The sequence below is a fragment of the Triticum aestivum genome, chromosome 4A (assembly GCF_018294505.1).
Source record: "Triticum aestivum cultivar Chinese Spring chromosome 4A, IWGSC CS RefSeq v2.1, whole genome shotgun sequence".
In the NCBI taxonomy this organism is placed as follows: domain Eukaryota; kingdom Viridiplantae; phylum Streptophyta; class Magnoliopsida; order Poales; family Poaceae; genus Triticum; species Triticum aestivum.
The window spans coordinates 740,379,881-740,451,969 of NC_057803.1; the positions used below are offsets into that span (position 1 = coordinate 740,379,881).

At 44.9% G+C, this 72,089-nt stretch overlaps 2 pseudogenes; one reads left to right on the forward strand and one right to left on the reverse strand.

The window, feature by feature from the left end:
- The first annotated feature begins 1,186 nt into the window (after positions 1–1,186).
- On the forward strand, positions 1,187–3,934 carry LOC123084495 (uncharacterized; annotated as a pseudogene).
- A 20,881-nt stretch (positions 3,935–24,815) lies between these two features.
- On the reverse strand, positions 24,816–54,856 carry LOC123084496 (aspartic proteinase nepenthesin-2-like; annotated as a pseudogene).
- Between the last annotated feature and the right edge of the window lie 17,233 nt (positions 54,857–72,089).

A 72,089-nucleotide genomic window follows, 5' to 3' on the forward strand; every position in this document is an offset into this window, starting at 1 on the left:
GGTTGGCACTCGTTCTTGACTCAACGGTAGAAACTTTGGGACACTCTTTGAAGTACTTTTATGTTGGTTGGATGAATCTGAGATTGTGTGATGCATATCGTATAATCATGCCCACGGATACTTGAGGTGACAATAGAGTATCTAGGTGACATTAGGGTTTTGGTTGATTTGTGTCTTAAGGTGTTATTCTAGTATGAACTCTTTTATAGATCGATCCGGAAGAATAAATTTGAGGTGGTTTCGTACCCTACCATAATCTCTACGTTTGTTCTCCGCTATTAGTGGCTTTGGAGTGACTCTTTGTTGCATGTTAAGGGCTTGTTATATGATCTATCCATGTTATTATTGTTGAGAGAACTTGCACTAGTGAAAGTATGAACCCTAGGCCTTGTTTCCTATCATTGCAATACCGTTTACGCTCACTTTTACCACTTGTTACCTTGCTGTTTTTATTATCTCAGATTACAAAAACCTATATCTACTATCTATTTTGCACTTGTATCTTCATCTCTTCGCCGAACTAGTGCACCTATACAATTTACCATTGTATAGGGTGTGTTGGGGATACAAGAGACTTTTTGTTATTTGGTTGCAGGGTTGTTTGAGAGAGACCATCTTCATCCTACGCCTCCTACGGATTGATAAACCTTAGGTCATCCACTTGAGGTAAATTAGCTACTGTCCTACAAACCTGTGCACTTGCAGGCCCAACAACGTCTACAAGAAGAAGGTTGTGTAGTAGACATCAGAGGCCACCCTAAACCCTTGAAGTGTTGTCGAGGCCACCCCAAACCCTTGAAGCGTTGCCGAGGCCACCCCAAACCCTAGAGAAGCAGCGTCGAGGCCACTAATTAATATGATTCCTTATTGTGATTAGCTAGCTAGTTCTACGTTTGCCACTAATATATCCATCTGTCATGTTTGAATAATAATTGCCATGTTGTAAATATTTGCAGAAACTTTGGAGAACCCCCGAGATGAAGCAACAGAAGCCATGTTGGGGGACATAATCGCAAAAGGAAGTGATGACGTCTTGTCGTTTCTCAATGACACCGATGGTCTGGAAGGAAAGGGTGAAGAAGAAGGCTATGATTATGATGGCTCCGGTGACCCATTAATGCCGATACAAGAAGAAGGCTATGATTATGATGGCTCTGGTGACCCAACGCCGGTACAAGAAGGAGACCGTGATGACGGCTCTGGTGACCGAACCGAGTCCGGCTAGGTATATATATTAGTTAAGCCTATGCTGACTAGCTAATTGACGCATTCATTGTTTTCGTATGTACACATATTAATTAACTCTCATCTTTATTCTTTTCTCTAGCCCTCCGGATGGAGCACAACTTCGGTAAAGAAACAAGGCCCGAAGAAAAAGTTGCGCTCGGATGAAAGGTTTGAGATCACAGCAATCGCGCGCGATGGCTAGCCGATTGAACCCATCCGGACAAGGGATGCATTTCGTGCTCAGTGCGGGGTTCTTGTTAGGGACAAGATCCCGATCAGTATCCACCAATGGTTATAGCCTAAGAAGGAAGACCCTGAGGTGTCTTATGTCTCCGATATGCAGAAAGATGATCTTTGGACATCGCTTAAGGCAAATTTCGCCCTACCGCCATAGGAGGATCCAGAGAAGCCATTTAAAGAGCCATTGATCAAGTATCATGCTCTTAAGAAGATGGCAGAACTATTCAGGAGGTGGAAGAATGAGCTGAAAGCAGAGTTTGTCGACGAAGAAAAGACACCAGAATTCACCGGAAAGTATGAGAAGATCAGAGATCACTGGCCCGCATTTGTGGCCCACAAGACATCGGAAAAGAGTAAGAAGATGTCAGCGACAAACAAGAAAAATGCTACGAAGAAGAAGCATCACCATCGCACGGGGTCAGGTGACTACCTCAAAGCCCGACCTTTGTGTGACAAGGCTGAGAATGGCCGGATTGCTAAAGGGGTCGAACCAGAGACATTGAACTGGCCAGACCGTTGCCGGACTTGGTTCTTCGGGGTTGGTGGAACCTTGGACCCTGTATCAGGGAAGTGCGTTTGGACAGAAGAGCAACTGCGAATACCCATCACGAGGCTTCAAGAGTATATCGATAAAGCACAGCAAGGGACGTTCGTTCCAGACAGAGAGAAGGACGAGCTCACAATGGCCCTCGGGAATCCTGAGCACCCTGGACGGACATGAGGCACACCAGGCTCCGTTGCGTGGAAGGCTGGGTTTCCGGACGTAGAAGGTTACAAAAGCTAGGAGAGGAGGAAGAAAGTGGAGCATAGCCAACTGCAGGCGCTGCACAAAAGGGTACAAGGGCTAGAGGAATGAGAAGCAGATCGCAGCAAACGACCTGCTGAAGCTTCCCCTGAAGCTACCCCGCCATCTCAGCGGAGAAGCAGTGTGGCTTCCATCGAGCAGACTCAGCAGCTGGAGCCTGTCTTCATGGCTCATGCTAGCTACCCCGTGTATGCTATTACGGAGTCTCAACATTGCCAGCTTATGACGCAATGGATGAAATTGAAAGTCAAGGCGGCTGCTGGCTCTGTTTTATCTACTGAACCTGGCACAACCTACAACGACCGATCGACTCCAGAAGGATATTCTAGGGTGATGGTGGATGAAATAACAGACGGATTTGTGGACCTCGAGCTTGACTACCCTACGGGTGAAGGGGAGATTTGGTTGGGTTCTTCTCTGAAGACTCCATGCCTATGGCGGAAGGAGTTCATCAACCTTCCGAACTAGATGCCTCCGCCTCCTCCTCCTCCTCCTCCTCCGGCTAGTCAGTGCACTCCGCCTCCTCCTCCGGTGAGTGATGAGGGCACTCAGCCTCCTTCTCGGGCGCATGGCGGCACTCCGCCTCCTTCTCCGCCTCCGCCGGTGCGCCCGAGCAGCCAGCCTCCTCCTTCACCGCCTCGTCAACAAGGGCGGATCAAGAGACCCGCCGCCGCTCCGGCTGCTCCGGCGCGTCGTAGTCCTTCTCCTCTGCCTCGTAAGAAAGGAAAGACAGCCGCAACCGCTCTGTCTGATCTGGCGTCTAGCAGTACAGCCAGAGCCGAGAGGCAATACAGATTCAGTCCTTCTCTGAAGACTCCAGAGAAGTTACCATACGAGAGGAGCCTGGAGGAAAACACGAAGATCGTGCAAGCCGAAGTGCAGAACTTCTTTGAAGGGGTGAAAGCAAAGAAACATCCACCTCCGAAGGAGAAGATAGATCCGGTAAAAGCGAAACATACTCTGGCTTCCCTGAAGAAACCACCAAAGTCTCCGGCGAAAGGCAACTATGAGCGCATTATTACAAAGTCATTTATCGAAGTGGAGCGATCGGGAAGTACTGTCAGTGGTCAAAGATTAGCAGAACGACGAGCTGGGAAAAAAGTTGCTCAGCTCGGCGAACAAGCGAACCAATCATTCCCCCCGCTCCAGGTGTCTAGCGATATCGTCGCTAATGATCCGGGCAGGATGGTGCCCGGTTATAACAATCTTGAAGATTACCTGCCTGATGATGTACATTATGATTTCTTGGAGGTGGACGGACACAACTACGTGTACGGGAAGCCTCTCGTTAATGATGAAAGATCTCTAACAACAATGATGCGAAGATTCCATGATTGGTACATGAAAACCTGCAGAGAGTCTGAGGGGAGGAATATTTTTGACGCTGAGAGTTAGAGAGGAGCATGACCTCATTTGAGGAGTTCTTCGCGTTTTTCAATCTAAAGGCCCTCGATAAATTAATGATCACTTGCTACTGCCTGCAAGTAGTACTACTTCTGTCATTAAGTCTCTATATATTGGTAAGCTCTTTCATTGCATGTATTTTCAACTATCCTTATTATATTATGCAGATTGAAGATCGTCGAATTGAAGAAAAGACAAATCGGTGATATTGGGCTCATTAACACAAATCTCATAGATCCCTATATGGTTGAATTTTAGGCCAAAGATACCAAGGCCAAGCTGCTACAATCATTTTTATTAAATCAAAACAAAGCTATAATACTCTTCCCTTACGAATTCCAGTAAGTGTTACTGTCTTGTGCATATTCGGTTTCCCTTATTAGTCAAGGTTATAGTAATGTAATTGATGAGTTATGCATGCGTGCGCAGCTTCCACTATATTCTCCTAGAGATTAAGCTTGAGCAGGGACTAGCAACCGTATTAGACTCGAGACGAAAAGATCCCAAGGAGTATGCGGACATGACTGAAATTCTAGAGAAGTAAGTTAAATCGATCATTATCGCACCATATCGGCAACTTTGTTCATTTCCTGATATCAAGTAATTGTTTTCTTTGTCTGGCAGGGTTTGGAAAAAATTCACCTCAAAAACTCCGGGACTTCCGAAGAAGCTGCAATTTAGACACCTAAAAGTAAGTAATATAGTAGCATGTTCCACACATCTCCTAGTGATTCAAGCGCTAGTTTCATCAATACCATTTAGCATGCTTGCTAATTATCAGTTTGATTGACCTCTATTTCTTGTAAAGTGGTTGTGGCAGGAATAAGGGAATGATTACTGTGGATACTACATTTGCGAGTCCATCCGCCACACGACCCGTGAGCGGGGATACTCTAAAAAACAATATGAATTGCCTAAATAATAATATTCACAATTTTATTTTATTACCATCATTTGTGTTCAGTTTCATTTATTCATATATATGTATTGACCCCCTTCTTCAAATTAGATATTTCGGATGCGGGATGAACTCCTACCACCAGATCGTATGCGAGGAATTCAAGAGGAATTGGCGGCATTCTTTCTTGACCACGTGATCGCTATAGACGGAGAATACCATGTGGACCCTGATCAGTTCGATTTTAGTTAGGAGATTATATTGTAAGAGATACTTATATTGTATATATGTAGCCAGTAGTGTCGGATAGATATACGAGAACTTGTTGTTCGACCAATCTCTCAGAGAAGGAGAGGTGGTCGATATCACTTCTTTCTGCATGCATATGTTCAAGACGATCTTCTGTTTCCTTCATTTGCTTACTAGATACCATGTCTAGTCCTCTCTATACGTATATTACGTAGCGTCGACCAAGCACGGAGATAAGAGAGGACACTTCTCTCTATTAATTAGCTAGCTAACATAATATATGAAACACCTAAATTAACCCCCCAAAACCCCCTAAACCCCCCTCCCCCCTTTCAAAAAAAACCCAGCCCCTGAAATGTTGACACGTGGATGCCTATTGGTCCCGGTTGGTGCCACCAACCGGGACCAAAGCGCCTCCTGCCTGGGCTCACCGCACCGGCCACGTGGAGGCCCATCTGTCCCGGTTTGTGTAAGAACCAGTACTAAAGGTCTAGGGCATTAGTAACGACACTTTAGTCCCAGTTCAGCACCCGGGACAAATGGCCCTTACGAACCGGGACAATAGGTCCTTTATCTACTAATGGTCCAGGATCAGGTTGCTGGTGATGTCCAATGTTTGAGTCAGCGATGCCGTTTCATGGGTGGTCAGCACCCTACCAAGAGCTTTGTCCCGCTCAATTTTACATTTCTTTAGTCTAAACACACTTGCTTTATTGATTAATAATGTTCATAGGGATACCGTTCAGATCTGGGGGTTTATGAGCCACACATGGCGCCTCGAATCCAGACCAAAAGCGTGCTTATCAAGGCTATGTGCCTCTTCGAAAATCCTACACCTACGAAAAGCATATGTAACCTTATGAAACCTTCCAACTAAACGAAACATCACCCCCCTGATTTTCAGGTGGGTAGGCCCCTGCCACCCCTAAACTCCAATACTGATGCTCGTGCCTCTTGATTAGTTTCCCGTCCTTCGAATATGAAGGTACATTATTGAAAGAGCTCCATCGTATCTCTGATCTCCTTCACGATAGTTGCATACATTCCTCCTATGCCAAGATTGATATCCTGCACCATGCCCTTGTTGTCCGAGGCAACAACAACATGAGATAAAGATAAGTCTTGGGCTAGTGCAAGAGCTTCCCGGCAAGCCACTGCCTCAAGCGTTGCTGGGTCAGTGAGGCCGGCGCATCTGATCACCGATGATCCCAAGTAATTCCCGTCGCAGTCCCTGCAAACCGCGCTGTAAGCGCCTTCCTCGGTTTCTCTATTTACAGCCCCGTCGACCCTTATCTTAGCAAAATTCTCTGGTGGCCGGATCCACCTAGGTTCCCTGATGCTGGATCTGGTGGCTGGAGTGTGCTTCACCACAATTGGCTTATAGTCGTTGAGTTCTCGGATATACTTCATAACGAATTGGTGAGTAGACAATGGGCTCTAAATAATGTGTTCATGTAAGGCTTGCCATCGAGAAAACCAGATAACCTAGAGAGTAACCAACACCTGGGTAAACTCCGCCGAGGGAAGTACGTCCAGAAGGGTAAACACCCAATGTTTTGCATCAGGCTCAGTCGTATCAGGTAAGACCTGGAAGATCTCGGGGGCCTGCAATGCACAAACAGAGCGGGCAATGTGACAATGCAGTAAAGAATGTTGACAGGAATCTGTAGCTTCACATAACCCGCAACTGTCGACAGAGACATGTTCCTGTGATGTAACAAGTCCGCTGTTGGGATGGATTGTTGGGCTAGTCTCCAGAGGAAGATCTTGACCTTTGAAGGCACATCTACCTTCCATAATTTAGACCAGGATTTGTTCACCTTCAATGTTGGAAGAATCCGAGAGCGTCCTTCCGGCCAAGCTTCCCGGCTATTCTTTGTCGTAACTAGCATATGATACGCCGAGCGAACTGTGAAAACTCCATTGTTTTCATGTGCGCATGACCAGAAATCATCTATCTGCTTAGTGCATAGAGGGATTGAGAAGATTACCGCTGCATCAGTTGGTAAGAAGGCTCCCAGAACAGTTTGGCGATCCCAACTAACATTCGGCAATATCATCTCCCCAACTAGCTGCTGTGGGTTGGGTACTTTGCTCATGATCGGCCTCATATTATGTGCTCGTGGGAGCCAGTTATGCTGCCATATCTGCGTTGTCTGCCCGTCCCAGATCCAACGTATAAGGCCTTGCGAAAGTGTGTCTCTACCCTCAAGTATGGCTCTCCATACCTGGGATGGAGAAGAACCAAGCTCTGCATGACGAAATTCTCCCGTAGGAAAATATTTGGCCTTTAGATCCTTGCGCTTAGGGTGTTTGGATCCATCAAAATACGCCATGCTTGTCTCACTAGTAGAGCTAGATTGAACAGTTCAATATCACGAAAACCAGGCCTCCACACTGCTTAGGCCTGGTCATAGTGCTCCAAGATACCCAGTTCGGCTTCCTCTTTCCATCCTTGCTGCCCCACCAAAATTTTCGTATTAGCGATTTCAAAAGCTCACACTGTCCACGAGGAAGCTTAAAGCATGACATTGAGTATACCGGAACAGCCTATGCCACTGATTTGATTAGGACTTCTTTCCCTCCCACAAATAGTATTTTTTCAAGCCAACCCTTGACTTTATTCCATACCCTATCCTTCAGAAACTTAAAGGCACCATTTTTGCTGTTGCCAACATCACATGGAATCCCCAAGTACCTCTCTGATAGGGACTCATTTGTGATATTGAGTGCTACTTTCACTTCGTTTCTGAGATTGTTTGGACATCCCTTGCTAAAGAATCTAACAAGGAGGACAACTCATTTGCTCCATCAACACTGGCTTGAACAAACAACAGGCTATCATCTACAAAGAGCAAGTGGCTTATCGGCGGCGCTAATGGAGCTACTTGAATACCACTGAGGTGCGATGATTCATTTATAGTTTTTAAGACGCACGAAAGGCCCTCCGCTGCAAGCAAGAACAGGTATGGAGAAATTGGGTCCCCCTATCGGATCCCTCTGGATAGCAGAAATTCTTCAAGTTTGCTTCCATTAAACTAGACAGAGAATTTGACTGAACTCACCAATCTTATGATCAGAGCCACCCAAGTTGGTGCAAACCCCATCTTGAGCATAATAGCTTCCAAGTAGTCCCACTCAACGATGTCATAGGCTTTCATCATGTCCAATTTAACTGCACAGAAACGGTTTCTTTGTGCCTTGTTTCTTTTCGTGAAGGGCAAGCATTCATATGCCGTGATGATGTTGTCAGTGATCAACCTTCCTGGAACAAAAGCAGATTGCTCCTCGGAGATAATTTCCGGCAAGATTATTTTAAGTCTATTAGACAGGACCTTTGAGGCAATCTTGTAAAGAACGTTGCAGAGACTTATCAGCCGGAATTGCGTAAGCTGAGTGGGATCTTTTACCTTCGTGATTAGAACTAGAATAGTTCCATTGATTACTTCCAGGCTCTCCTCACCATGGAGAATGCAAAGTACCACCTCGTTCACCTCGGTGGCACATAAAGCCCAATGCCTTTGAAAGAAGTGAGTTGGATATCCGTCAGGGCCCGGAGCCTTCATTGGGTACATTTGGAACAAGGTCGTTTTTACCTCCTCTGCTGTGTACGGAGCTAGCAAGTTTGCATTCATCTCATTTGTTACCTTGGACGGAACAGCAGCCAAAACTTCACTCATACCCGACGTGCCCTTAGAGGCGAACAGATTCTTGTAAGAGGAGTTCACTAAATTGGCCATCTCAGACACATCTTGCCTCATCGAGCCATCTTCCTGCTGGAGATTCTTTATTTGGTTCTTCCTACGCCGCATGCTAGCTCGACGCTGGAAGTACTTCGTGTTTTTGTCTCCGTCAGTATGCCAATCCATCTGGGATCTTTGTCGAAGCAGAATCTCTTCCATGTGATAGAGCTCAACGCGGCGGTCCGCAGTTTTGACCTCTGCATGTGACGGCGAGATTCTTTGAGGGTCATTCTGGAAATTGGCTAGGTCTCTCTTCAGTTTTTTAATCTCCTTTGACACCTATCCAATCGTTGCCCCACTCCATTGGGTCAGGGAGACGGACAAGTTAGTAAGCTTTTTGTTCAAACCCGCAACTGTGTTCGCTCCCGGCTCCCGCGTCCACAAGCTGTCCAGAGCAGCCTTATAATCTGCATGTCTCTCCCAAAGTCCCAATAGAGCTCTTACCGAAAGATCTTTCTTCCTTCTTTTGCAACTGACATGGGTTCTAACTGTAATCGAATGGGGCAGTGATCCGAGGATGCTGCGTTTTCGTGAAACTAAGCAGCATTAGGGAACATTGCAGTCCAGTCACTGTTCGCCATTGCGTGGTCTCCCGCTCAATTTTACATGTCCTTGAGTCACGTATATGGGCCAATATTTCGGCCTGGCTATCCAGGCGACGTAGGCTTCTGGCTTTTTAAGAGACGGCAGGCCGCGTTGGAAACGAGCGTGCGAGGAGAGGCGAGTCGACACTTTGGCTCAACCGAACGAACAAGTGATGTAGAAGCAATTTTTAGTCCCACATCGCATATCTTAGCGTAAGCATCCCAATTCATAAGCGCGCCAGGCTCTTTATGGGGCGTGCCTAAAGAGAGCACATCCACCCCAACCTGTGCGGTCTGCACATCCCGCAACCCCAACTGGATATTGAAATTGAATCCATGTAGCGTATGACACATACGCCCTTTGTTTCATTCCTCGTAATTGCTATTTTCAAATTCTTATTTGAAATAATATCAAACATGATTGTGTAGCCTGCTAAATAATTTGTTCTCAACGTCTACGATGCCCGACCCACATCCTCGCCGTTGACTCGTTCGCGACGACATCCTGCTTCAGAGGCGTCATGTCCGGGACTGGGCTCCGTCAGGCTGGCACTCGGATGTGCTACCTTTCGGGGTGCGCAGCTTGGTGAGGAATTGGGCTTCCGTCGTGGACCCGAAGCTTCTTTGGTGGCGGTCGCGTGCGCCACTTTTGGTGCGGAGGCACCCTCCCCCAGCGCAGGTGGTACGTCGCCGTGTCAAGGAGGAGGACGACCACGTCCATCGCTACACGGTTGCATTGGACGCCAGGTTCTTCAATACCTGGCAGGTTCTTCAGGGATCTCACCCGAGCTATGATCCTGTGATGGTTCCTCAGGAACCGTGAATGAACTTGATTATTCGATAATATTCGATCTGTATTAGCTAGTGATGTATTCGAGATAATATTCGAGGCGATGTATTCGAGATAATATTATTTGATAATATTCGAGATTATATTTGATGATGCATATTATCTGGATTATTCGAGATGTATATATTAGTGATATTATTCGAGATGGATATTATCTACTATGATTCAGTTGTTCCTTATTGATTGCATGCATGCATTTCTAATTTGAATACTAAATTGTTTTATCTTTCTTCTGGATTAGTTAAATAAAAATTATGGACAAAATACCGGCAGAGAAGGAGAAGAGACTATGTTCGACATCATACGCTGCCCGAGCTCAGCAAATGAGAATGAAGAAAATGATGGCTCGCAATATCTGAACAATACCAGTGAGGGTATGATATTTGATGAAGACAAATGAATAGATGAAATCCACAACAATGATGATAAAGGAAATGTTGTTCTTCAAATAACAAAGACCGGCGAGGTATATTTATATAAGGCATCTGGTGATCATCACATGTTTTAATTGATATGTATATATATTAACGAACCGATCTTTCTTTTTTTAGCCCTCCGGATCGAGCAAATCTTCGACAAGCAGCAGGGCAGTTCAAGGCTAGGCCAAAAATTTGCAGGCTGGCGTAAAGTACAACATGGATGACATCAAAAGTAATGGCGAACCTCTTGAACCTAAGAAGAATGCGAGCAAGTTCATTCGTCAATGCGGAGTTATTGTCAGGGACCAAATCCCGATCTCTTTTCAAGAATGAAAAAGCCAGCAAAGGGAATCCAGATGTTACTTTTGTCTCCGAAAGAGCAAAAGCTCTGCTTTGGGCATCGCTCATGTCACATTTCACCCTACCAGATCGTTTGACAGATGTCGATCTGGAGAAAGTCAAGAAGAGTGCTCTTAAGAAGATGGCGATAACATTCAACAACGACAAGAAAAATATATGGGCCACGTACGTCAAAGCAGGAAAGAAGACTCCAGAATTCAAGGGGGCACTAGAGAAGGCAAGAGATCACTGGGACGCTTTCGGGAAGTTCAAGGAATCGGAAATAGCTCAGGAACGGTCGAGAATAAACAAGATTAATACCGCAAAAAAGAAGTGGCACCATACTCTGGGACCACGTAGCTACAAGGTGGCCTGGCCTAAGTGTGATATCGCTGAGCAAGAGATGATTGCTGCAGGGGTGACTCTAATTACATTGAGATGACCCGAAAGGTGCAGGACTTGGTTTTATGCGCATGGGGGAAGTTGGACCCAAAGACAGGGCTAGTTTTGGAGCGGGCATGTCTTAAAGAAGCCTCCGATTGTTTATTTGTTGCAATAGAAGAGGCTCGAACGGCGGTTTTCATGCCCAACAGAGAGAACGATGAGTTTACGCGCGCCCTAAAGAACCTTGAACACCCGGGAAGAACACAAGGCAAAGGCGTTGTTCCGTGGTTTGAGAAGTTTGCGGATTGGAACCACACTTACAGAAGCCATGCAAGAAAGAGGCAGGAGGAGGAGGAGAAGAGGAAGCTGGAGGAGGAGAAGAGGAAGGAGGATGCAGACCACCTTCAACTGGTAGAATCAAAGCACGCAGAGTTGGAACGCGCTTTCAGGCGACAGCAGGAGCAGATCGATTCACTTAGCCAGGAAAGGGCGTCTCAGCTGCAGCATCACGCAGATCCAGCATTGGATAGCACCGTCCCATCCATGCCGAGAAGCAGCATGGGTTCCACTCAGGTCGATGATGCACTGCTGGCTAGATACCCTGTCGATGATATCAAAGATATAGCTACTTGTGAGGTACACATGAAAGTAAAGAACATATCCATGAAGGTGGCAACCGGCTATGCTTTAATAAATCCCCCTGAAGCAACCTTCCATTGCAAACCGATTCCAGCTGGCTATGCTCGTGTTGGGGTTGATGACGTGATAACAGGATATTTGGGGCTAGAGCTTGACATTCCTGGAGGTGACAAGGAGCACACACTGGGAGAGGCCATACATCGTATCATTCTATGGAGAAAGGATTGCGTCGTCTTTCTAAGGCCACCGACACCGCGTCAGCCGGATCCTCCCCCAAGTCTGCCTCCGTGTTAGTAGACTCCCGCTCCTCCAAGTCCGCCACCGCATCAGCAAACTCCTTCTCCTCCAAGTCCGCCACAACGTCAGCCGACTCCTCCTCCAAGTCCGGCACCGCGTCAGCCGACTCCTCCTCCTCCAAGTCAGGGACCACGTCAGTCATCTCCGCCGCCTCAACAATAGTGGAAGAGAGGCGTCGCAACTACGGCGGCTAGCGGTACAACAGGAGGCAAGAAATTGAAATTTGGTCCAAGCCTCAAGCCTCTTCCGAAGTTTCCTTGCCACATGACTGACGAGGAAAACAACGCCAAAGTGAAGGCCCAAGTGGCGGCCCATTTTGCTAGTTCATTACATGTAATTATCCTCGCTATATTCTTTTATGTGGTATTATGTAGAATGAAGATGTATGAGATGAAAAGAGCTGGACGCTATGGCATTGGGTTCATTGACCCAAATACCATTAATCAAGAGACATGCTTACAAGAATGGTCGAGAAGAGACACAGAAAGAAGCTTGCTACAGTTTTTGAAGCGACTAAATACCCAACCAGAAATACTACTTCCTTAAAACATCGGGTGAGTGTTACTATATCTTGTACTAAAAATCTGTTTTTCGCCTATTAGATGTTAATAAGTGTAGTTGATGAGTTATGCACATGCCTGCTTAATTATACAAACGTGTGTGCATGCAGTTTTCCATGGATCTTGTTAATCATTGAAGTTGACGAGGGAAAAGTTCAAGTACTTGACTCACTATATAAATATAGTAATGAATACGCAATCGTGAGGTGGATGATCGACAGGTAATTTCAATCATTATCGCACTATGTTGACATCTTTAGTTCATTTTCTGATATCAACTAATTGATAACTCATTTGTTCATTTTCTTTGTCGGCGGGCAAGACTTGGCAAAAGTTCATCAAAGAGGTTGAAGGCGAATGGAAACACCGAAATGGGTGCGACCCAAGGTAATTGAGTACTACTAGCTACGTCTGTGCATCTCTTTAATTCTATTTTTATCAATACCATTATCATGCTTGATTAATGATTATCTGATTGAATTCTATTCTCGTAAAGGCCATGAGGCAGGCACCGGGGAATAATTTATGTTCGTACTACGTTTGCGAGAATATTCGCATGATGACGCCCGAAAAGAGTCCATCTGACAGAGCACTTCGGGTACATTTGCCAGAACACCATTCACAATTTTTTCATGATCTAATATATATACACATAACTAATGTATTCATATTGATCCCTTCTTTAATAAAGATGCAAGAGATGCGGGATAAGCTCCTATCAGAGGACCGCGTACGAGCAATTAAAGAGGGTATCGGGATTTTTGGTCGACCGGGTCATAGATCTCAAAGGAATATACCATTAAAAGTTGGAATATCTGCATGTAATGGTCTGCAAATTGTAGGAGAAATTGTTTGAATAAAAAGGAATTAAATGGAAAACAAAAAATTAAAAGAAAAAATACTAAAGGTCCCCCAACCCTCGGCGCCGGCTCGTGCCACGTGATGGGCCTTTGGTCCTGAGCCATGTTGAACCGGGACTAAAGGATAGGGGGAGGGGCTTTAGCCCCCATCCTTTAGTGCCGGTTGCTGAACCGGCACTAAGGCCTTGTGCAATGGTAGGTGCTTATGGAGATGTTTAGAAAAATAAAGCGGGTTTTTTCAAAGCATCGGTGCCTATTTCTAGAGAAGAGACGCCTAATTAAGTGTCTACCCTATACAAATAAGCACCCGTGCTTAAGGAAAATCTGGTTTATTTCTCTAAGCACCCCTAAGCACTTTGGATTGTACAAGGCCTAAAGGCCCTTACGAACCGACACTAAAGTCTGATTTTGCACTAGTCAACTATGGGGAGTACTAGATGGACATACCTGACGGCAAGAGGAGGCAGGCGATACTCCGCGGCGACATCGAGAGCGCGGAGCTCTACGCGCATGTGAAGCCGGTGATGGGCGGAGCATGCACCGACGTGGTCATGTGGGTCATCTGCCCGTTCAATGGCCCGGCCAGGCTGAAGCTCGGGCCGATCAACCTCCTGCTCGGCATGACCGGGCAGCACGTCGGCGAGTGGAGCACTTCATGCTCCGCGTCAGCAACTTCACCGCACGACCAGGCAGCACGTCAACGACTGGGCGCACTTACCGCTCCGCGTCAGCAACATCACCGGCGAGCTTATGGCCGTCTACTACTCGCAGCACAGCGGGGGCTGGTGGGTGGACACGTTCAAGCTGGAGTACACCGCGGGGAACATGCCGGCGGTGTAGTCGCTCCCGGAACAAGGCCGCCCGGAGCAAGCTGTCCATCGACTCCAGCGTCAAGTACCGTGTGGTGGCGGCGGAGTACCTTGGGGACGGCGTCGTGGCCGAGCCCCAGTGGCTACAGTTCATGCGGGCGTGTGGGCCGACGGTGATCTGCAAGCCGAGGACAGGGACGGAGCTGGCAACGATCGAAGTCAACAGCAAATTGAGATATAATTAATTCAGGTGGCTGTCCTGCGGGTTGATTTGGATGAAAGGCGAGGGGATCTTTGCAAATAGATGCGAGCTGACCGGCCCGGTCCAGCTGGCTCTGGTTGGCAGCTTATGATTGGTCCAGGACCAAATGTGCACATCGGATGTAAGTCGTAGGACCAAATAATCAACTTTTACAAGTTTTAGAACCAAAGCATCACATCCTGAACAAGTTATAGAACCTGCGCTGCTATTATCTCAAAAAAATTTCTTCCGCACAACAGCAACATCATACGAGTGATTGGATGGCTCCAGTTCGTACAATCTGCATAACAGTTAGTGGCAACAACAGTCTGATCTTGTGTCTGCTCCTTCCTTGAGGCTTGAGTTGGAATCTTTGAGAGCATGACATGATGAAGCATCCTACCACAACTACTGTCTACTTACTACATAGTGCGGACTAGAGAACGTATCATGTGCACCAGGTCAATTGGTGCAACGGATGCACCAGTCACACCAGAGCCGTTTGATACATATCAGAGGGATGGAAGTAGGCTGAAGCATGGATTGGTGGAACATTTGCAAAGAAGACCTCATACTATGTCAAAAACAATCCACACTCCACTCTTTCCTCTCCCATCATTAAGTCGGTGTCATTTATTTCTTTCTCAAAACATAAATATCCACATATATATTGAACCGTACATCCGAAATTGTTTGTCTTTGAGTATCATTTTTGTTTTGACAAGATGTTTAAACAAGATCAATGCCAAATATATATTTTTATTTTATTTTTTTATTTTTTAATGTCACCGTAACATTTATATTTTGTGTCCCTGCAAAAAAACATTTATATGTACTGTATTGAAACTTAGATGTACTTTATATGTTTCCAAACTCTGCATCTCCCTCCACACGTCAATCCATGTGCACATGCTTAAATTAAATTTCAAGTGGAGTTTAAGTTTTAAAATGTACAAAACTAATAATTGAACAACATATTCAACATTGATCTTGCTTCAAAGATCTCATGAGCCGTGAAGACAAAGTTGACAATCAAAACAGATTCAAAAATCGGGCATTCGGTTCAAAACCTATTGGAAGAATGTGTATATAACCATTTTTGTGTATAGGCCAGAAAATTAAACACATAAATTTGTTGATGTAAGAACACTAGTAAAAAAACACCTAATAGTCTCGGTTCGTAAGGGCATTTAGTCCCGGTTCATGAACCGGAACTAATGGGTCGTTACTAATACCTCCACCCATTAGTCCCGGTTCAAACACGAACCGGGACCAATGTGCCTCCACGTGGCCCTGTGCGCCGAGCGCAGTCACGGGGCCTTTGGTCCCGATTGGTGGCATCAACCGGGACCAAAAGTCCATGTTTTTTTTAGAAAAGTGGCTGCTTTAGGGCTTTTGGGGGTTATTTTTAGGTTGTTATTAGCTAGCTAATAGAGAGAAGTGTCCTCTCTTATATCTTCGTCCTTGGTTTACCAACGCTGCTGCTATATATGTTCATTTCACCCGCTGATATAATAACTCATGCATGCTTGCATCATACATCATCATATATAATAACAAGTCCTACTAATCATGCATCATCATACAACTTCTACTCATTATTAATAATAAGTCATACGATCATCATCCTCATAGTCATCGAACCCAACCCTACATAATTGTTCTTAGCACATGATCATCAGTATCAGGTAGGACATGACCTAAACACCCTTAAGGTAAAATAGCATAAAACAATATAGACCCTGACTCTCTATTATGAAGAATGACGATCATCCTGTCTCCAATTCTTGCCCTCCGCTGATTGTTGCTTCCAAGAAGCTCCTTACGATTGTCCATACATTTTTCCATTCTTTGATTGTCATGTCTCCACTTGTTTTAGAAACCCGGTATGGACAGTTCAGATTCGTAGGAAGACCTGGTTGTATGTTCAAAACATGAAGGCTACCGTGTGTATACATCAGATATGAGGCACACAATCATTCGGGATTATCTGTAGAAAAACATAGTAATAACTTCGTAGTTAGCAATGATGTACTAGTTTTAGAAGTGTGCAAAAAGATGCACGGATGTCCTAATAGTAAAAAAATCTTACGAGGATATCTCCATGGTAGTTACCGTAGTTCAACACGTGCACTAGTGGCACGTATTGACCATAATGTTGAGGAGTTTGATTGTAGATATTGTAATTCTCAAGATTAGTACAAAATGCGACCAGATGATTTTTCTCCTGATAAGTTAATTCGGAGCCTTCGATGTAGTAGGTTCTGTCTACCATCTTCCGCACATTCTTTGAAGAATGAAAATAAGTTGTCAATGGAAATAAGTTGTCAACTATTTTGAAATAAACAATAAAAATTACTTAATAACTATGTTAAGCTCACATGGGGGAAGAATTGGAGGTGTATCCACAAGGACGAAAATCGAAGGTCTCTCTTGAGCGATTGTAGGATCATCAAGATCCATGGTGACAAGCATACCCTCATCAAAACCATACATCTTGCAAAGTGCTTCCCAGTTTTTGCAACCAAAATGGGTTACACTCTGAGCATTGTACAACTTTACTTGAAAATCCACATCATGATGGGTACTTAGGATAATTTTTTTGGTTTCCATACTTTCATGGTCTTCAAAACCCATCATCTCCAAGACATAGCGTCTTGCAAAACATGGGATAAGCTAGTCGAATTGGAAAAGATGAAAAATACATGTTAAAATAGTTGAAGTCGTGCTTAATTACGAAAAAAACTGTTGTCGTCGTTGCGTACCGTATGAACATCGAAGGTCTCCTCGAGCTTAATGCTGAAGCGCCGATCTTCGTCCAGCTCAATGAACCTGTCGCACATACCTCGGTCGTCGTGGCACCAGTCGCACTCCCCCGGGTGGTTTTCATCGTCCGAGTACGACATTTCCGGCCTAAGTTCATAATTCAAATATTAAATATATGTACTAAAAAACCTAAATTAGATCATTATTATTAATCACGGGTTGACTATCGGTGATGGTATGTAGCTCCTCCTTTCATTCGCGAGTGCATTTTTACAACAAATTGTCTAGTGCACGGGAATGAAGGAGAAGCTACCCCCACAACGGCATGGATGATGGAGGGGGCTCCTAGATTTCTGCATGGAGTGCTCTTCAATTTTAGCATTCAAAGTAGGAGTTCTTTTCCAATATGAGCATTCAATAAGCAAAACCAAATCGTAAAATAAAGTAGTATTCAAATTAGCATGCATTCAATTATAACCAAAAGTACATCATCTCTTGTGTTCGTACATCGTCGAATACTTCTCGAATACTATCATACATATAGCATCGCTAATTAATACAGCTAGAACCGTAGCGCCCGACGGGTATCGTCGTGGGCGGTGGACACCCAAAGATAAGGAACGATCACAGGATCATAGCTCCAGTGAGATCCCTGAAGAACCTGCCAGGTATTGTCGAACCTGCCCTCCAACGCAACCATGTAGCGACGGACGTGCTCGTCCTCCTCGCTGACACGGTGACGTACCACCTCCGCGGTGTCCGGAAGCCTCGGCACCATCACTGGCCCACGCGACCGCCACCAAACAAGGATCGGGTCAACAACGGGCTGCCTCCTCACCAACCTACGTCCCCCAGAAGGTAGCACCTCCCAATACCAGCCCGGCGGAACCCAGTCCCGAACATGGCCCTGATCAAGCAGGCCTCCACCGCCGAGTCGACGACGACGAGGATGCGGGATAGGCATCGCCGACGTCGATGCGGGAACTACGTACTTCTATATATAGTTAAATAAAGTAGTTTTATTAATTAAATCAACTATCTAGTTCAACTACTAAGCACTTACTATAAATAAATAAAGTAGCACTTACTATAAATAAATAAAGTAGCACTTACTATAAATAAATAAAGTAGCACTTACTACAAACTAATTCTATATATAGTTAAATAAAGTAGTTTTATTAATTAAATCAACTATCTAGTTCAACTATACTAAGCACTTACTATAAACTAGAAGAACGCCCGTGTGTTGCAACGGGGCCACATTAACTTTAAGAGTTCAATACTAATATTCTCATACATATCAAGTGACATTGAGGACCTTTTTTACCATCAAATCCTCACACACACACTCTCTGCCTCCCTTTTCCTCACTCTCCCCCCCCCTCTCTCTAACACACACACACACATATATCCATATTATTGGGTACGGGACCATAATCAATCTATTTCACACACACGCTAGTGCATAACAATATGGATTATGTGTATTATATTTGCCACCACAACTGAGAGAATTAATTTCATGTAAATCGGCTAACCATAGCTCCAAGAATACGCGGAGGATGTGGCCCGCTTCCAAGTGTGTCTGCACGCCGGCCACCCACGCCGGGTCCTTCAAGTGCCGCTTCCACCGCACCAACTCCCAGGGCCAGGGAAGCCGCCCTTCTTCGCCCCCTTCACCGGCCGCAGCCAACGTGGTGTCACGGCACCCGGCCTTGCCGTTCTGGTCCTCTGGCACCGTCACGACCCAGTGACGTAGCCCAAGCATGGGCCTCGAGAATCAAGAACGCTCGACAACAGAGAGGGAAGGGAAGATCATATACATGTCATAAGAAAGGGAGTTTATTTACCGCTCCCTCGATGTATTGTTTTCTTTGTTTGGAGATTGATTACCATCCATGAGTTAAGGTAAGGTTAATGTGATTGAGCAATTTTTTCTGAAAATCAATTATTTGTTTTCTAATTAATGTGATTGAGCGATTTAAGGTAAGGTTAATTAATTTAGATTTGATCTTTAGAGATTGTTCGTGGTTGATTCTACATTACTAAATAACTTGCGCCAGTATGGAAAGTTCTAATCTGTTCAGATTTCTTTCGTTGTGTGAGAGGGTGACGCGAAAATAAACCGATGAAGTGGGGGGAGGGGACGAAAAAAATCTACGAAAAAACCCAGCGAAGGTGGGAGGAGGTACCAAAAAAAACCATGGGAGGTGGGACGAAAAAAAACCTCCCATACTTCATGCAGGAAGAGCACACATGCATAAGCTAACGGTTTCACAATGCGTTCTTGCTGATAGTAATTGAACCAAATGAAACGATGGACAAGCAGATTGATTAAGGAACTCTAGGTAATACTTCATGCCGTAAGCATTGGCTCAAAAAGTCAATTTGTAAGTAACAAAAAAAGGCCTAGAAGAATAGTTCTACCTAAATAAAGTTTACTGCTGCACATGAGCAGATCCACACCAAGCAGAGGGGAGGTGGAGCAGGCCGGTAACCAGCGGAAGGAGCAGAGTGCGAGAAGATTTACACCGCTGTCTCCACTGGATATGGTGTCTCCGCCGCATCTGTGGAGGCGCCGCGGCTCCGCCTCGGATGGTGCTCATGGCTATGGTGAAGAGGAGGGGCGACGCATGGGCGAAGAGGCAGGCGGTACTCGTGGCCAAAATAGTGGGTCGTTCGAGCTGCGGGAGGGAGGAGGGGATCGCCGGGAGGCGGCGAGATAGGTCGGCGGCGACGGCGACGTCCAGGTAGAGAAGTGGAGGTAGGGCGCTGTGTTTTTTTAGGGGAATTGCTTGTGAAAATAACGTGCCACAACGATGTAGCGAGCGGATCCCCTTAAAAAAGACGTAGCGACTGGATTCCCTTAAAACTGGTAGGAATGGACACGATTGATGACGTTGATAAATAGTGGTGAATGTTGGCCTAATTTACTATCATCATGCATGGAAACGAATCATCAAGAAAAAGAATACTTCCTATTACTACGCTCATAGGAAGCTTCCTAATCTCTGCTACCAAACAGTTTCTGCCCAAATAAGGAAGGAAAGTTATGGACCTGATTCGGAAGGAAACAAACGTTATGAAGATTAATTAATTTAGATTTGATCTTTAGAGATTGATTGTGATTGATTCTTTTACATAAAGACATTACTAAATAATTTGTGTCAGTATGGAATGTTCTGATCCGTTCAGTTTTTTTTCGGTGTGTGAGAGGGTGAAGCGAAAATAAATCGATGAAGTGGGGGGAGGGGACGAAAAAAATCTACGAAAAAAACCAGCGAAGGTGGGAGGAGGTACCAAAAAAACCATGGTAGGTGGGACGAAAAAAACCTGGAAGCGAGACTAACAACTGCTTCATTAGGAGTAGAGATAAATAAAGTAGTACTTACTAAAAACAAAGTAGCACTTACTATATATTACTTACTAAAAATAAACTAGTATTTTTCTAACTAACTAATATTTTTCTAACTAATTATATTACCAAAAAAATCTCAATAAAATAGTAATTATATTTTTTAAACTAGCTAGTTCAATTATAGTACTTACTAACACAATCTAAATATGAACAAATTAATTACACCAAAAAAATCTATTAACAGAAAAAAATCTAACACAATATGAACAAATTAATTACACCAAAAAAATATATTAACAAAAAAAAATCTAACACAATATGAACAAATTAATTACACAATTTAAATTAACATACTATGAACTACATATCTAAATTACTACACATCTAATCTAACAAAAAAATCTATAAACTACAAAAAAATCTAAAAAAACATAAAAAGTTTCTAACGGCGAGGTCGACGGCGACGGCGAGGTGCGGCGCCGGGCGGCGACAGCGTCGGGGCGGCGACGTCGGGGCGGCAGGGCGGGGCGGGGCGGCGACGGCGTCGGGGCGGGGCGGGGCGACGACGGCGTCGGGTCGGGGCGGGGCGGCGACGGCGTCGGGGCGGGGCGGCGACGGCGAGCTGGCGGGAGGCGACGGCGCGCGGCGTCGGGAGATCGAGGAGGAGGAGAGATCGAAGTGGGGATGCGGTTCTGAAATTTTCCTTATATAGCAAAGTCTTTGGTCCCGGTTGGTGGCTCCAACCAGGACTAATGCACCCTTTAGTCCCGGTTGGTAGCACCAACCGGGACCAAAGGCCTCTTTTCAGCAGCCCAAAGGGCGGGAAGCAGAGGACTTTGGTCCCGGTTGGTGGCACCAACCGGGACTAAAGGGCGGGCATTGGTCCCGTTTGGTGCCGCCAACCGGGACAATTGGTCGTGTGCTGGCACGGTGCAGCACGAAAATTTAGTCCCACCTCGCTAGCTGAGAGGGGCGCGCAGTGGTTTATAAGCCCCACTGCCGCATCCTTCTCGAGCTTCTCTCCACTCCAGGCTTACGGGCATACTTACTACTACTTTGCCTGATGGGCCTACTGGGCCACCTGCGGGCCTGAATCCTGGCCCATGGTGGGTATTTAGTCGTATTCCGGCCGTGGGGGCCCAGTAGGAGGCACTTTTTTTCTTTACTTATTGTTGCTATTTTTATTTTTTTCCCAGATTTTTTGTTTTGTTTTCTGCATTATTTATTTTCTTTTCTTTTTTTGCTTTATTTTTTAATTCTTTTTTCTTTTAGTTTTAGAAAAATTATAAACTTTCTACTAGTGCCATTAGTTCTCAAATTTGAAAACACTTTTTTTGTTTTTTTTGTTTCGTGCTTTAATTATTTTATTTTGTTTCTACTTACAACAAAATACTTATTGTTGCTATTTTTATTTTTTTCCCAGATTTTTCTTGTTTTCTGCATTATTTGTTTTCTTTAGTTTTTTGCTTTATTTTTAATTCTTTTTGCTTTTAGTTTTAGAAAAATTATAAACTTTCTGTTAGTGCCATTAGTTTTCATATTTGAATACACTTTTTTTGTTTTCTTTTTGCTTTATTTATTTTATTTTACTTCTACTTACAACAAAATACGTATTGTTGCTATTTTATTTTTTTCCAGTTTTGTTTTGTTTTCTGCATTATTTATTTTCTTTTGTTTTCTGCATTAAAGCATTTCAAATGAACTCTGAAAAAGTTGAAACTTGAAAGTTGGCATGGTATCACGAGGGCCGAACCATAAGACATTAAAGCATTATGTGTCGGGACTAAAGAGGGGCATTGGTCCCGTTTGAAGCCACCAACCGGTACCAATGGACCCATCTAATTACTTATTTATTTTCTGCAGCTGTTTTTTTAGTCCCACCTCGCCAACCGAGAGGCACTCGCAGCTGTTTATAAGCCTTGAGTGCACAGACGATGAAGAAGAAGCTCAATGCTCACCTCCACATTGGTTCGCTTCAAGCCTTGAGGAATAGGGTAGACTGCATGGAGCTATGTGCAGTGCAGTTTACACTATTTCGAAAGGCTTGAAGCGAATTAACTAGTGTTGCGCCTCTTTTTTATTTTTAATGACTTATTACCACACAGAAATAAATAGAAAAAATAAATATAGCAGAAAAGAAAAAAACTATATAAAAAACTACTCAGAAATAAATAGAAGAAAAAATAGTTGTGATTAACTTTACTAAAATATTTTTTATTTTTAATGACTTATTACAACTCAGAAATAAATAGAAAAAAAGAAATATAGCAGAAAAGAAAAAAAACTATATAAAAAACTACTCAGAAATAAATAGAAGAAAAAATAGTTGTGATTAACTTTACTAAAAGAATGAGCATAGATGAGCTTATAGAGAAAATTCAACCTAAATTCATAATAAATTTCTACTAACTTCAGAGAAATTCAGTATGAATTTAGGTCAAATTTCCTGTATAAGGGCATCTATTTTCATTTTGAGAGGAGCTCAACAAGGCAGAGAGGGAGGGGCTTATAAACCGGTGTGAGCCCCCTTCGGTTGGCGAGGTGGGACTAAACTCTGGCCGCAACGAGGACCAACACTTTAGTCCCGGTTGGTGGTACGAACTGGGACTAATGGGCGTCCTTTGGTCCCGGTTCATGCCTCCAACCGGGACCAATGGTGGTGGGCCAGGAGCAAGGCACATTGGTCCCGGTTTGTCCCGCCAACCGGGACCGAAAGGTCCAGACGAACCGGGACCAATGGCCCACGTGGCCCGGCCGGCCCCCGGGGCTCACGAACCGGGTCCAATGCCCCCATTGGTCCCGGTTCTGGATTGAACCGGGACTAATGGGCTGACCCGGCCTGGACCAATGCCCTCTTTTCTACTAGTGGAATGTGACGTGCAATGCGGGTCAAATATAATATTTACAGCAATAGGAACGTATCTTGTGCACCGGCCAAATCTGTACACCAGGTACACCAATAGGTCTTGAGCCATTAGATAAAAAAGCAACGTGCCAGATTCTGCCATACGTTGGACTATACAATATTTACAGCAGCAACCTTATGGTTTATTATATTTTGAGCCACTACTACTGTCTACTACAGAGTGCAGACTAAGCATATCCATTCATGTGTTGTCCATCACCAAACTCTTCCATGGAAGCCGGATTTGAAATCCCAAACGTTTTGGCGGCGACGCAACGCAACGAAAACAACACTTCTGGACACAGACACGCCATAGCTTGGATACAGACAGATACGTGTACTTTTTTTTTGAGATAAAGATACATGTACTTGTTAGTATACGTTTTTTTTAGTAATACTGGTTAGTGTACGTATATTCCATAGGATAGACTTGATGGATCGAGTTGTGCGCTGGTGAAAACAAGGTGTGGGCCTTGACTCAGTTATTTCGGTCTGCCTCAAGCCCACACATACCACGTGTGAACAGAAGGAACAAGCGACACAGAAGTAATTTTTAGTCCCACATGGCTTAGCTTAACATAAGCACCCCCAATTCATAAGCGCACCAAACTGTTAGGAGGCGTGCCAAAAAGAGAGCACATCCACCCCAACCTGTGCGGTCTGCACATCCAGCAATCCCAATTGGAAATTGAATCAATAGATCTTGTAGCGTATGACACGTACGCCTGGTAAATAATTGCTTTTGTATTTTTGTAAAAATTTATTACAAATAATCTAAAACATTATTTGGTGTATGATATTTTAAATTGCATCGAACATTGTTTTGTATGGCCAACATGTACTTTTATGTCGTTCACTTTGCTAAATAAGTCTTTCATTTCATTTCTCGTAAGTCAATATTTTAAGAAACTTCAAACATCCCCCCCCCCACCCCAAAAAAAAGTAACTACAAACATTATTTTGTACGGCATATATTATTAGGTCATTATTATGACTAGCAAACATGTATGTATGGTGCAACCGGAGAAACAATCATCTTGTCCACCTACTCAGTGGACGTAGTCAATCCCAAGGCGATGAGCTCTGTCACTCTAGCACACAGCATTCGTGAGTCAATTCTCGCTCCGATTTGTATTCCTGTGGACTCGTAATTGTTTGGAAACATAGTAGAAAAAAAATTACCCTATGATCAAGATCCTGGATCACTATGAAGATACACACAAGATTAGATCGAGTCGTTACGAACTTCGAGTTGCAGTGGGAGAAAGTTGGTGTAGTTAGTTCTTGAGGTCCCTTGAACCGTCCACGACGATCCCTAGAACCGTCCACAACAATCCCTCGAACCGAGAACTGAAACGACATCTCTACAGATTGCACACATACGAGCTGATCCGTCAGAGCTTCACTGCCCAGAGCATAGCATCGCCGGCACCCCAAAAAAAGTAACTTCAAACATTATTTTGTACGGCATATAGTATTAGGTCATTATTATGACTAGCAAACATGTATGTATGTTGCAACCGGAGAAACGATCATGTTCTCCACCTACTCACAGTGGACGTAGTCAATCCCAAGGCGATTAGCTTTGTCACTCTAGCACACAACATTCATGAGTCACTTCTCGCTCCGACTTGTATTTATGTGGAATCGTAATTGTTGGGAAACATAGTAGAAAATAAAAAATTGTCCTATGATCAAGATCCCGGATCACTATGAAGATGCACACATGATTAGATCGGATCGTTACCAAGTTTGAGTTGCAGCGGAAGAAAAATTGGTGTAGATAGTTCTTGAAGTCCCTCGAACAGTCCATGACGATCCGTAGAACCGTCAACGACAATCCCTCGAACCAAAGACTGAAATTACAACATCTCTACAGATTGCACACATACGGGCTTCATGATCCGGCAGAGCTTCATCGCCCAGAGCATAGCATTGCCGGATAATTAAAGGAGGGCGGAAGAGAACCGCACAGGGCTCTCTATTATCTAGATTAGAAAAAAAAATAGAGGTAGCTCTAATCTACTTGTATTTGTAAATGGGAATCACACTTGCTCAAGTTAGGTCCCATATTGCCAAGTTAAAAAAAATTAAGTACTTTGTTCAAGTTGTTGCTTAGCTTGGGAACAATCTTGTGATCCTCCGTAAGACATCGCCACACGACCTCTATTTTTATATAATGGTTGAATAAAAAGTTTACACTTGATAGAATTTCTCTAAAAGAAAAAGTTATGGAGTAGCTCAACCCCATGGTGTTTTATACAATAGATTTGGTGGACCTTGCTTCGGGCATTGTTTATACGGAATCGATATTCCATAGTATTCAAGAGTATGCCAAAATGTACTTTGCATTCCTACATGGTGCTTCAGCTTCTTGCTGGTGCCATCGCCTTGTCACTATATGCGCGTTCACGATTGTAAATGTGATTTCGTCACCTCTCTTGATGTTATGCTAAGAACTCCACTGGCCAACTAACGATTCACCAGAGTTTCTGCTTGGATTTCAGCTATGAATTTGTTAACGTTCGCACTGGCAACACTGCAGCGAATATTATTCAGCTTTCTCTTGAGTGTGTGTATGTGGTAGTAAATAAGTACTGATCGCACGAGCTCAAAAGAGACAACATATTGGTCCATAATACTCAAACTTAAGCGACAACGAAACCCCGTATATATCACCTTTTGGCATAATCTTGAGAACTCAGAAGTACTCCCTCCATTTTTATTTACTCTGCATATTAGGTTTGACTGGAGTCAAACTTTGTAAAGTTTGACAAAGCTATAAAAGCTATAAATATTTTTCATAAAAAGTCAAAATGATGTAAAAGCGCATTCGATATTGAATCTAATGGTATTGATTTGTTATTGTTTATGTTAATAGTTTTTTTTATAAACTTTTTTAAAGTTTACAAAACTTGACTTCGACCAAAACTAATACGGGAACTAAATAAAAATGAAGGGAGTACCTATTCTGGATGCACCACAATGGAAGTAAGTGCCTGAGTGCCTTGACTTGAGAACGTTAGTGGGCATGAATGAAACGCTCGATATCTTGACTTTTTATATAACTCTTTGTGCTCAAGTTTGTTTAAAAGGAAAAATAACAAAAAGAAATGAATAAGCTAATAAGTAAGAGGATTCAAGTCACTGGTAGAAAAGGGGGCAATGGTCCAGGCCGGGTCAGCCCATTAGTTCCGGTTCAGTCCAGAACCGGGACCAATGGTGGCATTGGACCCGGTTCCTGAGCCCCGGGGGCCGGCCGGGCCACGTGGGCCATTGGTCCCGGTTCGTCTGGACCTTTTGGTCCTGGTTGGTGGGATGAACCGGGACCAATGGGCCTCGCTCCTGGCCCACCACCATTGGTCCCGGTTGGTGGCTTGAACAGGGACCAAAGGCTACCCTTTAGTCCCGGTTCATGCCACCAACCGGGACCAATGAGGTGCCTATATATACCCCCTCGCGTAAGAGCAGAGCACACTGCTCTGTTTTTTCTGGCCGCCGAGGGGGAGAGGGCTTGGTGGTGCTCTAGCTCACCTCCTATCCACACAAGGTGTTCGATGGAATGCCCGAGCCACACTACTTAAGCTTTCTCCTCTCCAAGCTCGACTTCCAAGCTCCATTTTCCTTAATATTTGTCTAGGTTTAGCGGTCCGTCACGCCTCGTCCCCGTCTTCACCGCCGTCGATCACCCGCGCCGATCTCATCGCCGGCACCACCGTGGTGAGCCTCTTGTTCTTATATTCTTTCTAAAAGAAAAAATATTCTTACTTGTATGTTTAGATAGATACTTGTATTATTTTCTTACTTTTATTATTGCTTCTTATATAGTGCGATGGTTTTGGTATCCGCCCCCGTCGGCCCTCGTCCTGTCTATGATTCGGATGTGGTATATATTATCTTTTCATATCTATTGGTTCATTTATTGTTTATGAAAATTATGCCGACCAACATGACATAGATTTTATTTATCTAGGAGGTTGTTGAACCGGAAATTCCAACCGACCCTATTGTCGAGATGTTAAATTTAGTTGAAGAAGAAAACAATTTCTTGAAGGAAAAAATAAGAAAAATTGAGGAGGAGAGGATGATAGTGGAGTTGCATGTTGTGGATGTCGTCGATGATCAAAAGATCAAGATGGATGCAATGCGCTTGAAGATTAGAAAGATTAGAAAATATGTCATTCATACCGAGGCTTGGTATCATTATGTCGTTGGATCAGTTGTTACCTTGGTTGCGATTATGATCGCATTTGTTTTCACATTGAAATGTTTTACATAGTCTCAATGTATGGTTTAATTAATTTAGATGCTCTGCAGAGCTTTATGTTGTTCTGTAATGATTTCCGCTTGAAGATGAGAACTATGTATGTACTTTGGTTTTAATGTGATGATGAACTTCTATTAATTTGGTCACTTAATTATCTATTCATGATGTTCTGTAATGATTTTTGACACACTTAATTATATATAATGCACGCAGATGAACCGGCAATGGATGTACAGTAACAGACACACCTCCGAATACATTAAGGGTGTGCATGATTTTCTCGAAGTGGCTGAGGCAAACAAGCAGAATGGTTTTATGTGGTGTCCATTCCCTATATGTGGGAATACGAAGTCTTACTCTGACCGGAAAATCCTTCACACCCACCTGCTTTACAAGAGTTTCATGCCACACTATAATGTTTGGACGAGGCACGGAAAAATAGGGGTTATAATGGAAGACAGCGAAGAAGAAGAGTACGATGACAACTATGTGCCCCCTGAATACGGTGATGCTACTGAACATCAAGAGGAACCAGACGATGTGCACGATGATGCTGCAACGGGCGAAGCTGCTGAAGATCAAGAGGAACCAGACAATGTGCCCGATGATGATGATCTCCACCGGGTCATTATCGATGCAAGGACGCAATGCAAAAGTCAAAAGGAGAAGCTGAAGTTTGATCGCATGTTAGAGGATCACAAAAAAGGGTTGTACCCCAGTTGCGAAGATGGCAACACAAAGCTCGGTACCATACTGGAATTGCTGCAGTGGAAGGCAGAGAATGTTGTGCCAGACAAAGAATTTGAGAAGCTACTGAAAATATTGAAGAAGAAGCTTCCAAAGGATAACGAAATGCCCGATAGTACATATGCAGCAAAGAAGGTCGTATGCCCTCTAGGATTGGAGGTGCAGAAGATACATGCATGCCCTAATGACTGCATCCTCTACCGCGGTGCGTACAAGGATCTGAACGCATGCCCGGTATGCGGTGCATTACGGTATAAGATCGGACGAGATGACCCTGGTGATGTTGACGGCGAGCCCCCCAGGAAGAGGGTTCCTGCGAAGGTGATGTGGTATGCTTCTATAATACCATGGTTGAAACGTCTGTTCAGAAATGGAGAGCATGCCAAGTTGATGCGATGGCACAGTGAGGACCGTAAGAAAGACGGGAAGTTGAGAGCACCCGCTGACGGGTCGCAGTGGATAAAAATCGAGAGAAAGTACTTGGCTGAGTTTGCACGTGACCCAAGGAACGTATGGTTTGCTTTAAGCGCGGATGGCATTAATCCTTTCGGGGAGCAGAGCAGCAATCACAGCACCTGGCCCGTGACTCTATGTATGTATAACCTTCCTCCTTGGATGTGCGTGAAGCAGAAGTTCATTATGATGCCAGTTCTCATCCAAGGCCCTAAGCAACCCAGCAACGACATTGATGTGTACCTAAGGCTATTAGTTGAAGAACTTTTACAGCTGTGGAATGGAAACGGTGTACGTATGTGGGATGAGCACAAACAGGAGGAATTTGACCTAAAGGCGTTGCTATTCATGACCATCAACGATTGGCCCGCTCTCAGTAACCTTTCAGGACAGACAAACAAGGGATACCACGCATGCACGCACTATTTACTTGACACCAAAAGTATATACCTGGGAAGCTGCAGGAAGAATGTGTACCTGGGCCATCGTCGATTTCTTCCGACCAACCATCAATGTCGAAAGAAAGGCAAGCATTTCAAAGGTGAGGCAGATCACCGGAAGAAGCCCGCCATGCGTACCGGTGATCACGTACTTGCTATGGTCAATGATTTACATGTAATCTTTGGAAAGGGTCCCGGTGGACTAGCTGTTCCGAGTGACACTGGGGGACACGCACCCATGTGGAAGAAGAAATCTATATTTTGGGACCTACCCTACTGGAAAGACCTAGAGGTCCGCTCTTCGATCGACGTAATGCACGTGACGAAGAACCTTTGCGTGAACCTGCTAGGCTTCTTGGGCGTGTATGGGAAGACAAAAGATACACCTGTGGCACGAGATGACCTGCAACGTTTGCACGAAAAAGACGGCATGCCTCCGAAGCAGTATGAAGGTCCTGCCAGCTACGCTCTTACCAAAGAAGAGAAGGAAATATTCTTTGAATGCCTGCTTAGTATGAAGGTCCCGACTGGCTTCTCGTCGAATATAAAGGAAATAATAAATATGGCTGAGAAAAAGTTTCAGAACCTAAAATCTCATGACTGCCACGTGACTATGACACAACTGCTTCCGGTTGCATTGAGGGGGCTTCTACCGGAAAACGTCTAATTAGCCATTGTTAAGCTATGTGCATTCCTCAATGCAATCTCTCAGAAGGTGATCGATCCAGAAATCATACCAAGGCTAAGGAGTGATGTGGCGCAATGTCTTGTCAGTTTCGAGCTGGTGTTCCCACCATCCTTCTTCAATATCATGACACACGTCCTAGTTCATCTAGTCGACGAGATTGTCATTCTGGGGCCCGTATTTCTACACAATATGTTCCCCTTTGAGAGGTTCATGGGAGTCCTAAAGAAATATGTCCATAACCGCGCTAGGCCAGAAGGAAGCATCTCCATGGGCCATCAAACAGAGGATGGCATCGGGTTTTGTGTTGACTTCATTCCTCTCCTTAAGAAGATAGGTCTTCCTAAATTGCGGTATGAGGGGAGACTGACTGGAAAAGGCACACCTGGAAGGGACTCAATAATATGCAAGGACGGATATTCTTGGTCTCAAGCACACTGCACAGTTCTACAGAACTCTACCTTGGTGACCCCTTATGTCGATGAACACAAGAATAGTCTACGCTCCAAACATTCGGAGCAGTACGACGACTGGATTACATGTGAACACATCAGGATTTTCAGCAGTTGGTTGGAAACACGTCTCAGAGGTGACAACACTGTTTGTGATGAGTTGTACTTGTTGTCCAGGGGAGCATCTTCGACTGTTACGATTTGGAAAGGATACGAGATAAATAGGAATACATTTTACACGATTGACCAAGATCAAAAGAGCACCAACCAAAACAGCAGTGTCCACTTTGATGCAGCCACCGAGAGGGGAAATGACACATATTATGGTTACATAGTGTACATATGGGAACTTGACTACGGAGTAGATTTTAAGGTCCCTTTGTTTAAGTGCAAATGGGTCAATCTGTCAGGAGGCGGGGTATAGGTAGACCCACAGTACGGAATGACAACAGTGGATCTGAGAAATCTTGGGTACACTGACGAACCGTTAGTCCTAGCCAATGATGTGGCACAGGTTATCTATGTGAAGGACATGTCTACCAGACAGAGAAAAAGAAAAGATAAGGAAGCGAATACATCATACGATGAGTCAAAGCGCCACATAGTTCTTTCAGGAAAAAGGGACATCGTGGGAGTGGAGGGCAAGACAGACATGTCTGAAGATTATGAAAAGTTTCATGAAATTCCTCCCTTCAAAGTCAAGGCTGACCCCAGCATCCTGATAAATGATGAAGATTATCCATGGTTACGGCGCAATAAGCAAATGACACAAGTGAAGAAAAAGTGAAGACTTTCTCCCGCAACTATTATGATGATACCATGCCAACTTTGTAACAGACGAGTATGATACCATTATCCGTTTTGTACATGCACATGCTATATGGGTGAAATTATGATACCATGCCAACTTTCAACTTTTTCAGAGTTCATTTGAAATGCCTTAATGTCTTATGGTTCGGCCCTCATAATACCATTAATTAATGCCGGTTCGTTCCTTGTCAACTATGTTCTCACCAAGAACACTCTCAAGAGTGCAGCCACGTGGGCCATTGATCCTGGTTCGTCTGGACCTTTTGGTCCCGGTTCCACGCATGAACCGTGCCCAATGCACCTCGCCCCTGGCCCATGACCATTAGTCCTGGTTTGTGCCACAAACCGGTACTAAAGGGTTGGTCCTCGTTGCGCTTAGAGTTTAGTCCCACCTCGCCAACCGAAGGGCGCTCACACCGGTTTATAAGCCCGTCCCTCTCTGCCTTGTTGAGCTCCTCTCAAAGTGAAAATAGATGCCCCTATACAGGGAATTTGACTAAATTCATTGTGAATTTCTCTGAAATTCATAGGAATTTATTATGAATTTAGGTTGAACTTTCTCTATAGGCTCATCTATGTTCTTTTTTTTAGTAAAGTTAATCACAAACTTGTGATTCACACAAATTTTAACTATTCAAATTTGAAAACTAATGGCACTAACAGAAAGTTTATAATTTTGCTAACCTAAAAGCAAAAAGAATTAAAATTAAAGCAAACAACAAAAGAAAATAAATAATGCAGAAAACAAAACAAAAAAACTAGAAACAAAATAAAAATATCAACAATAAGTATTTTGTTGTAAGTAGAAACAAAATAAAATAAATAAAGCAACAAAGAAAACAAAAAAGTGTTTTCAAATTTGAAAACTAATGGCACTAACAGAAAGTTTATATTTTTTCTAAAACTAAAAGCAAAAAAGAATTAAAAAATAAAGCAAAAAATAAAAGAAAATAAATAATGCAGAAAACAAAACAAAAAAACTGGAAAAAAATTAAAAATAGCAACAATAAGTATTTTGTTAAAAGTAGAAACAAAATAAAATAAATAAAGCAAGAAAGAAAACAAGAAAATAAAAAAAGTGTTTTCAAATTTGAAAACTAATGACACTAAGAGAAACTTTATAATTTTCCTAAAACTAAAAGCAAAAAGAATTAAAAAAACTGGAAAAATAAATAAAAATAGCAACAATAAATAAAGAAAACAAAAAAACAAAAAAAGTGCCTCCTACTGGGCCCCACGGCCTGAATACAACTAGAAACCCTACCATGGGCCAGGATTCAAGCCCGCAGAAGGCCCAGCAGGCCCACAGGCAAACCAGTGTCAGATTAGGCCCATAGGCCTGCAGTTCAGAGGACTTTGAGTGGGAAGAGGCAGCGGAGCTTATAAACAGGTGCGGGCGCTCTCAACTAGCAAGGTGGGATTAAACGTCCCACCGCACCAGTTCCAGCACAAGGCCTTTGGTCCCGGTTGGTTCCACCAACCGGGTCTAAAGGGGTGCAACGGTCCCAGTTCGTGGCTCCAACCGGGACCGATGCCCCCCCTTTAGTCCCGGTTGGTGCCATCAACCGAGACCAAAGGCCGCCGCTTCCCGCCCTTTGGGCTGCCGAAAACTGGTCTTTTGTCCCGGTTGGTGGCACAAACCGGGACTAAAGGGGAGCATTGGTCCCGGTTGGTGCCACGAACCGGGACCAATGCTTCGACTATATAAGAAACACTTGTGAAAAAATCCCAGTTTTCATCGCCAGTTGCCCCCATCCCCCGACGACGCCGAACTCATCGACGCCGTCAGGCTGCTCCACCTCGCCGCCACCGCCGCCGCCGCCAAGGCCGTCGCCTCCCCGAGCCCGCCCCGAGCCCCAGCCCCGTCCCGCCCCCGCGCGCCGGCGCCCTCGATGCCCCCGCCGTCGCCATCGTCATCGCTAGCCGCCCCCGCTGTGAGCCGCCGCGCCGCCCCGGCTCTGTTTTTTTTTCATTTTTATTAGTTTAATTATTTGTTCATATATATATATATATATATATATATATATAATGTATATGTGTATGTATGTGGCTATGTGGCTCAGTTTTTTTTCATTTTTATTAGTTTAGTTTTTTGTTCATATATATATATATATATATATATATATATAATGTATATGTGTATGTATGTAGATGTTCAAAATGTATAAAAAAATTGTTCAGAGCATGTTTTAGTTCATATATGTATTTTTTTGTTCATATGTGCATTAATGTTTTCATATATGCAAAAGATAGAATTTTAGAAAAGTTAGGATTTTTTTCTGTTCATAGATTTTTTGGTGATATTAATTATTGTAGAATATACAAATGTTTGTATATTCATATGAACAATGCATTAGGCAAACCTTTATTTTTTTTGAAATTTTCTATTTGAACATTTTTTTTTAAAAAACAAGCAATACTAAAAGAATGAGAGGAAAAAGGAAAATAAGAAGAGGAAGAAAAGAGGAGAAGAGGAGAAATAAATAGGAAGAGGAAAAAAGAAGAAAGAGAAGAGGAGAAGAAGAAAGGAATAGAGGAAAAGAAGAGAAAATAGAATATTTTCTATTTTTTCTTGTTCTCCTCTATTCCTTTCTTCTTCTCCTCTTTTTTTCTTCTTTTATTCTTCGATCTTCTCTTCTATTCCTTTCTTCTTCTCCTCTTTTTATTTCTTCTTTTGTCTCCTTATTTTTTATCGGGTATGTCGTTGTCCATATATTCCCTCCCGATAACTTCAACACGAGGGGGGAGGGTCGATATACCCCCTCCCCGATAACATTATTTTCTCATGTATGTATGTCGTCGTTGTCGATATAACCCCTCCTAGATAACTTCGACATGAGGGGCGGTCGATATATATACCCCCTCTCGACCGTGATAACTTATACCACGGCAGCACCCCCCTCGGCCCTCTCGCTCGACCAAAACTCTCGAGGACACCCAAACCCTAGAGAAAAAACAATGTTAGTCTCCTACCCCCTCCCGATGCGCCCCTACCCGACAAACTCTCTCGAGGCAGCGTCGAGGCCACTAATTAATATGATTCCTTACTGTGATTAGCTAGCTAGTTCTATGTTTGCCACTAATATATCCATATCTGTCATGTTTGAATAATAATTGCCATGTTGTAAATATTTGTAGAAACTATGGACACCCCCAAGACGAAGCAACAGAAGTGATGTTGTAGGAGATAATCGCACATGGAAGTGATGCCGTCTGATCGTTTCTGAACGACACCGATGGTCTGGAAGGACAGGGTGAAGAAGCGGGCAATTATGATGGCTCCTTTGACCCAATGCCGGTGCAAGAAGGAGACCATGAGGATGGCTCAAGTGACCCAATGACGGTGCAAGAAGGAGACCATGATGATGGCTCCGGTGACCGAACCGAGTTTGGCCAGGTATATATATTAGTTAAGCCTGTGCTGGCTAGCTAATTGATGCATTCATTGTTTTGGTATATGTACACATATTAATTAACTCTCGTCTTTCTTGTTTTTTCTAGCCCTCCGGATCGAGCACAACTTCGGTGAGGAGACGAGGCCCGAAGAAAAAGTTGAGCTCGGATGAAAGGTTTGAGATCACAGCAATCGCGCGCGACGGCGAACCGATTGAACCCATCCGGACAAAGAACGCATTTGTTGCTCAGTGCGGGGTTCTTGTTAGGGACAAGATCCCGATCAGCATCCACCAATGGTATAAGCCTAAGGAGGAAGACCCTCAGGTGTCTTATGTCAATGATATGCAGAAAGATGATCTTTGGACTGAGCTGAAGGCAAATTTCACCCTACCGCCAGAGGAGGATCCGGAGAAGCCAGTTAAAGAGCAATTAATCAAGTCTTGTGCTCTTAAGAAAATGGCAGGCCTATTCAGGAGGTGCTACTGTCGTGTGCATATTCGGTTTCCCTTATTACTCGAGCGAGGTTATAGTGATGTAATTGATGAGTTATGCATGCGTGCGCAGATTCCACTATGTTCTTCTGGAGATTAAGCTTGAGCGGGGAGTAGTAAACGTCTTAGACTCGAGATGAAAAGATCTCGAAACCTATGCGGACATGACTAATTTGCTCAACAAGTAAGTTCAATCGATCATTATCACACCATATCGGCAATTTTTTGTTCATTTCCTGATATCTCAAGTAATAATTCTTATTTTCTTTGTCTTGCAGGGTTTGGAAACAGTTCACCGCAGAAGTTCCGGGACTGCCGAAGGAGCTGCGATATACATACCCGAAAGTAAGTACTACTAGCTAGCTAGTTGCGCGCATCTTCCCTTGATTCTATAGCTGTACTTTCATCAATGCCATTTATAATGCTTTATTATCAGTTTGATTGACCTCTATTCCTCGTAAAGTGCTCATGGAAGGAACAACAGAATGATTTCTGTGGATACTACGTGTGCGAGTTCATCTACAACGCGACTTCGAAAAATAAGCGGGGCTACTCTAAAAGACAATATGAAGTGCGTAAGCAATAATATTCACAATTTCATTTTATTACACCATCATTTATGTTGAGTTTCATTCATATATGTATTAACCCTCTTGTTCAAATTAGACGTGGCAGATGCGGGATGAACTCCTAGAACAAGATCGCATGAAAGCAATTCAAGAGGAATTGGCGGGATTCTTTCTTGACCACGTCATCAATAAAGCCGGAGAATATCATGTGAAAGTTGATCTCAATTGCTAGGAGATTGTAAGAGATCTTACATATTGTATATGTATGTAGCCAGTAGCGTCGGATAGATAATACGAAAACTTGTTGTTCGACCAATCTCTCGGAGAAGGAGAGGTCGATCGATCACTTCTCTTGGTATGCATGACGAATTTCTGTACTTAATGGTTCCCTTCATTTTCTTACTAGCTAGCGTGTTGAGGGCCTCTCTATGTACAGTACGTAGCGTCGACCAAGCACGGACATAAGAGAGGACACTTCTCTCTATTAATTAGCTAGCTAACACAATATATGAAACACCTAAATTAACCCCCCAAAACCCCCAACGCCCCCCCCCCCCTTCAAAAAAAAACTCCAGCCACTGAAATGCTGACACGTGGATGCCTTTTGGTCCCGGTTGGTGCCACCAACCGGGACCAAAGGCCCTCCTGCCTGGGCTCGGCGCACCGGCCACGTGGAGGCACATCTGTCCCGGTTCGTGTTAGAACCGGGACTAAAGGGGGGAGGCATTAGTAACGACCCTTTAGTCCCGGTTCAAGAACCGGGACTAAAGGCCCTTACGAACCGAGACAAATGCCCTTTTTTCTACTAGTGAGTATTTGTTTTCATGATAGATTAAACTTTGACAAGAAGCGTCGAATCTTTTACTCAAGCTCCAGTTACCTAAATGAGCATGTACTATCTTATACAGATATGTTATCTTGATTATAGCTTGGAGAGAAGACAAGGATACGCCTATGGGCAATAAAGTTATTGATGGGCTAGACGGATAACTTTGGTTTTATCAAATTTTTGCTGGAGGACGCATAAGGTTTAAGGTTGAGGATGTTGACGAGTGGATTTTAAGCATTTGGAGAAGGGTCGCACTATTTTGGATACTAGAAGATACCCCGCGCGTTGCAGCGGGAATTTGAGCAAAGAATTTGCAACGAAAAATTACCAAGTATATTACTTACATGTGAAAGTAAATGATGTACTAAAGGGAAATCACTATGCTGCATGGTGATTCGAACATTGAGAATAAATTTCCGGTTTATCCATAAAAAGCATGACTAACAAATTGATCATTCATGTCCATCCTGCAAGTTATGCTAAAGGCTTTAATTACATTACATCATCTTGACCATTTAGATGTTTAGATAACTTGCTATGATCCACATATTTCTTGTATTACATGACAATAAAATGAGTATGTTAAATTTGTTGATATTCTGTACACGCATAAGTAAATTTTGGCACATTAATTGGTCTTTCTAAAGTATTGTTTGCAGCTTGCAAACCTAAACATTAGGCACACAACATGGAGCCCTCAAATGACCAACATTACTTACTGTATCAAGTTTATTCTCCCGCTCCAATTTAGTCTAAATGTTGCCAGGAAAGTAAGATCGATGTCATATGAAAATAAAATAATGATTCATGTAGAAAAGGGAATTGACACCTGAAATCAAACTTCCTTTGCCACCTGTATCTTCTTATCTTTGTTTATTGTTTCTCCTTATATCTGCTTAACATAACAGTAGTACGATATGTGATATACTTGAGTTACTATCAGTTAAAAGAATAGCCATTTTCATAAATTGGTTTAAACCGGTGCATGATGTAGTTGGTGAATGAGAAAGAGGGGATTAACTTGGCCAATCATTGCAGAAATATAACTGGCTAGAGCAAGTAAAAATAGCTACAACAAGCTGACAAATATTGTAAATATTACAAAAGAGAGAAACATCCTTACTGTTGGAGTTGTGTCGAATATTGTATACAAGGTAGGTTACAGTTGGACTTGTAGTTGTATTGTGTTTACATAGGATATGTAGTCGTGTCCAAGTAGGACACTTGTATCCTAGGCCTCTCATATATAGCGGGGGTAGACACACGATATAACATATGCCAACATAATAGCACCGGAACGCAGGGGAAGCCGGCGGCATGTGCCGGTGTCCAGGGCGACCGGGTGCGGTATTGTACCGGTATCATGGGGAGGAGCGCCCATAGTCAGGCCCCGGGGATGTAGCCGTATCGATGAACCTCGTTAACAAATCTCGGTGTCGTGCCTCGTATGATTCCTTGGTCCTCGGATGATCGACGGTATGCCTCGGATTTATTCTAACTAGTGGTATCATGAGCTAGGTTGTTCGAAGAGGCGATGGATCGTTGATCTAGAGGTGAAACTATGGAGGCTGCAGGATTGGAGATCGAGTTATGTGGTTTCGTCGGAATTGGTTGCAAGTAAGGCGTCTGGACGTATTTGCTGAGGCGATCGGAAAGACGAAACGTATCCGATGAAGTCAATCGCGAAGCAGCACAACTCACGCGGAAGACGACAAGCGCACGCAACAACAGGCAACATCACACAAGCGCGTGGCAGCAGCTGGTGACCTAAGAGGCGGCGGGGCCGATCTGATCTTTTTTTGGTCGGGGTTGACCGAGCAGGGAGTGCGGGGGGCGCTCAAGGCCCATCATGGTTCAGCGAGGCGGTCAAGGCCAGCGCGGAGCGAGAGCTTGATGCCTAGGTCTGTGGAGCTGAAGCGGAAGGCTGCATGATGTAATGGTGCGGACGCGTGCAAAGGAGATTTGTTTGAGACAAAAAGAAAAAGGCTACAGGACCACGTGTGTGTGCATGAGAGCAGTTTGGTTGGATCATGTTTGGTCCTTTGTCTGCTATAAGGTACACGGAGAAGCAACAACAAACAACGACAGAAAAGAAGAAGAATTGTGCAGTTTGCACGGAAGTTTTTTTTTTTTGGGTCGGTTTGCTGTGATGGCTTGGAACACGTGGGCAGGTGGCGGAGGCGCGCGGACAAGCGTGTCATATGGGATGTGCATATAAGGCTTGTGAAGTCTGGTGCATGTCGTGCAGCCAGACAAGTTCGGCTGGGTCGGACTTGACAGTCTGACGGATCGACATGAGTCGGTTGGAACAGAAGACGGTGGCGGGATCGGCGACAGCGACATATGAGCGTGATGCTGATGGTGACCGACTTCTGGGCGTGGAAACACGTGGCGCAGGCCCCGAGGGTTTGTGTGGCTTCGACAAGACCATGGCGCGGGATTGATTCAAGGTGGTGTACACACGGAGCTTGAAGTCGATGAGGCGCACGGGTGGACTGATCATCTACCATGGAGTCATGTTGAAGGTGGAGCTGGAGTCTGGAGGACTTCACTCGGTGCTGATTGAGGGGCTACGGCGTAAGTGCATAGAGAGTCGAAGCCTATTCAGCGGGAAAAAGCGAGGGACACGTAGTTCGGACTGGAGCCCAGTGGTCTGATAGAAGCGTGAAACTCGTCATCGGTCGGTGATGATCGGTGGTACTCTGCAGTGGGGGTTGAGTGGTGTGGGTTCGCGGCCCTTGAGACTTGACCAGGACGGCGGAGGCTCGACGCGGTAATAGCGGCGAGGCGTGCGGGGCGCACGGGACATGGAGACGGGCCAGGGCTCTGGTGGTCATACATGTGGTGAGACGACTGCGAATTTGATTCGGGATGACTACAAGCAATGGTGAAATTCCTTCAAGTTTCAGACAGGCGGTCAAGAAAGGAGCGGTGAGGTTGAATTCAGGTAACTCTTATGTGTGACACCCAATATGTGAGTTGTTTACTTTCACGCAGGTCAGTGATCGGTGTGTGATGGCGTTGGACTGATACTCTGGAAGTTCGGAGCACAAACTAGAGTAACAAGGAACTTAATTTTGCTCGAGTGTTGACTTTGTTCAAGAAAAGAAGGGACTACAGGTTGCAGGTGGAGTCACATGGAGTCTTTGGAGTAGCAGCGGTGCTCATGGGATAAGCTCAAGTCCAATGTACATGGAAGTTTGGCGCATTGACGAATTTAAGGTGGTGGAGAATATTCGCCAAGGTGGAGTTTGTTGGAGTTGTGTCGAATATTGTATACAAGGTAGGTTACAGTTAGACTTGTAGTTGTATTGTGTTTACATAAGATATGTAGTCGTGTCCAAGTAGAACACTTGTATCCTAGGCCTCTCATATATAGCGGGGGTAGACACACGATGTAACATATGCCAACATAATAGCACCGGAACGCAGGGTAAGCCGGCGGCATGTGCCGGTGTCCAGGGCGACCGGGTGCGGTATTGTAGCGGTATCATGGGGAGGAGCGTCCATAGTCAGGCCCCGGGGATGTAGCCATATCGGTGAATCTCGTTAACAAATCTTGGTGTCGTGCCTCGTGTGATTGCTTGGTCCTCGGATGATCGACGGTATGCCTCGGATTTATTCTAACACTTACCATCTCAAGAATTCCAAATTTGGTTGAAAGCAGGCATCTCACCACGCATCTTCAGGAAACATAGAAAGCCTGAAACATCAGTTTTCTAATTTTAAATAGAAATGCATAAAATAAGACACTGATTACAAAAATCTTGAGGACAAAAATGGGTGTACATTCATGTCAGGATGATGCCCCTGTCGAAGTGCCATCCTTGTGCAGCATGCGTAGGGAACCAAAATTAATATGCCGATTAGGAAGTCATCAGAGAGCAAGCAACAGTTGTGGGATCGGGCAGACACACCACTGATGCAATGCTTGAATGTGAGAAGGTAGCAACTGCAAGTGGCTTGTGGTTTCATCGACAAATGAAGTGATGTTAGTTCTGATATAAAGACCGATCGCAAGAATTCAAATCAACTCTGATTTTTTAGTGAAGGAAACAAATACCACTCAGGACGCGGATCTGGCAATGTCAAACATAGCCCGCATCCTTCTGCTCGCTGGTTGTTTGATGTTTTTGAACTTTTACTGAAATACTGATAGTTTCGAACTTGTACATAATACTGCTGAAATGAAAATACACAATAGTTCAAAAGGTCATACCTTAAGAGTACATAGAGAGCCACAGTTGTAGTTGCTAGTGATTCAACATTAAAAATGACTATAATCTTCTGTAGGTGACCTGATGAGAAAGTGATTTTTAATAATCAAAATTTTCAATCATGAAAACAGAACAGTCAGATAAATAAAGCTCACGTTAGAAGATATCACGTCTTCAGCATACCAATGTTGTTGAAAAGATATCCACCAATAACCAAATATCTCACATCCATGTCAATTGACCCTGTAATGTACAACTGTGCACCCAACTTAACTTCAATCCAAGGACAACATGAAGACCAGGTTTTGAATCAAGGAGAAATAGAAGAAAACAGAGAGGCATTCACTTTCCCTACAAAATTGATCGAGAAATCATGGTGCGACAAAGGACTCGTGGAGGCAGCGGCAAAAGGATTGTGATCTGGATGGAGCAACGCTTACCCGCGGATCAAGCGACGACATGAATACCCGATCTGGAGAAAAGTGTCCTGAGGGCTGTCGAGTTAATGGCGTTTCTGTTGTGGTTCTAGCCGCTGAACACGCGAGGAAGGGGATGATGTGGGGCCATGAATGCTTTCGTTTCATGTGCCTTTGTAGACGGGAGAGTGTCAGTCGAGGAGGTGGAAGAGAGAGCGGCGGCGATAAGATTAACTGCGGGGAAGACGAACTATTATCACTATTTACATGGGCCGTTATCCCTAACAACCATGGGTTTGGAACGACACTTGGCCCAACCAAACTCCCTGTTCGGCAGTCTGAGTCTGGGTCGTCTTCAACCTTCAGCACAGGAACAAATACGCACAAGTGCTACAAAATCCTATCATATTTGACTATTTAGGCCACAGATTGCATCAACTTCAAACATAAAATTTGTTATCCTATTCGTCGCGAAACCATTCCACCATAGCGCACAAGATTTTGTCCGGTAACTAAGGAGATCGGGAAAAGGAGCTAGGCCACAGGGAGCGACTGGGCGCACTGTCAACCACACGAGAGAGCGGCAATGTATGCATGGCGCGTCGTCGTAGTTTTTTGCGCTGCCACCGTGCCACAGGGAGGTGGGTTGAGGAATCCATGGGGATGAGCCATCACAAGAGAAGAATGGCTGCACCCAGTAAATCGCGTTTGGTCGAAAAAGAAAGAACCGGGGAAAGAGACCACACGGATCGTTATTTTTACTTAGCGGTGGCAACCCTTGTAAATTTTGCCAACTCCAGATCAGACGGCTGCAAACACTTGTGATATGCTGCATCAATGGCTAGGATAATTCTGATGACGTGGCTCCTTGTGGAGGCAGGAAAATAAGCTAATGGGGTGCCCTTATTTAAATATAGAAGATAATACTGTTTTTTACACTGGTAGTAGGTGGTGTCAGTGGCGGTGGTTGGGATGGGTTTGACATGGAGTAGACGCAAAGCTAGTCACGTGGGGAGCCATCCCCCTTTCTATTCTCACATACTACCTCAGTAAACTAATATAAAAGCGTTTAGAATATTAAAATAATGATCTAAACGCTAATATATTAGTTTATAGGAGCACTCTATTCCTATGTACTAGGCTTAACAATGAAAGATGGACATTATATTAGTGCTTCCAGCTTCTGAAATAAGAATCTTACATCATGCATGCAGTTACTTAGTATACTACTCCCTTCGTTCCTAAATATTTGTCTTTTTATAGATTTCAAAGGACTACCACATACGGATGTATATAGACATATTTTAGAATCTAGATTCATTCATGTTGCTCCGTATGCAGTCACTTGTTGAAATCTCTAGAAAGACAAATATTTAGGAACGGAGGGAGTACATAACACATGCATGCAGTTACTTAGTAAATAAGAATCCCTGATACCATAATGATGCACGTACGTACATTGGCTAATACGCCTGACACAACACATGCCTCCATGTCTTAACTGCAGCTGTGCAGCATGATCTGGCTAGCTGGAACTAGAAGATGAGCACCCACCCTAGAAGTAGAAGAGTGGCTATTGTCACGAGCGACGCCTGAGCCGGCGCAGGGGCACCACCCTTCGTCGACGCCGCAGCTGGCCCACCGGCGGGCATTGCTGGCCCAGACGTCAGCACGCCGCCGTCGCCGTGGATCATGTTCCTGCCCGTCTGCAGCAGGCTGCCGAGGACGGACCCACCGGTCGAGGGACGTATGCTGAGGCAAGTCTGGTCACTGCCGGCGACCTCGAAGAAGTAGTTCTTCACATTGAGCTCCATCGCCGTGTCGGCGCGCCGTCAAACACCAGCGCGACCGTGGGAACCTTAACAGCGGCAAATTCCTTGGTGGGGAAGCACAGGCGGTCCTCATCGGGGCTCTTGGGTACCCCGACGACCTTCTGCTGCAGGATCATGGTCAGGAGCTTCTACCTCAGAACCTTGTACGCGGCCTGTTCGAGGTAGGTGACGGGAAGGGTGGTGCTGAGGATCACCCCGCCGGAGCCGGAGAAGGTCTCCTCCGGGATGTCTTTGAGGAGCTCGCCGTCGACCTGCACGCCTGTTAGCTTGACGTAGTACAGGTCAGGGTACTTGCCCTTGAGCAAAGGCGTGCTCCGGCTGCCCTTATCCTTGGCCGGCGCCGCGTCGTCCCCGACGCTGAAGCTCACAAAGCTCTTGTCGCCGCCGCGTCGTCGGAAGTAGGAGAATGTGGAGATCTGAAGCTGCGACACGAGCGAGAGCGGCCCCCTGCTGAAGCCGGCGGAGCCGAATGAGCTGTTGAGGTTCCGCTCCGGGACACCATGCCTTCGGCGGGCGTGGTCCGGAAGGCGAACGTGTCGGTGGCGAGGAAGCCGGAGGTGCCACCGCAGCAGTCGCCGGGGCCGGCGCATTTGTACTTGGGCATCAGACGGTTGTAAGACAATAGAATCGGGGGAACCGGCTCAACCCTCTAGGGGTGGCCTATCTTATATATATATAATGAAAGGGTACAAGTTACATGATACGTATATGTACGTATACAACTACAGAAGCTATACAGTCTAACACCCTCCTTCAATCTTAGCCACTTCCTAAAGAATCTAGAAGGGTAAGATTGCGCCTACAAGTCTCAAACTGTGGAAGAAGTAATGGCTTGGTGAAGATGTCTGCAAGTTGATCCTTGGAAGAGATGAACTTGATCTGTAGTTGCTTCTGAGATACCCGTTCTCGTACAAAATGATAGTCCACTTCAATGTGTTTCGTTCGGGCATGGAATACCCGATTAGCAGATAGGTATGTAGCACCGATGTTATCACACCAAAGAATAGGAGACTGTGATTGAGATATTCCCAACTCCTGAAGCAAAGACTGTATCCAGATAATTTCTGCAGTTGCATTAGCCACAGCCTTATACTCAGCTTTAGTACTGCTACGCGAAACAGTAGCCTGTTTCCGAGCACTCCAGGTGATCAAGGTAGAACCAAAGAACACCGCATAGCCCCCCGTGGATCGCCTGTCATCCGGACTGCCAGCCCAATCCGCATCAGAATACGCCGAAATGACCCCAGAGGGGTTCGGTCGAATGTGCAAACCATAGGACAACGTGAAACGAATGTAGCGCAAGATGCGCTTCACCGCAGACCAATGAGTGTCACGAGGTGCCTGAAGATACTGACATACTCTGTTGACAGCAAAAGATATATCTGGACGTGTGATCGTCATTTACTACAACCCACCAACAATACTCCTGTACTGTGTCGCATCAGCAGAAGGCAGGAGGTCACCATCGACAGCAGTAATCCTGTCAGTAGCAGACATAGGGGTAGTAGTCGGTTTGCACTTAAGCATCCCAGCCCGCTGCAACAAATCCAAAGAGTACTTCTTTTGCGTCATAACAAGACCACTGGAAACAGAAGCAACCTCGACACCAAGGAAGTAGTGAAGCTGCCCAAGATCTTTGACCGCAAAATCAGCACCAAGAGACCGAACAAGAGCAGCAGCAGCCGACTGAGAGGAACTGACGAGGATAATATCATCCACATAAACCAGCAGATACATAGTAACTGCGGGCCTTTGGAGAAGAAATAACGAAGAGTCAGCAGCTGATGATGCAAAACCATGAGCACGAAGGGCTGCCGCAAGACGAGCATGCCAAGCACGAGTAGCTTGCTTCAGACCATAGAGTGCTTTAGTGAGCCAACACAGATAATCAAGATGGTCAGGATCAAAGAACCCTGGGGGCTGGCGCATATATACCTCCTCTTCTAGAACACCATGGAGAAAAGCATTCTGAACATCAAGCTGACGAAGAGACCAACCCCGAGTAACTGCAAGAGAGAGAAGAAGCCTGAAAGTAGTAGGTTTAACCACTGGACTGATGGTGTCTTCATAATCAAGACCATAACGCTGCCGAAAACCTGTAGCAACCAGCCGCGCCTTGTAGCGCTCGATAGAACCATCAGAATGCTTCTTCACTTTGAAAACCCATTTGAAATCAATGACATTCACACGGGATGGTGGCGGAACAAGAGTCCATGTCTTGTTATGAAGAAGAGCATGACACTCCTGCTCCATGGCCTCTCGCCAATGAGGTATACTCAGGGGCAGCCTGATACGTACGAGGCTCAGAGGAAGGATCCGCACGAGCAGCAGCCAGACAGGCAGCCAACCAAGCAACAGTACCATCAGTGCGCTGTTTGGGCTGGAAAACACCACAGCGACTCCGTGTGTGTGGTCGTTGAGGGACCACAGTAGGCACAGGAGCCGGAGAGGACTCAAGTGATGAAGGCGGCGATGGCGATGACGACTCGGCCAGCGAAGGGGAGGCCTCAGAGAGCACCGGTGAGAGCACACCGGAGGCAGGTGAGCTCGGCCTAGGCGAGGACGGCCCAGGCGAAACCGGCGAGGCAGGCCAAGGAGGCGACGAGGCCGGCGAGGCCGGCTCAGGGGCCACAGGCGCCGGGGCCGACGGGGCCGAGCGAAGCGGTGAAGCCGACTTAGGAGCCAGGGGCGGCGAGGCCGGCGGGGCCGAGCGAATCGACGAGGCCAGCCCAGGGGCCAGGGGTGCCAAGCCGGTCGACCCAGGAAGCCCAGAGGCCAGTGGCGCCAGTCCCGAGGCCGAAGGCGCCGAAGCATATGGCGCGGCAGGAGGTTCGACCGAATGTGCATGGGCACGAGGGCCGATGCCATGCAGGGGAACACCCTGATCGGTGTGAACCGCTGGTAAGACCAGCGAGGGAGATGAGGACGACTCCAAAATTTCCAAACGAGCCCCACGTCCAGTGCCTGCACCATGGTTAGGCAACAATATAGGAGAGTATGCAACATCATCAAATTGGTCAGCTGCAACAGAGGATGAATGCAAAGATGGTGGTTCAGTAGTGGACACAGGAAGTTTAGCAAAGGGAAAAACATGCTCATCAAACACGACATCCCGAGATATATAGACACGATTTGTGGGAACGTGAAGACATTTGTATCCTTTACGAAGAGAGCTATAGCCAAGAAAGACACACTTCTTGGAACGAAACTCAAGCTTGCGCTTGTTATACGGGCGGAGATGTGGCCAGCAAGCGCACCCAAAGACCTTAAAAAGGTATAATCAGGTTGTTCATTAAGGAGAACCTCAATGGGAGTCTTCATATTCAAAACACGAGTGGGAGTACGGTTTATGAGAAAACATGCAGTGGTGAGAGCATCACTCCAGAACCGAAACGGAACCGATGCATGGGCCAAAAGAGTAAGACCAGTTTCAACAATGTGACGATGCTTACGTTTGACAGAACCATTCTGTTGATGTGTATGTGGACATGGTAAACGGTGAGCTATCCCAAGCGACTGAAAGAAGGAGTTGAGGTTGCGATATTCGCCCCCCCCCCCCAGTCCGACTGGACATGAACAATTTTGTGCTTGAGAAGGCGTTCAACATGTTTTTGAAACTGAACAACAATGTCAAACACGTCAGATTTGCGTTTAATAAGATAAAGTCAGGTAAAGCGACTATAAGCATCAACGAAACTGATATAATAATTGTGACCACTGACAGAAGTCTGAGCAGGACCTCATACATCTGAAAACATAAGTTCTAAAGGAGGTTTTACCTCACGACTAGACTCCGAAAAAGGAAGTTGATGACTCTTCCCCTGCTGACAAGCATCACACACTGCTAGATCTTTATTACTAGACACACTAGGAAGCTCATGACGACGCAAAACATGATGAACGATAGGTGTGGCCGGGTGACCAAGACGAGCATGGCAATGTGACGGAGATACCCAAACTCCACTGAACACGCAAGCGACCGCAGGATGCTCCAGACGATACAGGCTCTGGCACAACCGCCCGCTAAGAAGAATGTCCCTCGTGCCCCGATCCTTAATAAAAAGATCAAAAGGATGAAATTCACAAAACACATTATTATCACGTGTAAGTTTAGGAACAGAAAGAAAATTGCGTGCCACAGAGGGAACTCTGAGAACATTACGAAGTTGAAGACTCCTATTTGCATGCCTAGTGAGAAGAGATGCTTGACCAATATGAGATATATGCATACCTGCTCCATTGGCAGTGTGCATCTTGTCGGAGCCGTTGTAGGGTTCGTGAGTATGGAGCTTGCCCATCTCACTCGTCAGATGCTCCGTGGCCCCAGAGTCCATGTACCAGTGAGGATCAACAGAGTAGGACTGAGTTTGCCCTTGCTGCTTTGTGGACACTGGGCGATCTGCCATGGCCACCTGACGCGCAAAGTTGCGCGTGTCCTTGCCATCATTGACAAGACCTAAAAAACTCTTCTGAAAGCGTTTGTGGCACTTAGAGGACCAATGCCCATCAATGCCACAGAGCTGGCACACGCGCTTACCGCCAGCCCCCGGTAATGTCGCGGTAGCAGGGGGGCCGAGGCAGGCGGCGATGGCAGCTCCGAAGGAGTCCTGGATGATGAAGTAGGGCGGCCACCCTTGGTGGCGGTGTTGGCAGAGAGGGAGCTCCCACTGCCCCTGGAGCGGCGTGACTCGACCCGCTGTTCCGTGAGAAGGAGGCGGGAAAAGACCTCATGCGCCATCATGGGGGTTGAGTTGCCCCGCTCGTTGATGATCTCGACCAAGGCGTCATACTCCTCATCGAGACCATTGACAATGAACGAGTTAAACTCGGAGTCGGCGAGGGGCTGTCCGATGGGGGCCAACGTGTCGGCAAGGCCCTTGACCTTGTTGTAGAACTTAGTGGCCGTGGAGTCCAGCTTTTGACACTCACCAAGCTGGCGACGAAGCGCGGAGACACGAGCGTACGACTGCGCCACAAACGAGCGCTCGAGGATTGTCCATGCCTCATGAGACGTCTTGGCGAAGACAACAAGTCCGGCAACAGCCGGAGAGAGCGACCCCTGGATGGAGGAGAGGTTCGCCTGGTCCTGCCCTGTCCAAACACGGTGCGCCGGATTGTAGACCGGGCCGTGCACGCTATCCACCAGCGCAGGGGGACATGGGAGAGAACCGTCGACGTAGCCCAGGAGATAATGACTCCCGAGGAGCAGGAGGACCTGTGCACGCCAGAAGATGTAGTTGTCTGATGACAACTTGATGGTGATGAGGTTCCCGAAGTGAAACGGCGGCGGCGGCAAAGAGCCCGCAGAGTAGACTGCCGGAGGCGGATACACCGTAGAGGCAGAGACCGCGGTTGCAGCCACTGTCGTAGCCGCGGGAACGGACAACGAAGGGGCCGAGCCTGAGGCAGCGAAGCCGGCCATTTTGGCCGACGGGGGCGCCACCAACGCGAAGGACTGGCCCCAACTGGTCGGAGCGATCGGCGGCTGGCCCCCACTGGACGGGGCGATTGGCACGTCGCTGAGAGAGGCGGACGAAGGAGCCGCGTCGCTGAGGAAGGCGGACGAAGGGGCGCCCGCTGTAGCACCAGCAGGATATGGCACGATCGCGTGCCCCGGCGACGAGGAGAAGAAGGCACTAGTAGAAAAACACCCATTAGACCCGGTTCGTAAGGGTCTTTAGTCCCGGTTCATGAACCGGGACTAATGGGTCGTTACTAATACCTCCACCCATTAGTCCCGGTTCAAACACGAACCGGGACAGATGGGCCTCCACGTGGCCGGTCCGCCGAGCCTAGTCAGGGGGGCCTTTGGTCCCGGTTGGTGGCTCCAACCGGGACCAAAAGTTCATGTTTTTTTACAAATGTGGCTGCCTTAGGGGTTTTGGGGGTTATTTTTAGGTTGTTATTAGCTAGCTAATAGAGAGTTCTCTCTTATATCAATGCTGCTGCTATGTTCATTTCACCCGCTGATATAACATGCTCATGCATGCGCAATATCATACATCATCATATATAATAACAAGTCCTATGCATCATCATACAACTTCTACTCGTTATTATAATAATAAGTCATACGATCATCCTCATAGTCATCGAACCCAACCCTACATAATGGTTCTTAGCACATGATCATCAGTATCAGGTAGGACCTAACACACCCTTAAGGTAAAATAGCATAAAACAATATAGACCCTGACTCTCCATTATGAAGAATGGCGATCATCCTGTCTCCAATTCTTGCCCTTCGCTGCTTGTTGCTTCCAAGAAGCTCCTTACGACTGTCCATACATTTTTTCCATTCTTTGATTGTTATGTCTCCACTTCTTTTAGAAACCCGGTATGGACAGTTGAGATTCGTAGGACGACCTGGTTGTATGTTCAAAACATGAAGGCTACCATGCGTATACATCAGATGAGGCACACAATCATTCGGCATTATCTGTTGAAAAACATAGTAATAACTTCGTAGTTAGCAATGATGTACTAGTTTTAGAAGTGTGCAAAAAGATCACGGATGTCGTAATAGTAAAAAAATCTTACCAGGGTATCTCCATGGTAGTTACCGTAGTTCAACACGTGCACTAGTGGCACGTATTGACCATAATGTTGAGGAGTTATATTGTAGATATTGTAATTCTCAAGATCAGTATAAAATGCGACCAGATGAGTTTTCTTCTGATAAGTTAATTCGGAGCCTTCGGTGTAGTAGGTTCTGTCTACCATCTTCCGCACATTCTTTGAAGAATGAAAATAAGCTGTCAATGGAGATAAGTTGTCAACTATTTTGAAATAAACAATATAAATTACTTAATAACTATGTTAAGCTCACATGGGGGAAGAATTGGAGGTGTATCCACAAGGACCCAAATCGAAGGTCTCTCTTGCTCGATTGTAGGATCACCAAGATCCATGGTGACAAACATACCCTCATCAAGACCATACATCTTGCAAAGTGTTTCCCAATTTTTGCAACCAAAATGGGTTACACTCTGAGCATTGTACAACTTTACTTGAAAATCCACACCATGATGGGTGCTTAGGATAATTTTTTTGGTTTCGAAACTTTCATGGTCTTCAAAACCCATCCTCTCCAAGACGTAGCGTCTTGCAAAGCATGAGATAAGCTAGTCGAATTGGAAAAGATGAAAAATATTGTCATGATTAAAATAGTTGAAGTCATGAGTAATTACGGAAAAAAACTATTGTCGTCGGTTGCGTACCGTATGAACATCGAAGGTCTCCTCGAGCTTAATGCTGAAGCGACGATCTTCGTCCAGCTCAATGAACCTGTCGCAGATACCTCGGTCGTCGTGGCACCAGTCGCACTCCCCCGGGCGGTTTTCGTCGTCCGAGTATGACATTTCCGGCCTATGTTCATAATTTAAATATTAAACTAGATTATTAATCACGGGTTGACTATCGGTGATGTACGTAGCTCCTCCTTTCATTCCCGAGTGCATTATTACATCAAATTGTCTAGCACACGGGAATGAAGGAGAACTTATCCAATATGGGCATTCAATAAGCAAAACAGAATAATAAAATAAGCAAAACCAAATCATAAAATAAAGTAGTATTCAAATTAGCATGCATTCAATAATTATAAGCAAAAGTACATCATCTCTTGGTGTCCGTACATCGTCGAATATTATCACTAATATAGCATCACCAATACAACTAGAACCGTAGCGTCTGACGGGTATCGACGCGGGCGATGGACACCCAAAGATAAGGAACCATCACAGGATCATAGCTCCAGTGAGATCCCTGAAGAACCTGCCAGGTATTGTCGAACCTGCCCTCCAATGCAACCATGTAGCGACGGACGTGCTCGTCCTCCTCGGTGACACGGTGACGTACCACCTCCGCGGTGTCCGGAAGCCTCGGCACCGTCACTGGCCCACGCGACCGCCACCAAACAAGGATCAGGTCAACAATAGGCTGCCTCCTCACCAACCTACGTCCCCCGGAAGGTAGCACCTCCCAATACCAGCCCGGCGGAGCCCAGTCCCGAACATGGCCCTGATCAAGCAAGCCTCAACCGCCGAGTCGACGACGACGAGGATGCGGGATAGGCATCGCCGACGTCGATGCGAGAACTACTTCTATATATAGTTAAATAAAGTAGTTTTATTAATTAAATCAACTAGCTAGTTCAACTACTAAACACTTACTATAAATAAATAAAGTAGTACTTACTAAAAACAAACTACTTCTATATATAGTAAAATAAAGTAGTTTATTAAATCAACTAGCTAGTTCAACTATATATGAAGTTCTTACTATAAATAAAATAAAGTAGTACTTACTAAAAATAAACTAGTATTTTTTAACTAATTATATTAAACACTTTCTCTTCTTATTTTTTTCATTTTTCTAACTAGTTTTTTTCTAAAAATAAAGTAGTTTCATTTTTCTAACTATTATTTTTCTAACTAATCTAACAAAAATCATAAAAGATCTAACAAAATCTAACAAAAAAATCTACTAACAGAAAAAAAAATCTAACATAATATGAACAAATTAATTACACAATCTAAATTACACAATATGAACTACATATCTAAATTACACCACATCTAATCTAACAAATAAATCTATGAACTAACAAAGAAATCTAAACAAAATCTAACAGAAAAATCTACTAACAGAAAAAAAATCTAACATAATATGAACAAATTAATTACACAATCTAAATTACACAATATGAACTACATATCTAAATTACACCACATCTAATCTAACAAATAAATCTATGAACTAACAAAAAAATCTAAACAAAATCTAACAAAAAAATCTACTAACAGAAAAAAAAATCTAACATAATATGAACAAATTAATTACACAATCCAAATTACACAATATGAACTACATATCTAAATTACACCACATCTAATCTAACAAATAAATCTATGAACTAACAAATAAATCTTAAAAAAATCTTTAAAAAATCTCACGGTCGGCGACGGCGACGGTGAGGTGCAGCGGGGCGGGCGGCGACGTCGGGGCGGGGCGGCGACGGCGTCGGGGCGGCAGGGCGGGCGGCGACGGCAGCGGGGCGGGGCGGCGACGACGCGCATCGGGGCGGCAGGGGATGGCGTCGGGGCGGGGCGGCGACGGCAGCGGGGCGGGGCGGCGACGGCGAGGTGGCGGCAGGGGACGGCGCTCGGCGTCGGGAGATATCGAACTCGGGGCGGGGTGGCAGTGCTACTTATATAGTAAAGGCTTTGGTCCCGGTTCGTACGTCAAACCGGTACCAATGCCAGCCTTTTGTCCCGGTTGGAGCCACCAACCGGGACCAAAGGCCTCTCTTCGGCAGCCCAAAGGGTGGGAAACGAGGACCAAAGAGGGGCATTGGTACCGGTTGGCGCCACCAACCGGTACCAATGGACCCGTCAAATTTTTTATTTTCTGCAGCTATTTTTTTAGTCCCACCTCGCCAAGGGAGAGGCAGTCGCAGCTGTTTATAAGCCCTGAGTGCAGAGATGATGAAGAAGAGGCTCAATGCTCACCTACACGTTGGTTAGCTTCAAGCCTTGAGGAATAGGGTAGACTGCACAGAGCTATGTGCAGTGCAGTTGACAATATTCCGAAAGGCTTGAAGCAAATTAACGAGCATTGCGCCTCTTTTTTATTTTTAATGACTTATTTTTAATAGTTGTGATTAATTTAACTAAAAAATGAGCATAGATGCTTATTTTTAATGACTTATTACAACTCAGAAATAAAAAGAAAAAAAAATAAATATAGCCGAAAAGAAAAAAACTATATAAAAAACTACTCAGAAATAAATAGAAGCAAAAATAGTTGTGATTAACTTAACTAAAAAATGAGCATAGATGCTTATTTTAATGAGTTATTACAATTCAGAAATAAATAGAAAAAAAATAAATATAGCAGAAAAGAAAAAAAACTATATAAAAAACTACACAGAAATAAATAGAAGCAAAAATAGTTGTGATTAACTTTACTAAAAAAATGAGCTTAGATGCTTATTTTTAATGACTTATTACAACTCAGAAATAAAAAGAAAAAAATAAATATAGCAAAAAAGAAAAAAAACTATATAAAAAACTACTCAGAAATAAATAGAAGCAAAAATAGTTGTGATTAACTTTACTAAAAAATGAGCTTAGATGCTTATTTTTAATGACTTGTTACAATTCAGAAATAAATAGAAGAAAAAATAGTTGTGATTAACTTAACTAAAAAATGAGCATAGATGCTTATTTTTATTGACTTATTACAATTCAGAAATAAATAGAAGAAAAAATAGTTGTGATTAACTTAACTAAAAAATGAGCATATATGCTTATTTTTAATGACTTATTACAACTCGGAAATAAAAACTATATAAAAAACTACCCAGAAATGAGCATAGATGCGCTTATCGAGAAAATTTGACCTAAATCCATAATAAATTTCTACTAACTTCAGAGAAATTCAATATGAATTTAGGTCAAATTTCCTGTATAAGGGCATCTACTTTCACTTTGAGAGCAGCTCAACAAGGCAGAGAGGGAGGGGCTTATAAACCGGTGTGAGCCCCCTTCGATTGGCGAGGTGGGACTAAATTCTGGCCGCAACGAGGACCAACACTTTAGTCCCGGTTGGTGGTATGAACCAGGACTAAAGGGAAGCCTTTGGTCCCGGTTCGAGCCACCAACCGGGACCAATGGTGGTGGCCCAGGAGCAAGGTGCATTGGTCCCGGTTCGTCCCACCAACCGGAATTAATAGGTCCAGACGAACCGGGACCAATGGCCCACGTGGCCTGGCCGGTCCCGGGGGCTAACGAACTGGGTCCAATGCCCCCATTGGTCCCGGTTCTGGATTGAACCGGGACTAATGGGCTTACCTGGCCTGGACCATTGCCCCCTTTTCTACTAGTGAGGACCCGATGCTCCTCGTCCCGATCGGAGAGGTTGAGGCCGCGGCGGCGTCGAGGGGTCGGGAGAGAAGGGCCGCGAGGGAGGCCGGCAAGAAGCTAGCAGTGGTGGAGCCGGAGGAGGCGGGGCCCGACATAGCGGCGGCGGCGGCGGCGCTATCACAGGGACGGCGGCGGCGCAGCGCAGGCGGCAAGAAACCGCGGCGGCGGGGTTGAGGGTTTTGGCGGAAGCGTGTTGACCTAGTGTGATACCATGTAAAACAATAGAATTAGGGGAACCGGCTCAACCCTCTAGGGGTGGCCTATCTCATATATATAATGAAGGGGTACAAGTTACATGATATATATATGTACGTATATAACTACAGAAGCTATACAGTCTAACAGCGGTTGCATGCCGGGTCGGCGCAGCTGATCGGCGTGAAGGAGTCGGAGCGGTTTGGCCGGAAGGTGGGCGCACTGCGCCCAGACGAGGTCGGTGGTGATGTCCATGACAAAGGGGAGGACCTGCGGCGGCGATGACCCGACGGGGAGGTCGAAGATCAGGGCGCCGTAGCTGTCGGCCGCCGAGCTGCCCAGCAGGCGGTCGTCGGCGCTGCTCTGCTCGCTGGAGACGTCCTTGACGCCCTCCTCCTTGTTTTCCTCCAGGTAATAGCCGGCGACTTCCTCGATGGCCGAGATAGATTTTTCAAAGAATTTCAGCTTGGGAATCAGCCCGGCCACCGACGCGGCGGATGAGTCCGGCGGCGCCAGCAGTAGGAGTAGAAGAAGTGAAGTACGAGCTGCCATTGTTACGGTTATATCAAGCTAGGCCGATGTGAATGAGCAACAGGCCCTAGCGACCCCTATATATACGAGCATACAGACCCATCTCGGTATTATTTCCACGTCCTCTCTTTTCTCTCTCCACCCTATAGCTATACTCCCGCCAAAAAAGTTTCCGACATACTTATTTTGCATTTTTGGTGGATCTAGGAGACTCAGACTCCAAGAGTTGACCCAGCGACAAATGGCCATGTGGCCACGCCGATGGCTGGCACATCCGCACATGTCCGGTTGTTGTCTTTCCTCGTTCGAGGGAAAACCTAGGGACCTTGTTGTCATTTTCTCTCTTTTGGTGCGCTTGTTTTTTGTGATTGTACCCTACCTTGGACATCTCTTCTCGCGTGGCCTGGACTTAGTCGGTGTTTCTCCGCCTAGCCCCTCCGGCCGCGGCGGACCACGATCCCTGCCGCGCCGATCTCCACTCCGGACGCGGCGGCCACCATAGACGGTCCGATGGCTCTCGCGGACCTGAACTTCGACAAAGGATAAGATTTTGCAGCTGAGGTATGGAGGAAGTGGGTTGTCCCCATCAACTATCAAGAAGATAAAGATATGAAAGAATTCATTCTGGTTGCGGAGTTCACCCGCTTAAGGATCAGGCTCACGGTGGAATCTGTCGCCACCATCCTCCACTCATGTTTTGGAGGCCGTGCATCTCTGTTGAAGGTCCAGTTGCTGCAAAATTGGTCTTTCCGGTTCTCGGTCTCATCTAAAGAAGTGGGCTTCTCAATCCTAAAAGGAGGTAACATCTCTCTGCCTGATCTCAATGTTAACTTCCTCCTCTGGGGCTCGGGAGGTCCCAATTCTTGATGGGAACTTGATCAATATCTCCAAGAAAAAAAGGATGAATGGACTCATGTCTTTCGCAATCACCCTAGAAATCTTACCTTCAAGCTCTTAGATGTCCCACCACATCCGTTCCACATGCATCAACCACAATTCAATCACAAGATCACTCGCTGGATCCTCCAAGATCTCAATCATCAGATCGTGACCATCGCCCGGAGTCATTTCAGGGCAATAATGCGGGAGCGGGTAATTCGCCCATCCAAACCTCTATTAATGGGCTTTATTGCGTCAGGTGCCTATTACATGGCCATCTTTGGCCCAGCTGCACTAACTGTATTATGTGTAGAGCATGCAAGCGATGGGGCCATATTGCTCGGGACTGTTTCTACTCTAAGCAGCCCAATCCAAGCCCAGTCATCCAGCCCACATACCAATCGACACCGAATCAAGTGATTTCGAGGCAAATCTGCACTGTGGCAGCGAATGTGACTAATCAGCCGGTCAGAGGGGTAGTCATTGCCACTGCCAACCAAGGCAACAGAGGAGATGCCTCGATTTCCGCCAGAGTGGATATTCGCCATTACAATCCCACCACTGTTTCCATAGCTCAAAGATTGAGAGAAGAAACCATCGACGGCAGAAACCAATCCCCTTCTCCCCGCCTCGCCATTCACCCTCCCTCATCCTCATTGATTCAATCCATGGCCTCCTTCCCGTTCGACCCTAGTCCTTTCATCCCGGCTGGACACCACAGAGTCGACGTTGCGGGCAGACCGGCCCACATACGTATCCATGCGGGTGCGGTGCCGGCGGCGCATGAAGAATGGGCCATCGCCACCGTCGTCCCGATGCCCAATCTGCCGGTTCAGTTCCCCACTATTAGAGAGGTACTCCCTGAGTTTCTTACTGATGTCAAACATCTGGGGTTTTCTGAGATCTCGCCCTGCGCTTTTGGCGAAGCTTATGTTAAGCTCAACAGTGTCTTTGATCGAGATTAACTAGTCAACAGCAGTCCGCATCCATTTACGAATGTGCATGTTATTTTTGAAAAGCACAATCAAGGTCTGAACTGGCGCAAACTGAATCTCAACAGAGAAGTTTGGATTTTACTGTGCGGATTTCCTTTAGACCGCCGTAGTATTCATGAGATCAACAATGTTGTCTGCAAGTTTGGTAAATTCATGATGTGGAATAGGAATAAGAGCACTAGAGCAAATCTCATGGTAAAGGTCAAAGTGGAAGAACTTAGAGACATTCCTGTCAGCATTGCTATTGGTGAGGAGATGATTCTGCTACCCTCTTTGTTCCAGTTGTGTAGAAGATACTGCTTTGGGCAGAGAGGCCCCTAATGAGGACCCAATTCCACCTTATGGCAATCCCCACCCTGTCCCAGCACATGCTCATTTCCATCGGAAACAACACAACCACATTGTTGGGCCCCTTCAATTCCATGAACTAGATGCAGTTCAGGAGCCTGTTCAGAACCCTCTCTTTTAAATCTACAATTGGCATTTAGGTTGAAGAAGAGGATGACATGGAGGACTTACCCGGTTGGAGGCACTGGGCCATGCCAGCAGAACAGGAACTTATAGACCAAGACCTCCATGCAAGTGAATTTATGAATTTAAATGAGTTGATGGAGCCTATGGAAGTTGATCAGGAGCATCCAGGGGAGGAGCAACAGGTGGCTGATGTCTACTACACAACCTTCTTCTTGTAGACGTTGTTGGGCCTCCAAGTGCAGAGGTTTATAGGACAATAGTAAATTTTCCTCAAGTGGATGACCTAAGGTTTATCAATCGGTGGGAGGCATAGGATGAAGATGGTCTCTCTCAAACAATCCTGCAACCAAATAACAAAGAGTCTCTTGTGTCCCCAACACATCCAATACAATGGTAAATTGTATAGGTGCACTAGTTTGGTGAAGAGATGGTGATACAAGTGCAATATGGATGATATATATAGGTTTTGTAATCTGAAAATATAAAACCAGCAAGGTAACAAGTGGTAAAAGTGAGCGTAAACGGTATTGCAGTGGTAGGAAACAAGGCCTAGGGTTCATACTTTCACTAGTGCAAGTTCTCTCAACAATAATAACATAATTGGATCATATAACAATCCCTTAGCATGCAACAAAGAGTCACTTCAAAGTCACTAATAGCAGAGAACAAACGAAGAGATTATTGTAGGGTACGAAACCACCTCAAAATTATTCTTTCTGATTGATATATTCAAGAGTCCGTAGTAAAATAACACGAAATTATTCTTTCTGTTCAATCTATCCTAGAGTACGTACTAGAATAACACCTTAAGACACAAATCAACCAAAGCCCTAATGTCACCTAGATACTCCAATGTCAGCTCAAGTATCCGTGGGCATGATTATACGATATGCATCACACAATCTCAGATTTATCTATTCAACCAACACAAAGAACTTCAAAGAGTGCCCGAAAGTTTCTACCGGAGAGTCAAGACGAAAACGTGTGCCAACCCCTATGCATAAGTTCACAAGGTCACTGAACCCGCAAGTTGATCACCAAAACATACATCAAGTAGATCACGTGAATATCCCATTATCACCACAGATAAGCACATGCAAGGCATACATCAAGTGTTCTCAAATCCTTAAAGACTCAACCCGATAAGATAACTTCAAAGAGAAAACTCAATCCATTACAAGAGAGTAGAGGGGGAGAAACATCATAAGATCCAACTATAATAGCAAAGCTCGTGATACATCAAGATCGTGCCATATCAAGAACACGAGAGAGAGAGAGAGAGAGAGAGAGAGAGAGAGATCAAACACATAGCTGCTGGTACATACCCTCAGCCCCGAGGGTGAACTACTCCCTCCTCGTCATGGAGAGCGCCGGGATGATGAAGATGGCCACCGGTGAGGGATCCGCCCCTCCGGCAGGGTGCCGGAACAGGGTCCCGATTGGTTTTTGGTGGCTACAGAGGCTTGCGGCAGCGGAACTCCCGATCTAGGTTATGTTCTAGAGGCTTGGGTATTCATAGGAATTTTTGGCGTTGGGAACAAGTCAGGGAGGTCTCCGGGCTGTCCACGAGGCAGGGGGCGCGCCCGGGGGGGGGGGGGAGGGGGGAGTGGGCGCGCCCCTCACCCTCGTGGGCAGCCCGGGACTCTTCTGGCCCAACTTTTTCACTCCAGGGGCTTCTTTTGGTCCATAAAATATCATCAAAAATTGGCACGGCAATGGGACTCCATTTGATATTCCTTTTCTATAAAACTCAAAAATAAGGAGAAAACATAAACCGGCACTGGGCTCTAGGTTAATAGGTTAGTCCCAAAAATCATATAAAATAGCATATAAATGCATATAAAACATCCTAGATGGATAATATAATAGCATGGAACAATCAAAAATTATAGATACGTTGCAGACGTATCAAGCATCCCCAAGCTTAATTCATGCTCATCCTCGAGTAGGTAAATGATAAAAACAGAATTTTTGATGTGGAATGCTACCTAACATATTTGTCAATGTAATCTTCTTTATTGTGGCATGAATGTTCAGATACATAAGATTCAAGATAAAAGTTTAATATTGACATAAAAATAGTAATACTTCAAGCATGCTAACCAAGCAGTTTATGTCTTATCGAAATAACATAGCCAAAGAAAGCTTATCCCTACAAAATCATATAGTTTGGCCATGCTTCGTTTTCGTCACACAAAATACTCCCATCATGCACAACCCCGGTTTCAACCAAGCAATTGGTTCATACTTTTTAACGCGCTTCAGCCTTTTCAACCCTCACGCAATACATGAGCGTAAGCCATGGATATAGCACTATGGGTGGAGTAGAGTATCACTACTAGGGAAAAGCCTATACACAAAAATGTAGCAACAGCGCGGGTTAAAAAAGAGCGCTAGTGCTAGATAGCAGTAGCGATTGAGGAAAAACCGCGCTACAGATACACCCTTAGCAGCAGCGCGTGTAGTGCCAAAAGTGCTACTACTAACATTCCCATTGATAGAATGATAGGATACGCATAGCAGTAGCGGGCTTGGAAGAAGCGCGCTACCGCTAGGGTATAAGTAGTAGAACGTTTCCTACGAAGAGCGCTACTACTAATGGAAATAAAATAAGATGAAAAACAAATAGAAAAGTAAATGAAAATGAAAGAAATAGAAAAAGGATAAAGGAAAAAATAAAATGTAAAGCATAATAATTGAAAAAGCGAAAAAACGGAGGAAGGCATAGCAGTAGCATGTGTTTGTAAGAGGCGCTATAGCTAACATAGCTGCAGCTCATGTCCTAGACCTCCGCTATAGAAACAGAAAAGAAAATAAAAAATGGAAGAAAATTACATAGCTATAGCAGCAGTGCGTTTTGTGAAAACCGCTGTAGCTATCTTAGCTATAGCGCGTTTTGCGAAACGCGCTACCACTAAATTTGACTTAGCCAAAAAACCGTTTCCCCCCGGCCACCAATTCTCCCCCAAATCCCTCGACCCACCCCACCGCCGTCTCCCCGATTCGCCGTCGCCTCACTTCGCCGCCATCTCTTGCCGACGTCGACGCCACCAGAGCCGTGCGCCGTCGACGCCACCGGAGCCGCCCCCAACGCCACGGAGCCGTGCGGCCTCATCAACGCCACCGGTGCCGCCGTCGACGCCACCGGATCCTCCCTCGCCACAACTGCCTCCCTCGCCGTCACCGGAGACGCCCCTGCCTCCCTCGCCAGAACTGCCTCCCTCACCACCACTGCCTCCCTTGCCACCACCAGAGCCATCCTCTGTAATCCCCCACCCCTCCTCTCTCTCATGCATAGGTTAGCTAGTTTAATTAGCTTAATTATCTAGGTTAGGGCAAAAATTTAGTTAGGGCTTTGACAGAGAAGTAGTTAGGTTAACTAGTTTAATTAGGTTAATTATCTAGGTTAGTGCAAAAATTAGTTAGGGATTTGACAGAGAACTAGTCAGGTTAACTAGTTTAATTAGGTTAATTATCTAGGTTAATTAGTGCAAAAATTTATTTAGGGCTTTGACAGAGAACTAGCTGTGTTAACTTGTTTAATTAGGTTAATTATGTAGGTAAACTAGATTAACTACTAGGTTAAATAGGTAGGTTAATTAGGCTCGTTGGATTAACAAGCTAGGTTAAGTAGGTTGGCTAGGTTAGAGGAAAATGTTATTTTAGAGCATTAGGTCAGAAGGGTTAGAGAAATGGAGTTCCTTTGCAATTTAATTGGGTTATGTCCTAGGCAGAGAAGGGTTAGAGATAATAATGTGTGTTTTTGTTAGAGAGAGGAATAGCTAGATCAACATAATTTGGGTTTTGTCCTAGGCAGAGAAGTGTTTAGTGGAGGAAAAGAATTTAGGCAAATTTTATTTTAAAGATGATCCCTTCGTAGACTTTTATTGTTGATTATATCTTTTCATTGAAGTGGTCATGTTATATCTTTTCATTGAAGTGGTTCGATTGTGCCCAAGTGGCTTTGTTGTTTCCAGGGAATGATGCTGAGTGGCCTATGTTTTGCCGGAATGTTGATTCATTTCTATTCCGGCAAATTTCAGGTTCTCGATTTGTCCACTTTTTAGCAATGGTCATGCCGAAATTTTCCGTGAATTTCGGCATGACTTGTGCTACAAACTAGGACATATCGATTGCCCGGGATTTGCCGCACCAGGAAGGAGTCAACATTCCTGCAAAAAAATAGGCCTTTTTTATGTCATTATTCATTTTATTAGGTCTAGAATTAATTGACTAGATTTAATCATAGGAAACATGGCTAGCAACGATGAAGGACAGGGTTCTAGTGATTGCGTCGACGCCTACCGGGCGGCAGACGAATTTTTTAGCCTTACCGACGATCAACCGATGTTGTTGCTGGGCCCACCGGTGGCATTGGGGACTGAGACTGACACGCAGACCGGTGCTGAGACTGAGACCGGCGCTGAGACTCAGACCAGCATCGGGACTGGCGCTGAGACTAAGACCGGTGCTGCCTCGGGGAGCGGAGCCGGTGTAGAACCGAAAGCAAAGAGGCAAGGGCTTCCTAACAAACTCAGGACTACTAGGCTGGTGGTCACGGAGGTGGACGATGGCATTTTTGAGCCAAAGGCGCCCGAGGAAGCTCGCTCGTGCTACGGCAATCAAATAGGCTGCATCGTACGGACAACCACCACCATCAACGATGAGAAACTAAAGAAGATAGAAAATATGAGGAGCTCCCTCCTAAAGAAGTTTCACCAGATATTCTTGTTCCCGGGCCGGAATGAGAAGGATTATGAAGATCTAGACGAGGACCCGACAATGAAGAAGATAAACAAACACGCCATGACCAAGTTTAGCGACGCGTTGGCCGCCTGGAAAACTCGAGTGAAAGCAAGGATCATCGACAAGAAGGAACCCTACTCCGAGATTGTAAAGGATAATCCGACAATCACGGAAGACCAGTTTCAAATATTCAAGGAGGCTTGCAAGGCCGAAGCTGCCAAAAACAAGTCTAAGTACATGAAGGGGCTTCAAGAGAGGAACATTGGGAGCCACCACCTCGGAAGCCATGGTTACGGCGGAAAGAGGTCCAAATGGGCCAAGGAGGACGCGAAAGCCGCGAGTCTGGGCATCCCAGACCCCTTGGCGGATTTCACCGTCCCGCAGGAGCGTGGCGTCCTGAGGGCCCGGCACCGTTGGGACCCAGTGAAGAAGGTTTACGAGACAACACCGGTCATTACGGAGTTCATGAGACTACTGGTAATTTTAGTTTCTAATCAATTTGACTGCACACATTAGTCATATTTGTAAACGATCCATGTGCCTTTTGCAGAGAGAGCGACTCACCGTCTGAGGCATTGGCGAGGCCCAAGTGGGACACTCCATTCAACCGGGCATTGAACATATTGAAACAACAACCGGTGGATACTCGACCGTCGTATGGACGCGTGAACGGTGTCGGAGATGGCGCCACATGGAAGAAGTACTACCGTGAGACCACGGAGGAGAGAAAGGAAAGACGGAGGTTAACTGAAGAAAACATCGACAAGAAGGTTGAGATTGCGGTTGAGAAGAAATCATCTCAGACAGTCGCAATAGCAGTAGCTGCCGCAAAACAGGTGATTGCAGATTTGTCTACTTCCTTGGTACCGGGCGTTATCACTTGGACAAGGAAAAATCCAGAAAAAAATGCAGAGGACTTTCCCCTTGCTGACTTCTTGGGAGCAACTGCTCCCGCACCGGCTCCCGCACTGGACGTGCTCGGCGGTGCTTCGTCTTTGGTTGAGCTCGACGCCCTCATGGTATTTGTCACACCGCCCCCCTTCAATATAAATGTATAATCTCCCGTTTTCGTTGCCTTTCGGATGTCTCATGTCGCAGACTTTTCTTTGCAGGCTAACGAAACCCCGTGCACCATATTGTACACCATCGGTGACCAGAAGGTGGACGTGGGGAAGGCGACGATAATGAAGCCGAAGGAACCATTGTTCAACAGCCGGCCGATCCCCCCGAACGTCTTCAAGGTTTCCGTGGCCAGTGTCGAACCGGGCCACAAGAATTTGCCTCCTCCAACACTACTGGTGGATGATGAGGAGACATCGCGGCGGCTTAGTGATTGTTACAATGGGTGGGTCCTGTTGTGGCCAAACAGTCTGCTTCGTCTGGAGGCGGTTGGGAGCACACCCACGAGCACGCAGCCTCAGCAAGGTATGAACATCAACACCCCACCTACCCAATTAGCATTGGGTGTCGGGTTGGGTGATAGCGGACGGGGTAAGGAGGAGGCTCCATTAGTTGCTGATGACGTCGCCATGGATGAGGATGAGGACGATAGTGGCGCTGAACAGTATGTCTATACTGGCGCCTCCTCAGGGTTTGAGCGTCATGAGTCGGTGCCTGAATTGCCGTCTCAACGTAATCTGGATGACCTTCCGGTAGTAAAGAAGTCTAGGAAGAGAGCGAGGAAAGGCAAAAAAGCTGATTCTATGATCTAGCCGCCTCAGCAGCCTCGGCTTCAGGACCGTATAGATATCCCCGATGCATATAAATGGCATATCCCCGGTCAACCAATCCTACCTGCAATAGCGCTACATGCCAGATTCTGCGATCTAAGGAGACTTCATGACGATGTGTTGCGGGTAGAGAAAGGCCTCATCGCCTCGACAGATCCAGGATACCCACTCTATGTGGTTAACGTTCCGCGGCAAAGGTCGTACGTCGACAGCTTCCCCGGGGATAAGTTCTTTCTTCGATTCGATTACACATGAGCTACATCATCGGGGTTGAGCAGATATCTCATATCTGTGTCGCTGACCCGTACTACATGCACGAGGTCTTCTTGGGATTCTGCGTAGAGCACCGTGTATACGCGAGGGAATACATCGTCAATTTCATGCTCGCCAATAAGGACAAGGGGGCGATTCTCGTGCCTTATCATCCCGTGTAAGTCATCCGCGCTGCTATGCTTCCTTCGATTTCAATCATTCATTTGCACGGTGGAGGCTAAGTAATTTCAGGTGTACTTATTTTGCGCAGCGGCTGGCGCGCCGTCCTCATCATCCTATACCCCCAATTCTCCCACACTCTTTACTTGGACTCGTCGAAGAACATTCACAAAAAGGATTACACCCACATCAAGGATGTTCTCGACAGTGCTATGTTTTACTACCAAGCAAGGGGTGGAGAGGTCAGGGACAAGAAGAGAAGGGGCGGCATGGCCGCCTTCGCCCATAAGACCGACTTCTGCTGCATCCAGCAACTGAGCGATTCTCTTAATGATGGATTCTATGTCCTACACCACATGCTGGAGTACAGATGGGATCACCAGAACCTTCGCATGTCACCTAGATCCGGCGATGCCCATATTCTGCAATGGGCAAAGGACGTAGGAGATATCGAGGATCATCAACTTCGAGCTGAGTTCTATCACATCCAGCGCGAACTTGCCGAAATCATCATGAAGGAGGTCGTCAGAAAAACAGGGATGTTCTACGAAGAAGGACAAATATCACGGGAAGACGTCCGAACATGGGTAGCCTCTCAGCGTCTCCACATGAAGCCTTTCACTAAGCTCGGGGACTATCTCCCTGACCTCGATGGATGGCACGGCATGTTGGAGTGATTGTCGATATATGACAATGTGTCTGTTTAGTCCATACTTTCTGTATGACAAAACTTTGAGTTATGCGCAGTGAAACTTTATTTGTGATGTAATTAAACCGTCCTCCTCCTTGACTAGCGAAGATCACTCTAGTTAGGGCATTTTGGGTACGATGAACTTTGTTATTTATGCTTATGATATGTTGTTTCTATTTTTGTCAAGTCTGTCTCTTTTTGTTGCTCAACGATATATGTTGCATATAATCGACTCATGTGACGATGCAGGTGCATAGATCATCGATGGCGAAGAAGTGCTACGCCAGGAGTATATATAGGACGAGTGGCCGGAGTGTCAGGCCCAGGTGTTACCGGTTTCCGGTTTCCGAGCGACGGGCAGTAGTTAGTTTAGGTTCACGTTAATGCGAGACAGGGATATGAACTCCTGTACTCAAAGTGATAGCTCTTCTCGCGTATACCATTGTTTAGATGGATGACGATGTATTTGCAAGTAATCGAGGACTTGTATCGCTATTTTCGAGATGATGACGAGAGACCACTTTGTGTTGGATGATGATTATGATGAGACTATTTGTATGTATATGCTATGATTACATTTGTGGTCTCGCAGGCATTTGTATGTGTATCATGATGACATTTCTATGTGCTAAAGATTCTTCTATAAAGCCTGTTCAAATACAAAACAAATATGCCCAAAAAAACAAAAAACCTGTTAAATTAGCAATAGCGAGTGTACAAAAGTTAGCAGCAGCGCGCGATAGCAGTAGCGTGCTGTTGCAAAGCGCGCTAGAGCTACTAGCAGTAGCGAGCTTCCATCAACCGCGCTGCTGCTACACTTGTGTACCAGTAGCGCCGGTGACCACGCGCTACTGCTATGTCTTAGCTGTAGCGCCTTATTAGTAGTGGCCCTCCCCGCGCTACTGATACACCTAAAACTCGCGCTGCTGCTAGCCTTTTCCCTAGTAGTGTATGATGGTGAAGGTTGTGTGGAGAAGACAAAAAAGGAGAAAGTCTCACATTGACGCGGCTAATCAACGGGCTATGGAGATGCCCATCAATTAATGTCAATGCGAGGAGTAGGGATTGCCAGGCAACGGATGCACTAGAACTAAGTGGGTATGCATCCAACTTGCTTGCTCACGAAGACCTAGGGCATTTTGAGGAAGCCCATCATTGAAATATACAAGCCAAGTTCTATAATGAAAAATTCCAACTAGTATATGAAAGTGACAACATGGGAGACTCTCTATCATGAAGATCATGGTGCTACTTTGAAGCACAAGTGTGGAAAAAGGATAGTAACATTTTCCCTTCTCTCTTTTTCTCTCATTTTTTCTTTTTTTTCTTTTCTATTTTTTTATTTGGGCTTCTTTGGCCTCTTTTATTTTTCATAAAGTCCGGAGTCTCATCCCGACTTGTGGGGGAATCATCGTCTCCATCATCCTTTCCTCATTTGGGACAATGCTCTAATAATGGAAATCATCACACTTGTATTTATTTACATCTCAAGAATTACAACTCAATACTTAGGACAAAATATGACTCTATGTGAATGCTTCCTGCGGTGTACCGGGATATGCAATGAATCAAGAGCGACATGTATGAAAGAATTATAAAGGTGACTTTTCCACAAATATGATGTCAACTACATGATCATGCAAAGCAATATGACAATGATGAAGCGTGTCATCATAAACGGAATGGTGGAAGGTTGTGTGGCAATATATCTTGGAATGGCTATGGAAATGCCATAATAGGTAGGTATGGTGGCTGTTTTGAGGAAGATATAAGAAGGTTTATGTGTGATAGAGCATATCGTATCACGGGGTTTGGATGCACCGGCAAAGTTTGCACCTACTCTCAAGGCGAGAAAGGGCAATGCACGGTACCGTAGAGGCTAGCAAATTATGGAAGGGTAAGAGTGCGTATAATCCATGGGTTCACATTAGTCATAAAGAACTCATATACTTATTGCAAAAGTTTATTAGCCCCCGAAGCAAAGTACTACTACGCATGCTCCTAGGCACTACTAGGAAAAACCTTACCAGTAGTGTGGGCTTGTTGACTACCAGTAGCGTAGGTTCCCACACAACTGCTATGACGCTACAGCTATAATTTAGCAGTAGCGTGTGTTTTACCCCACGCTAGTGCTAAACAGACATACCAGTAGCGCTGGTGCCCCATGCTATTAGTATTCCACACCCACGCTACTAGTAAAGGAATAGCAGTAGCGCTTCTATTATACACCCACACTACTAGTAACAAATTAGGATTTTTTAAAAAAAGCCTACCTATTTTAGTTTACACATGCATTTCACAATACGTACATGCTATGCATACAGTCAATCATCAATCGTACATATCTGATCTAGATAATTAACACACGCACACGCACGCGCGTGCGCGCACACACACACACACAATATATGCCACGCACGTCAATGTCGTCGACGTCGGCACCTCCACAAGGCCATGTTGATGGTGTTGATGTCGTCGTCGTCACCGCCGCAGGAGCACCATGACGATGTCGTCGTGTTTGTCGCCGCCGTAGCCCTGTGTCGATGCCAATGTCATCGTCATCATCGTCGCCGCAGCCCCATGTCGAGGTCCCCCACCTCGACGACCTCCGACGTTGCAATCACCTGGACGATCATCTGCGCGACGCAGTCTCTGGGCTTCATGGTGAAGTCCGCCTCCGAGTGTTTGAAGAGCACGACACTCGCTGGGCTATGGTAGTCCGCGTCAATCACCCATGCACCCGCGTCGGGAAAGTAAAAAACTTATTAGTTCGCGTCCTCGTTCAAATCCAGCAGGGTATTTTCTTTCCTTTTAGCCCATGCACATGAATCAATAGTAACAACTAGAGGCTGGTCCATACTTGTTGCATAGAGACGTGAAGAAGGTCGGGTCCCCTCCTTATTGAATCCAAGGAAGAAACTTCCTCGAGACGTGAAGAAGGCCAACTCCCCTCCTTCTGCAAATAGCTCAGGTAATGAAGTTGTAAGGGATCTGAATACAATGAACTCATTGTAATGTATAATAACAAGAAAAAAGCCACGAATCCTAAAAAAATATCATTTTATGAGCCAGGTTGACAGTTTTGAGACATAGGAAAGGATAATGTTGGTAACAGTCTTCATTAACAAGAAAAAATGGTTTCTTAAATGATATTTGCATCACCAACAATGATTAGTAGTAGCATCAGCATATCTTCTAATTCAGCATAGGAGTTCCAAGCAAGGGGAAATTAGTCTACTACTTTAAAACTAAAATCAGCATCATTATGGTGTATGCAAACAGATATTTGCAATAACATCAAAAAATCTAAAAGGTTGGCTAAAATTGTGCTGAAACTCAAAATCCGCAAGCTCTGTTGTAGGGACTTTCTGTGACCAACCAGCAGGAGATAGTAGAATTTTTTCGAAAAGAAGGTTTGGTTATGCTTGCTGATGAAGTTTGCACTTGGTGAACTGTGGTAGTTTTGTGACGCGGATGCGTGTGTAGACATCCTACATTTGTATAAATGCGTTTACAGGTATACCAAGACAAGCTCTATATGGAGGACATGAAGTTCAATTCTTTGAGGAAAGTTGCCAGATCACTTGGGTATGACGAGAATGGTATATCCATAGTGTCATTTCATTGGGGGGTAAATCTTTGTTCATTAGAAACACAGTTCATAGCCTCTGGAAAATAAGCCTTAGATTAAAGATCCATGGTAATTTTTTCATCATATGAACTTGGCAGGGTACTCTGGAGTATGTGGCAGAAGGGGAGGCTACATGTTGATATGTAAAATTCCCTTCATGACTCGTTTAGGAATAACGGAGTTTTGGAGATGATGTGATGGGTGAGATTTGCAAGGTGGCTTCTATGACTCTTTGCCCCAACATAAATGATAACCTGCGATGGATCCACCGAAGGTTCGTTCATCATGCCTTTCTTGTGTCTACCACTATAATTTATTGTAATTAGTACATATTATCCTGATAATCATTGTGCAAGAAAACTCAGAGCTCAGTTTACAACACTGACGGAGTCAGTCCATCGAATATTTGAGGATTCAAACTCAGATAGCATATTCCATCGAATGTTCGAAGAATTGAGAAAGTAGAGTAAGCAGAGGTAAGATAGTAGTGATACAGATTAACTTATATCAACGGGTGCTTACACTAAATCTGGCCAAATACTTTAGTAAGTAGCCTCCCTGTGTTGTCGGTTTTTACATGCTATAAAAGACTTCAGCTCCTGCACTGAACCAAATTAATGGTGATAATACAGATTAACACTTCAAAAGCCTCCCCCCTCTCAGTCAGGCCTTTATACCCTACCACCTACTCATCTCCCCAAAACCCCTCGGGGTAGAGAGGCAAAAAAAGAAAAAACAAGAAAAGAAGAGAGTTAAACATTCCTGGATACAGGAAACACTGTATTCGCAAGCCCGTTGGCTACTTTCTGGGGTCGTGGAGGCTTCTTGTAATTTGTCATACTAAAATGGGGGCAAATATACTCCAACCCATGTGTATTCGCGTAATCCTGCAACGAAAACACCGATCGGTAGATATGTTATCATGGAGAGGGGGTTAGGGTCGTAGAATACAAGACTTTGGTGGTTACTGACAGTTCTAACATGAATTTGATTGACCCTGGAGTTGTGACATGCAAATGTTTTATGGTGGATGGTTCTGTACCATCAGTAATATTATATAAACATAGTCTCTGCTTTCATCTTCTTTGATGATATATTTTGTGGTCAAAATTAAAATGCATTATGCACCTGTTCTTTTTATTGTAGTTCCATTTTTTTGTCAAATTTATAAATCCTCTATGAATAGGAATATAGAGGCATGTTCGTAATCTATTTTGGTTTTTTTGCTCACCCCGAAATGCAGTATAGATCTGCGATTGACATTTTTATTGGACCACTGGGTGAGCATTTGCAACAAAGAGCCAAGGAGTAAGCTGGGAGCGGACAAACATAATGCCCTGAACATGAGTTTGTCCTTGCATAATTACCCATGTATGATGGTACTACACCGCTTTAGTTTGTCCTTGTATTATCTCTTACTCTGGATAAAAAATGTCCAGAACAAATAAATGATGAATTGTAGTATAGCCATTCTTGTAGTTGAAAATTATGTCTAAAATTGATCACCACATAGGATGCTGGCAACTTGCAGGGTCGATGAGACATTGATTGACATATTGCTTTTCCATCTTATTCACATCTTATGAATATATCTTTAACAATATAATTTAATATTTGTGTTTTCATAGGTAGGAAGAGACAGGATCAGATCGCTCACCAGTGATGAAGACGTGGTAGTACCGTAGTAGGGTGTGGTAGATGAACATGTCTTTATTTTCTGAATCGCTTAATATTATATGATATTGTACTGACAAGTAGGAGGTGATTGCTGATGGGTGATTCTAGATTCTTGAGTGAATACTAGCTACCATGTTATCCTAAGTGCTGTCAACTATTCAATTACAAATAAAAACTCAAGAACGTACTTAGTCTACCACAAATTGGGATTTTTTTTAAAGATCGATCCTAACATTAATTGCCCCAAATTTAGTCTGATACATTTTTCTTAATGTGACACTCTTTTTAGAGTTAACCCAACATTTTTCTGTTCCATCGTAATCAACTAACTTTGATATGCATGGGTTCAATGCTAAACAAAGGAGGCATACTTCTCTAGCCTCGAGGTGGTATCACTAATATCCGCCATGAAATATACGCAATTCAGGTTACGTGACCAGACACTATATTTTATCCCCATCATTATCAGTAAGCAATGCATATTTTTTCTTTACTCATCGTCCTAGTAACAATAACTTGTTCTGTCTAAGTGGTTATCCCTTATAGCATCACCTGCACCTACCAGCCTGAATGAACTTTGGCGACAATGCAAACTTGCTCTTATTGCAGATGAAAAAAATATTGTAATGTATGCAAATGCAAGTGTGAGTTTTCCTTTTAGAAACCCTCTTTCTGTTTTCATTTTATTCCTGTCTGAAATATAATATATAAATAAAGAGGTTTATTATTCTTCCGTCATCTTCAGCTCATGTATATTTTATGTGTTTCTTACTTTCTTTTAACATTTCTCAATATAGTTCTTCTCAACAAATTTTCATATAGCAGAGCTTGGTCCAGCACTCGGACTCTCGGACTCAATGCTCTCAAGCTACTAGATGCAAATGGAGTGGAGCCTCCTCTGCCATCTCAGCATCAACCGCAGGACGGCACTACAACCAGCTAGCGCCATGGATGGCTCAAGGTTGCTTGTGATGAGATCATCAATCTCGAAGAAGGACGGGTTGAGGATACGGACCTCTTGGACGACAATGTCGTTGTTATTGTAAAACATGGTGATGGTGTTTCAGTTGACATACGTAAGGGCAGTCAGCCCGAGGCGGCCCTTATTCAGGCTTCAAGATCGAGCCGCACCTTTATCGATGGAAGTCATATCCTCTGGCATGAGTAACTTATTCCTCCTTATTATATCTTATATCTTCCACTATATTGACATAAAAATAGTGTCAGGATTATAGACATGTATCGTTGTTATTACCAATCAGATAAGCGGTACAAGTCTTTTTTCCTTGATGTCTGAGTGTTTAGCCACAAGAGGTGTTAGAAGAGCCCGATCAGAACCTACCGAGACTTCTGTCCGTATAGCATGCAACTTGACAAGGTTAAACATGAGATTCTTTTTATTCTGACTAATATCTATGGCAACATCTTACATTTAATCCAATTAGCCTTACCTTTTAATTTCCAATATTCCAGGGAAAGCAAACAGAAGCTCATGGAACTGATGCAACCATGATCACACGCTTCGGCGGTACTGTTCCTTATAAGCATGCCTTTTGCTAGTTTTTTGATTGACTTCGTAAACTTTTATTATATGCCAGCAGTTCTCTGACTGTGCTTTAAATGAGAGTAGTTTACATCGCTAGAATATGGGCATCAGAGATTAAGAAGAAAATGGGCATGAAAGAATTTTTTATAGTTGGTTCCTTTATTATATACATCTTTCATGTTCACTCTTTAGAGCGCCCTTGAGTAGTTACTTCGTTTGTGTTGCACAAAATACACGCTCTCCATACGTCAAAGAAGCAGGTCGTAAATCAGCATGGTCAAGTTGTAGTGACGTGATAAAGGCAAAAAACTTTCACACATTTTCTGTTCGATTCACAATTATTTGAAGGGGCTGCTTATCAGTTTTTAATCTTGAAGCTTGCACGGTCACTAATATGACCATGCTATTTTAGAGTGATAACCTTCATTTCAGGTTGCAAGCTTCCGAAGAAAC